At 36.8% G+C, this 72089-nt stretch overlaps 1 protein-coding gene and 1 pseudogene across 1 annotated transcript; both read left to right on the forward strand.

Moving 5' to 3' along the window:
* The first annotated feature begins 2304 nt into the window (after nt 1-2304).
* On the forward strand, nt 2305-27516 carry LOC149811921 (very-long-chain enoyl-CoA reductase pseudogene; annotated as a pseudogene).
* Nucleotides 27517-29335: 1819 nt separating this feature from the next.
* LOC149811922 (E3 ubiquitin-protein ligase SIRP1-like) lies at nt 29336-30312 on the forward strand. The gene has a single exon (XM_089993612.1). The coding sequence runs from the start codon at nt 29400-29402 to the stop codon at nt 30234-30236; it is 837 nt and encodes a 278-aa protein (XP_089849738.1). The 5' UTR covers nt 29336-29399; the 3' UTR covers nt 30237-30312.
* Nucleotides 30313-72089: the final 41777 nt, after the last annotated feature.

Consider the following 72089-nt stretch of genomic DNA (forward strand, 5'->3'; position numbering starts at 1 on the left):
CCTAACCTAACTAGGACACTAACTACCTCTAATCTAACCCCAATTTCTTCAAATGTGGCTCCACTCAGAGTGGGCCCCATTTAATTTTTCAAAAAAGATTTCAAAACTTGAGAATGGAGGATTTTTAAAAGAGGTTTAAAAGTAGAATTGAAATTAGAAGTTTTGAAACGACACAGAGTCCTGACTGGATCAGAACTCCTCCAGATATGGCGCCAACTGAGTGGGCCCCACATCAGAGTTTTGAAAAAGTTGAAATAAAGACTGAAAATAGTTTTAAAATAGAGTTAAAATCAACAGATGAAATTCAAAGGTTTTGAAAATAGAGTCATAAGCAAACTGAAACTCTAGACCAGAGCCATGAACCAACTAAAACTCTGAGATTTAGGTTTTTGAAAGCTAAACAAAGAGGTTTTTGAAGGATTTTCTCAGAATTGGTGAAAATAAGTTGGAAAATACTGTCGAGGTTAGTGTCCTAACTCAACTGAAACTCTGAAATAGAGTCCTGAATCAACTAGAACTCTACAAAATGAACTAATTTTTGAAAACAAGTAGAGAAAATAAAAATGAAAGTAAAAACAAAATTCAAAATAGAGTCCTAATTGGATTAGGACTTTGGGACAGAGTCCCGATTGGACTGAAACTCTAGATTTTTGGCCTTTTCTGAAAAACTGATGAAAGAATTTTCAAAAACCAGTGAAAATAGCAACAAGCAGTGAAATCAGAACAGAGTTCTAATCCAACTGGGACTCTGGGGACAAAGTCCTAATTTGATTAGGACTCTTAAAATTTTGGATTTTTTGAGAAAACAAAGGAAAGGATTTTGGAAAGCAAGTGAAAATAAGGTAGAAATTGAAGTCCGGTTCAGAATCCTGATCTAACTAGGACTCTGAGGAAGAGTCCTAATTCTACTAGGACTTTGAGAATTTTTGGTTTTCTAGAAAGCAAACGATGAGACTTTAAAAAGAACTTTTGAAAACAAGTGAAAATAAAGTAAGAAAATGAAATCAGAATAGAGTCCTGATTCAATTAGGACTCTAGGATAGAGTCCTAGAATTTTGAAACTCTATGATAAAAGTGTAACAATTTTGGTTTCTGAAGAGATAAATGAAGAGATTTTTAAAAGATTCTCTCAAAATTGAGGTCAGGTTCAGAGTCCTAATCCAACTAGGACTCTTTAAATAGAGTCTTGGTTCAATTAAAGCTCTGAGTTTCTGACTTCTTTCAAAAGATTTAGAAAGATTTGGTTGAAAACAAGTAAAAATGGCAACGAAAGATAGAGTCCTAATCTGACCGAAACTCTGACAAAGAGTCTTAATCCGACTGAAACTCTAAATTTTTTAGCCAAAACGAAAGAGTTTGAAAAAGTTTTCTCAAAACAGATAGAAATGGTAGTAATACGTAGAGTATTGATCCAACTGGGACTTTGAAAAAGTGTCCTAATCCAAGTGGGGCTCTAAAATTTTTGCCTTTTTTGAAAGTCAGATGAGAAGGTTTTCGAAAACAAGGGAAGAATAGGAGCAAAGGATGAAATCGGGATAGAGTCCTTGTCTGACTGGAACTTTGAAAAATAGTCCTGATCCGTCTAAAACTCTAGAATTTTGGCAAAAACAAAAGATTTTGAAAGGTTTTCTCAAAAAAACAGGTAAAAATGGTAGTAAAAGGTGGAGTTCTGATCCGACTGGGACTCTGAAAAAAAAGAGTTTTGATCCATCTAGGACTCTGAATTTTTGGCCAAAAATGACAGAAATGGACAGGAGATAAGTTCACCTTTGATTTAAAAACAAAATAGAATTTTGAAAAGGTTTAACTAGGACTCTGATTTTTTTAAGAAATTTGATAAATGAAGGAATCCAAAAGGGACACCACCTTGATGGGTCTCATCTAAGAATTGAAATCAATTAAAAATTGAGTATGAAATAAATCCATATTATTTTCTAAGGAAAATATTTTGAAATATAGGATCATGGGGTTGACAGAATGGTAAATGTTGATCTGAAACCCAAGTTTTTCGAAATTGATTTTGAAAGAAAGGTTTTAAGATCGAATCTGGATTGAAAGATTTTGAAAAACAGGAGTGCTGGATCTCGAAAATGGGATACAATGACATGCAATGCCATGAAAGATGATAACTCTGTTTATCAAGGCAAAGTTAAGAAACTGGCATATGTTTTTGTATTTTACGTTGATGGTTTCATTTTTCCAAATTAACCTCATTCTTTTTTGTTATTCATTATCCCATGGTGTGATCCTTGTCACGAAGGGAATCCCCTTGGGTCGGATGTTAGATTGATTTAAAGGTATTAAATGTTGCCTTCTGATCAATTTCTGAATGTGGTGTCTAGAAGCTGGAGAGAAATCATCATGGGAGGAGTTGATCTCTTAGAATCGGCAAAGGTTGGAGATCTTAAAGCTGCAATACATCATAAAACAAAAAAAAATACTATGCTTCCAAACAACGTCTCACACTTCTCGAGAAACCTGCCTCACAGGAGGGGCCATTTGTCCTTGATTCTAGAAAGAAGGTCCATGATTACTTTGAGAGAGATGGAGAAAATTTAACTGTGGTGTTCAAAGATTTGGGTCCACAGGTCTTATACAACACCTTGTTCTTCTGAGAGTATTTAGGCCCGTTGATCATCTACTCCATTTTCTATTTTTTCCCTGTTTATGAGTACTTCGGTTATAAGGGACCACGAGTAGTTTACCCTGTTCAGACCTATGCTATGTACTACTGGTGTTTCCATTACTTCAAGCGTATCATGGAGACATTCTTTGTTCATAGGTTCAGCCATGCAACATCACCACTCTCTAATGTGTTCAGAAACTGTGCTTATTATTGGATTTTTGGCAGTTATATAGTTTATTTAGTGAATCATCCCCTCTATACCCTTGTAAGTGACCAGCAAATGAAGATTAGCTTCATGTTTTGACTGATATGCCAGACTGCAAACTTCTACTGTCATATACTATTAAAGAATCTTAGAAGAATTGATGGTAATGAGGGCTATCAGATTCCAAGTGGATTTTTATTCAATATTGTCACTTGTGCATATTGCACTAAGTTTATAGTTTTGCACCTTATCATATCATTGGATATGATCCATTTCCTGCACACCTGCATATCACCATTCATTGCATATGATCCATTTCTTGTTAAGAAACTCTGTTTTGATGTCACATAATATGATACACTATCTGATTTGATTTCATATGATATGATAATATGTCTTCTTGAAAAATGTTATATTATGACTGGATATGTTTTGCCATATATCTAACGAGTATTTGATGCAAGGATATCTCACTCAAAAAGGATGGAGACCTCCTGTTCAAGTACAACTATGGTGCAATCATACTCCTTGAAGAAAAAGCTTGTTGAGCCATGCATTTATAAGACCATCTAAAGAGATCGGCTACCTCAAGTTGAAGATTTTTTTTCTTCTTTAGAGTCATATGTAACAGAACCTTCAGAAGCATGCATATTGCATACTCATTCATAAAAGCTATTTCATAAAAGTATACACTAGTTTCAAAAAGCTTCTTTTTTGAAAACCAATAATTGTACCTTCTTACAAACCTTTATGGAAAAGGTATTTTGACATGATATAATTCATGATTTCAAAAAGCAATAATTGTACCTTCTATTATATACAAGACAACTTGAAAAGTAATGATTTCAAAAGTAGGAAAAAGACAAAACATGAAAATCGGCTACACAAAGAAAAACAAATATAATACTTGTTGAAAAGACTCTAGTTACCTTTTTAAAGAAATGATTTCAAATGTGTAGGAAAAATACAAAACATGAAAATCGGCTACACAAAGAAAAACAAATATAATACTTGTTGAAAAGACTCTAGTTACCTTTTTAAAGAAATGATTTCAAATGTGTAGGAAAAAGACAAAACATGAAAATCGGCTACACAAAGAAAAACAAATATAATACTTGTTGAAAAGACTCTAGTTACCTTTTTAAAGAAATTATGTCAAATGTGTAGGAAAAAGACAAAACATGAAAATCGGCTACACAAAGAAAAACAAATATAATACTTGTTGAAAAGACTCTAGTTACCTTTTTACAAACTCATAGAATGTCGACTTACTTGAAGTCATCATTCTCTTTGTATAGCATTAAATACCTCCTGTAAGAAATCCTTGTTAATATCCTTCTCAAAGAATGTCGACTTGTTTAAAGTTTTCATTCTCTCTGTAGACATTGAAAAACACATCATAAAGAAAACTCTTGATATGACTATGTACAAATAAATATCTCAAAGCATTTATTGTACTAGAGCTCAGCTAGAACGGATTGCAAACATGGCATTCATTTCTCAACTTGAACCAAAGAAGATTGATGAAGCCATCATCGATGAGTTCTGGATGCTAGCCATGACTGAAGAACTGAATCAATTCCAAAGAAATGATGTTTAGGATCTTGTACCAAGTCCAAAGGATCATCAGATCATTGGGACAAGATGGATCTTCAGAAACAAGCTAGATGAAACAGGTAATGTTATAAGAAACAAAGCAAGACTAGTAGCTCAAGGATACAACCAGGAGGAAGGTATTGATTTTGATGAAACATTTGCTCCTGTTGCTAGACTTGAATCTATTAGGATGTTTTTAGCATATGCAAGCTATACGGATTTTAAACTATATCAAATGGATGTTAAAAGTGCTTTTCTAAATGGTTTTATAAATAAAGAAGTTTATGTAAAACAACCTCCAGGATTTGAAAATGAACAATATCCAGATCATGTCTTCAAATTAAAACGTTCTTTATATGGTTTAAAACAAGCACCTCGTGCTTGGTATGACAGACTTAAAACTTTTTTAGTAAAAACTGGTTTTTCTATAGGCAAAGCAGACTCTACTTTATTTGTAAAAATAGTGAATAATCATACCCTAATTGTTCAAATATATGTGGACGATATCATCTTTGGATCTACTAACAGCACTCTCTGTAAAGAATTTTCTAAGTCCATGTAGAAAGAATTTGAAATGAGTATGATGGGAGAACTCACCTACTTTCTTGGACTGCATATTATGCAAACCAAGGATGGAGTTTTCATCAATCAATCTAAATATGCTTGTGAACTTCTGAAGAGGTTCAACATGAACTCAACTGCTTCAAAAACCACTCCTATGAGCACAACCACTATTTTGGACAAAGATGAAGATGGTAAGTCTGTTGATACAAAGGTATACCGAGGTATGATAGGATTACTTCTGTATTTAACTGCTAGCCGTCCAGATATTATGTTCAGTGTTTGCTTGTGTGCTAGATTTCAGTCAAATCCAAAAGAATCACATCTTAAAGCTGTAAAAAGAATAATGAGATATTTAAAAGACACAGTTGATTTTGGATTATTCTATTCAAAATCCTCTACATTTGATCTAATCTCATACAGCGATGCTGACTTTGCTGGAAGTAAATCTGACAGAAAAAGCATAAGTGGAACATGTCATATGCTAGGGCACTCACTAGTTTCATGGTTCAGTAAGAAACAAAACTGTGTATCCTTATCAACTACTGAAGTTGAATACATTGCTGCTAGCCTAGCTTGTACACAAGTTATCTGGATGAAACAAACTTTGAAAGATTTTGGTTTAAATTTTGAAAATACAACTATTTTCTGTGATAATACTAGTGCTATAAACCTATCTAAAAATCCTATTTTACACTCACGAACTAAGCATATTCAAATAAGACATCACTTCTTAAGAGAACAAGTCTTAAACAACATAATTAAACTCGAATTCATTCCCACTAATCAACAGTTAGCAGACATCTTTACTAAACCATTAAAACATGAAGACTTTACACGAATTCGAAGAGATTTAGGAATATGCAAACTAAGTGACTTATAATTAATCTCACCTACTAAGACTAAAACATCTTATGAGTTCTATTAAAATTTTATTCAGTTTCATTCTTATCAATTTCTAATATTTATGTTTTTAAAAGGTCAAACTATGTCTCTATATTCACGTATACTCTAAATACTTATAAAAACTCATTCATCATGACACATTCTTTATGTCTTTCAACTTGTCATCTTTCAAGTACACATCTATAATGACTCTTTGTCCTATTACCTTTCACTCATATCCATAAGAACTAATTATATTAAGTAAAAGCTATCATGACATTGTTCACATCACTCATCTCATAACACCTCTTATCACTTTTTGTCTTCTAGTGAAAACCTCTCTTACGATAAGCTAGCCTATCTTCAAACATGATATTATATTCCTCACTTATTCTATTTTTCATATTCATGCAATATACTCTCTTTCATGAACTTTCCTCAAAAATTACACTTCACTAAAATCTTCATACCTTTTATATCAAATTCGAGTGATTATCCTTCCTATTTGTTTTACCACCTTTTAAGTTGTTATATTTCATGTAAATTTTTTTTACTATATCATCTATTATATCATTGCTTAAGAACAATCAACTATCGTCCTTTCACTTTTCACACCCTTTATGAAAATTTTATAAAATCTCCTTTTTTGACAACTTACACTTTTTTCCCTCTCTCTCTCTAAGTTCATACGAAGTGACTCTCCATCCGTGACCATGACCTCCTCATATATTTTATATCTCTCTCCAATCGAGATTCTTTAAAACCATGTCCTTTAGAAAAACTTCATTTCACATCTAACTCCACTTTATGTCATACATCTCATGTCTAACATAGAGTGATTATTGTCCTTTATAACTATTCACACTCCTTCCACACATACCAAAAATATAGTATTCTTAAATAAGAAATTATTGCATCTCCTCATATATTCCTGTTTGTCCTATTCCAAACTCCTTCTTCATGTATTTGGAATGCCTTCACATAAAATAAATTTTTGAAAAGTTGTTTGTTTTATTAGGCCATTATTCACTCTATAACTTTTCTTACATGATCTTCACGAAATCTTTAAAATCCTTGAAACATTCACTCTCTTGAGTTTATTAAGACACTCCATACTCAATACATGATATATCTCAAACTTCGACAAACTCTCCCATAGTAAACTTTTCTCTATATAGAAAAATTTCAAAACTATGTCCTTCTTAACATACACTATCTTCCAACAACTGATTTGATTTGTCATTCACAAGCCTCTCTATTTCCAACTCACACATTTCCTCTTTCAGCTAAAATCTAAAAATCCTTCACTTCCAATGTCATTCATTTCTTATCACCATTACTTTTCTCCTTCTATTTAATAGATTGATTCATCTCTCATTCCCCATGACTATCTCTATTCTCTTACAAACTCCTACTCCTTCCAAGCTCTTCTCTCTCTTGCTCATTTTTTTTTCTAAGCTCTTGCAATGGCTTTCTCTTGCACATCCGACTTACTCCAAGCTTCGGAGTTGAGATTTCCGGATCTCATTCACACTTATCACTCCATAAAATCTTTGACAATCCTACCAGGCAGCTTGGTTCACCTTGAAGCCTTTCCAGCGTTTGACTTACAAACTTCTCTTTCTGAACTTATTCATGTTCTAGCCTCTCCAAAACAAATGCCCATCTATCCTCAACTTATGAAAATTTTTTACACCAACCTTTCTATCGACCATGATCACTCTTCTATCACTTCCATGGTACATGAAAAAATTTTCTCCTTCGACATACCTCAGTTAGGCAACATTTTGAATATTTTTTCTTACGGTATTGAGCTTCCCAATATTGTTCCTCTCGACCACTCTGTGTTTCAGAAAACCCTCTTCTCCACTCGCTTCACTCACTTCCCATGGCATGAGAATAATCTCCAACCTCATGCTCTATTGTTGTCCAAAATTCTTTCCTCAAATCTCGTCCCCAAGTCGCCCTCTAGGGGATTTATTGCAAATGAAGTCTCCCTTCTTCTTTATGCCATCTTCTCTGCCTTTCCCATCAACTGGTCCAGTGTCATCTTCCACAATATGATCAACTTTCGTTCTTTTAAGTCTCTTCCCTTCGGATATTTCATCACACTCATTCTTGAATTCTTCCAGATTCCTCTTGCAACAGATGTCATCTACTACTCAAACAATATAATTGATGACTCCTCTCTCCATGAAGAAGAGTCCTCTCACCTAAACTCTGACGACGAAGGCCCTCAAGAAGCAGATCAAGCAGCAACTTCTGACCTTGACATCTTCTCAGCTCTTGTCAATGTCCAGAACACCCAGGATCTCATTCTGAAGAATCAAGCCTCGATGCAGCAGACCCTTCAAACTCTCCAACACGATCAAGCCGACTATACCCATCAATCCTCACCACCTTCGGACTAAACTTTATTTTTTTTGGTCTGTAATAACTCTACTTACTCTGATCCCTTCCTTTTTGTCCATGATAAAGGGGGAGAAAAACCTGTCTCCATTATTGAAGAAAAATACTCTCTTTAACATTTTTTCAATAGTTTTATGATATTATTATTTCTATGCATAATGTCTTTTTGACAGAGGGAGCATATTTTGTCATCATCAAAAAGGGGGAGAATGTTGAGAAACTCTATTTTGATGTCACATAATATGATACACTGTCTGATTTGATTTCATATGATATGATAATTTGTCTTCTTGAAAAATGTTATATTATGACTGGATATGTTTTGCCATATATCTAACGAGTATTTGATGCAAGGATATCTCACTCAAAAAGGATGGAGACCTTCTGTTCAAGTACAACTGTAGTGCAATCATACTCCTTAAAGAAAAAGCTTGTTGAGCCATGCATTTCTAAAGACCATCTAAAGAGATCGACTACCTCAAGTTGAAGATTTTTTTTCTTCTTTAGAGTCATATGTAACAGAACCTTCAGAAGCATGCATATTGCATACTCATTCATAAAAGCTATTTCATAAAAGTATACTATAGTTTCAAAAAGCTTCTTTTTTGAAAACCAATAATTGTACCTTCTTACAAACCTTTATGGAAAAGGTATTTTGACATGATATAATTCATGATTTCAAAAAGCAATAATTGTACCTTCTATTATATACAAGACAACTTGAAAAGTAATGATTTCAAAAGTAGGAAAAAGACAAAACATGAAAATCGGCTACACAAAGAAAAACAAATATAATACTTGTTGAAAAGACTCTAGTTACCTTTTTAAAGAAATGATTTCAAATGTGTAGGAAAAAGACAAAACATGAAAATCGGCTACACAAAGAAAAACAAATATAATACTTGTTGAAAAGACTCTAGTTACCTTTTTAAAGAAATTATTTCAAATGTGTAGGAAAAAGACAAAACATGAAAATCGGCTACACAAAGAAAAACAAATATAATACTTGTTGAAAAGACTCTAGTTACCTTTTTACAAACTCATAGAATGTCGACTTACTTGAAGTCATCATTCTCTTTGTATAGCATTAAATACCTCCTGTAAGAAATCCTTGTTAATATCCTTCTCAAAGAATGTCGACTTGTTTAAAGTCTTCATTCTCTCTATAGACATTGAAAAACACATCATAAAGAAAACTCTTGATATGACTATGTACAAATAAATATCTCAAAGCATTTATTGTACTTACACTCATTTAAAGTAAAGAAGTACTTATGTACCACAAATCATTAATTAGGATAAAGACAAAACTACATGACAGCCTACAATCTAACGATCAATATACTATTGTAAGAAATAGACTTTTTACATAAAATATATATTACCTAAAATATTACAACGACTATTGTACCTTATATTTTACTTTTATGGAAAGAAGACTTTCTCGAATTTCTCTAAAGATGTTTTTTGAAATGACATGACATTTCACATCTCAAAAAGGCTACGATTTCAAAAAAGTAACGACTACTTTTTAAGCTATATAAACACACTCAAATAAACTATTCAGACAAGAAATGGATTTGTGAGCTTACAACGAGAAAAAATCTTATTCAATATCTGAAAGAGAGCCTATAAAAAGAAAGAGAAAAAAAAGAGAAAAAGTCAAGAATAGCTCTTTGACAAAGAGTATCCTCTGAGTGAAAAGAACAGAACATTCTGAGAATCCTTCATTCGTGCATTCATATCATTCTGAAGGTTTTATAGAAAGTATTGCAACTTTCTGTTATTCACTGTATTCCTTCTTTGTTGAAAGAAGTAGACCTCTGAGAAAGAGGGTGTTGTCCTTCTCTGTTGAGAGAAAAAGACCTCTGTGAAAGAGGGTGTTGTCCTTCTCTGTTGAGAGAAGAAGACCTCTGAGGAAGAGGATGTTGTACTATTTATCCGATGACTCGGATGTTATAGTGGAAAGCTCAAGTGGTTTGCTTGGGGACTGGATGTAGGTCAGGGTTTTGACTGAACCAGTATAAATTCTGTGTTTATGTGTTGTGCCTTTATTGCATTATATTTTTAATTTATCGATCTATATACAATTTCACTATTCACCCCCCCTCTAGTGGAATTTCATTTCTTGCGTTAGCTGTACCTTTGCATTTGCATATTATGCACTGCAATTCATTTGTTATGTTGCATTGCATGGCATATTAGCATATGTATTCATCTCTTCCCTGCATGTTAGTAGTTTCATATGCATTCATAGCATCCCATGAGTTGTTGTAGCTTCATATGCATTCACAGCATTCCTATGATCTACTGTAGCTTCATATGCACTCACAACATTCCCATGATCTACTATAAGCTTCATTGTAGGCATCTATTTATTAGCATAAACATTGCACTTAGGAAAATGCATATGCATTTTCTCATTAGCATATGCATTGCACTTAGGCAAATGCATATGCATTTATTCGTTAGCATAAGCATTGCACTTAGGCAAATGCATATGCATTTCTTCATTTAAATAGGCATTGCACTTAGGCAAATGCATATGCATTTCTTCATTAGCGTAAACATTGCACCTAGGCAAATGCATATGCATTTATTCATTAGCATAAACATTGCACTTAGGCAAATGCATATGCATTTCTTCATTAGCATAAGCATTGCACTTAGGCAAATGCATATGCATTTCTTCATTAGCATAACCATATGTATGTTAGTTTTAACATAGCATTTTCATATTCTTTCTATATTTTGCATTTTTGTTGCCTTGTGCAATCTTGTGTTTGCAAGGAAACCTGAGAGATCCAGATTTCTTTTTCTAGATTAGGGAATTTCAATATTCAATTTCAATTTAAGATTGTAATAATTTCATATTAATGGAAATTTCTACTTTTCTGTTTAGATTAGAATATATGAGCATTTAGTTGCACTTTAAAATTCTCGTAATTACTTGTAACATTTCATTTTATTTTATTTTTCAAAAAAACACTATGGTATAACACGAATAGTACTTGTACCATTCTGATAAGAGGTAAATAACCCTAAGTAAATGATTCACATTTATGGCCATAATCAAAATACGAACAATACTTAGGATTTTCATCTTTTATGGAATAAAATTTGACCTTCACTTCAGGTCTCTTTTGAAAATCATCATATTTTTCTAAAATAAATTTCTTTTTCTTCATCTATCAGAATTTAAGATATAAATTAATTTGAGATATATTTGTGGTCATAGTCATGAATATATTGAAAATTAATTTTGTTTTAAATTCTATAAAGGCACAAAAATTTATTTTATTCTTTATTAAGAATTCAAATAAAGATTAGATTAGAATATGTTTGTGACCATAGTCATGAATGTATTAAAATTTAATCTTAATTCAATTCTATTAAAGAATGAAATTTACTTTTTAAATTCCAACTTTTAAACAAATTCTTTTATTGTATTCATCATTTAAAATAGAGTTGGATCATGATTTGCCATCTTCTTCAATTTATTTCAAGACATTTTCAAAATTCCAAGTGTTTTTCAAAATAAATTTTCAAAAACACATTTCGAAATAAATTTTCAAAAACACAGTTTTCATTTCTAAAATTCAAAATCATTTTTCAACTTCCATTTACAAATACAGATTTATCTTTCATCTTCAATTCCACTCAGTTTTTAAATCTTATCTCAAATTCCAATTTTCGATTCTTATTTCTGAACTTCACATCTTTAAATTTCACATTTTCACTTTGAATTTCATTTTCAAATCTTTACTTCTTTTTGAAATTCCAAATTTTGAAATTCTATTTTCATTTCAAGTTCAATTTTAAAGATTCTCAATTTCATTTTCTCCATTTAAATTCTAAACCAAAATTTCAAAATTCACTTTGAAATTCCAATCCAATTTCCAAGTTCAATTATGATTTAAAACATCAAATTGAATTTCAAGATCAAATTCAAAGTCTCAATTTTAAACTCTGATTCATCAAACTTCAAAGTTCCAAATTCAGTCTTTTATCTTCCAATTCCACTCTTTTATGAATCCATTTTCGGTTTAAAATGTTCATTTTTAATTCAGATTTAAAATTCCAAATTTTAAACTCTAAAATCTCATAAGTTTATTTCAACTTCTTGCAATTTCAACTTTTGATTTCAGTTTCAACTTTTTTAAATTTTCAAAATTTTAAATTTCTAAATTTCCTTTTTAATCTCAAATTCACTTCAATCCCAAGTTTTTGGATTCAAATTTCAATCTTTTCAAATTAAGTTAGATTTTTGAATCATTTCCTAAAGGATATTTTCAAACCTATTTCAAAATCACTTGAAAAATCCAAATTTCTGAAATATTTTCAAAAGCATACATCATAACACAAGCATGATTCTCTGTGCACTTAGGATTTTTAAAATAATCACTTAGATAAATTTAGGCAAGTCAAAAGGCATTGATTCGATCCTTGGTTCAATTACCTCTGGTAAAGGCGTCAGGAACAGTTGAACCTCGTACCGACGAGCGAATCCCGTCTCCCCATTTTTCTCACAAAAATTTAAAATAGAGGCGAGTAATTTTCACAATCTTTTTCAAAAGGTCAAGTGAGACCTTGCAAAAAAAAAGTTTTTCTTCTCTTTTTCCCTCAAAAAAAGGAATAAAAAGAAAGGAAATTTTTTTTGCAACCATCACATAGGCTCGAGCACGTGAATGGGTGGGCAAGACCTCGTTTGTGTGATCCAGCGGGGACCATGAGGCATGAATGCTACATCACCTCGAAAGGAGGTATATTTGTCAAACCAAGCTTAAGAAAGATAAACCGCTCGGTTACCCATTCACAAAATGGTTCACCTTGAAGAGGGTGGATGGTACAGCCTTGATTGACAGGTCATTCACGATATATTTTAAGGAGCAATGGCATCCTTTGGTCTCAAGTCACTCAGAGTTAGGGAGGTTAGGTTACCTATTAAGGTACCTCAGCTATTGCAGTAGTGTGAATTACAATCCGTTACCTATGCAAGGTTTTCTCTTGGTTGCGAGCTGCCCGCCTGAGGTTTACTCAGTCTATAGCGTCTCCGATTATCACGTTAAAAATTGAATAACATACGCCAGGTGCACGTCTCACAAAATGTGAGGTTCTTTCGCGTATCTGAAGGAGTAAGCAAGAAGAACATAATCACTAACCAATCATATGCTGACTTACCTTGATTAATTATTTGGTTATATTAGAAATGTATAATGTGTTTCCTTTCCTTTTCTTTCTTCGTTGTACGTACCGTAGTTGCTTTACCTTGGTTGTATGTTTAATATTGTCTCATCTTGTTGCATGTAGCTTTGTATTGCTATTTTTGCTAGTTCTGCACTTGTCGAATGTTGCACATATATATGTTCACACACACATTTACTTTGGTTACATATTGTTAACTGCTCTATCATGTTAGTCGTAGTCCTGCTATCTACTGTGAATTCATGTCATAACCGCTATCATATTTTTTGTTTCCCCAAAAATGGTATATCTTGATTGGATATCTCACCAACTCATAAGAGTACTGACCCTATTTTTTGGGTATACAAGTGACGACTGCTAGAGTGTATTCGCGATAGCTGCGCGACAGAGGCTTGGGACCCACACTATGGACTTACGCAGTCTTGGCAGTTGTTTTGGGAAATCCTTAATTTTGGTTTTGAGAGACCCTTTTGTAAATGAGTTGATGTATATCCTTGGTCTTATTTTATAAATTAATTATGGAATGAAGTATTTCTTTTTACTGTTCATCTTGTAACCCACCCAAATTTTCCAACTGATTTCCCTTAAGGTTTTTCCGCTTGCATAATGTTTTCAAAAAAAAAAATCCTCTAAAAATCTAAGGATTTTACAAGTTGAGATTTTGGGGAGTTACAGATCTTGGTATCAGAGCATTGTTCAAAGTGTGGTTTAAGACTCTGCGTGCATCGTCTATCGCAATGTAAGTATGATTAATTTAGTAAATTCTGTTGTTTAATGTTGATTACTACTTTATTTAGTTATGCATGCATAATTAGATGTGGTTTGTTATATGTCGTCGAGTGTGAGTCATGAAAGGATCCTTGAAGCCCTACATGACTTGGTTCGAGGCGTAGAAGCCCTGGACCAAGCTGTTTAGCAAATAGTACGAAGTGCTCAAGTGATTGCACATTCGACCCCTCCATGTGCAAGATGCAAGTTGTATCATGTGGGATAAATTTTTCCACGTGAACTGAGTGATTGCCCTTACTATGGCTTTGGAGGGCATATCAATATTGAGTACCAACATAAATTGGGCGATGAGATCGCGAAAGGTAATGCTGAAATGGTAGAAGATGTAGCGTCTGAGACTAGTCCAGTACTATTGGAGGTTGACAACCAAGAGAGAGATTTGCGCATTTCGTCAAATTCTCCCCAGTACTCGTCAGCTTCTTATTCTCATTCTATTTCCCCTAAGTACGTACCGACTTCACCTCCTTCATCCCAAGTTCTGACTTCTTCTGAGTACACTCCTGCATCTCCTCCTCATTCGAAGCGGAGATAGTGTGGAAACCATAATGATTACCAAGACAGTTACACCAGTAGGAAGTAAAGATGATTGCTTGATGTGAACGTTTTATTAGAATACTAAGTCAGTGTTCATTTTTGTTTTCGATATGGTTGGATATGTTTTTGTAACCCTCTCATAGTAAAAAAGGGTATTTTGGCTTCATATGTAATGCAATGTATGCATTTTTTGTTCTATGAATAGAAATCACGTTATGGACTTGTTCTTTCACTTATACAAGTTTTTTCTTATTCAAGACATCATGGCGAGGTCGATGTGATGACCTGATGGAGTCGCCCAACAACCTTGCAGAGGTTGTTGGCTGTCAAGCGAAAACCATGCATGCTATGGGTGATAATCTTCAGCAAGCCACCTAGGGACGTGAGACTCCTACTTCAACTCCAGCTATGACGGTACCATACAAGCAGTTCATGAGTTTGAACCCTCCGTCTTTTGATGGGAAGTCGACTCCTGAGGCTGTAGAAGATTGGGTCTGTGAGATCAAGCAAATTTTCTGTGTACTACAAGTCAGCAATGATTAGAAAGTAGATTTTGAAACTTATTGACTCTGTAAAGATGCTAAAAGGTGGTGGGCAACTACCTTAGAAGTCAAATTTGTGAATGAAGCTATCACGTGGAAGCAATTCGTGGAGGTTTTCTATGCAGTGTACTTTCTGATGCATGAGAGAAGCCGAAAGATGTGAGAGTTCCTTGACCTTCAACAAGGGAGCTCTACACTAGTAGAATATGTCACGAAGTTCAGAAGTCTAAAACGCTACTGTCCCAATGTCTACATCATCGAGAAAGACTGAGCGATAAAGTTTGCTTACAAATTGAAGCCTGCTCTTCGCACGAAGGTCTACACACGTGCCCCTATGACTCTAGATCAAGCTTTAGATATGGTCACTCTTTTTGAGCAGGATTGGTCTGAGTCACAGAAGACGCAACCATTCAGAGGGAACTAGTATTCAGGCCAAAAGAGTTGGCCTAAAAAGAGACATTTTCAGAAGAACCCTGGTGGAAAGAAATTCACTCCACCATTAAAGAGAAACCAAACTCCAGGCAACAACAATCAATATCAGAATCGCCAACACCATCACTATCAGCAATAGCAGAAGCCAGTGGCAACACTAGGTTGCCCAAAATATTCTGTTGACCATCCTAGCCGACCGTGTCCTCGCGACACTGAAGGAAGTTTGTATTGTGGCAAGATGGACCACTATATCAAGGACTGCTAGAAGAAGCGGTCAGATGATTTGAAGAGGAACACCCCAGAAGCATCACAACTGACGTATCAACGACTGCCTCAACAACAACAATCTTATCAGCTGAAATCAGACAGTCAGAGAACAGTGGCAGGACAAGCCTATGCGGCCACTATGGAGCAAGTGACCAAGGGAGAATTGGTCCAAGGTACGATACTAGTCACTAGACAAGCGACTTTTACCTTATTTGATTGTGGTGCTTCCCATTTATTTATTTTTATTAGATTTACTAGAACTTTTCCTATGACTGTTGAATCATTGAATCACCCGTTGGAGGTTCGTACTCCGACTGGTGATCAGTCCTTATGTGTTTTGTATATTCTGAGCATCGAGGTGTCAGTGGTAGAACAGAACTTGCCAGCTGACGTAATCCTGCTAGACATGACTGGGTTTGATGTCATTCTAGACATGGATTGGTTGTTTGAGTATCACGCTCAAATTCTGTGTAGAGAAGGCAAGGTGGTTTTATATCGGCCAAATCGTCCAATTTTGGAAATCAGACTCTCTCGACCTATTCGAGACAGTCATTTGATTTCATCTTTCAAGGCTCAGAAGTATTTGCGGAATGGGGGTACTGATTTCTTGGTCAGTATCACCCCAGTTGAACCAGAGATAGTCCCTATCGAGAACTTAGATGTAGTTTAGGAATTTCCTCATGTGTTTTCTGAGGAATTGTCCGGATTACCTCTGAAGCGCAAAATCGAGTTTTATATCGAGTTATTGCTTGTAATGACTCTGATTTCAAAGGCACCATACTAGATGGCCCCAGCAGAACTTAAAGAACTAAAGCGTCAGTTGGAAGAGTTTATGGAACAAGGATTTATCAGACCTAGTGCATCTCCATGGGGTGCACCTATTTTATTCATTAAGAAGAAAGACAGATATATGAGGTTGTGCATTGACTACAAGATGCTCAACCAAGCGACAATTAAGAATAAATATCTGTTACAGAGAATTGAAGATCGCTTTGACCAATTGCAGAAAGCGAAGATATTCTCGAAGATCGACCTCAGATCGGGTTTTCATCAACTCCAGATCAATGAGGAAAATGTCTCGAAGATAACATTTGGAACTAGATACGGGTTGTATGAGTTCGTAGTGATGCCATTTGGGCTCACTAATGCACTAACGGCATTCATGGATTTGATGAATCAAATCTTTCGTCCATTTGTGGACACCTTTGTGATCGTGTTCATCGATGATATCTTGATCTACTCAAAGAGTTCAGAGCAACATCAAGAGCATTTGTGTATCATCTTAGGAGTACTTCGAGAGCATAGATTGTTTGACAAGTTCTCCAAATGCAAATTTTGGCTCAGACGAGTCATGTTTTGGGTCAAATGATATCTAGTGATGGAGTGTCAGTTGACCCAACAAAAGTTGAAGCTGTATTAGATTGGAAGCAGCCTCAGACTGTTATCGATATCCAAAGTTTTCTTCGATTAGCTGAGTATTACCGCTGTTTCATTCAGGATTTCTCTAGAATTGCACTACCGTTGACAAAGCTTTTGCGTAAAGGAGTCAAGTTTGAGTGGACTGACTCATTAGAAGAGAGCTTTCAGATCCCGAATACGAAGTTGACGACCTCTCTGGTGTTAGCTTTACCTTCTGGCAGAGGTGGTTTTGTGGTGTACACAGATGCCTCAGGAACATGATTGAGATGTGTGCTAATGCAGCACAACAAAGTTCTCGTGTATGCATCAAGACAATTGAAGGTTCATGAGAGGAATTATCCAACTCATGACTTGGAGTTAGCAACAGTAGTGTTTGCCTTGAAGTCTTGGCGACATTTTTGGTATGGAAATACGTTTGAGGTCTTTTTCGACCATAATAGTCTCAAATATTTATTTTCCCAAAAGGAATTGAATATGAGACAATGCTGCTGGCTCAAGTTTATCAAAGATTACAAATTCATATTGTCTTACTACTCTAATAAGGCGAATATCGTGGCAGATGCGCTTAGTCACAAATCGAGCAATGTTCTCGCTAGTCTTGTGTGAATCCAGTAGTTGATTGAAGATTTCGTGGCTTGGAAGTCATTTTCGATTGGAGGCGGAACTATTAGATTGTTTAGTTTGACTATTTGATCAGAGTTTTTGCCTAAGATCATTGAGGCATAGAAGCAAGACGCACGTTATGAGAAGTTTGTGGATCGAGCTCATGAAGATGACTAAGTTTTTTGTGTTGATAATGATAGTAGTATTTGTATGAAGCATCGAATTTATGTGCCAGATGATCTTGAGTTGAAGAAAGAGATTTTTGATGAGGCACATCTATCAAAGTACACAGTTCATTCTGGTGGTACTAAGATGTTCAAGGATCTACAGCGAAAGTATTGGTGGAACGGTATGAAGGGAAAAATAGCAACATACGTATCGAGGTGCTTGACTTGTCAGCAAATCAAGATCGAGCACCAACATCCCAGAGGTTCCATGCAGAGGATCGAGAATCCTCAGTGGAAATGGGAAGAGGTTACTATGGATTTCGTGGTAGGTTTACCATGAACCAGACGAAAATACAATGTGATTTGGGTAATTATGGACAGACTCACCAAGTTTGCTCATTTCTTACCTATCTGGATCAGTCAATCACTTGAAAGTTTAGCCGACTTGTATATCCGAGAGATCATACGGTTACACGAAGTATCGATGTCCATTATTTTGGACTGTGATCCCAGATTCACGTCGCGACTATGGAGACAGTTACAGTCAGCTTTGGGAACAAGGTTGAAGTTTAGTACTGCCTTTCACCCTCAGACTGATGGACAGTCAGAAAGAACGATTCAAACGTTAGAAGATATGTTGCGAGCTTGTATGCTCGATTGAAAAGGTGAATGAGATACACACTTATGTTTAGTCAAGTTTGCCTACAACAACAGTTATCATACTAGTATCGGGATGGCTCCGTATGAAGCCTTGTATGGGAGACCATACCGATCATTGTCATATTGAAATGATATTAACGAATCATGGATTGTTCTTTAGCACTACACTCAACAAGTGCAAAAGATTCGAGAGCATTTGAAGGCAGCTCAAGATAGACAGAAAAGTTATGCCGATAGGAGACGACGAGAGCTTCATTTTGATGTTAGCGACATAGTTTTCGTGAAGGTATCACCGACGAAGAGCATTTTTCATTTCAGAAAGAAAGGAAAGTTGAGTCCTAGATACATTGGACCGTTCAAGATTCTTGAGAGAATTGGAGAAGCGGCTTATCAGGTTAAGCTACCGCAACAATATGCCCAGATTCATAATGTTTTTCATGTGTCGATGTTGAGGAAGTATATTCCTGATCCGTCACACATCATTCGATATGAAGATGTAGAAGTATAAGAAGATTTGATGATAGCTGAGAAGCCTATCGAGATCGTTGATCGACAAGATCAAGTTTTGCATACCAAGACCATTCTGTTGGTTAAAGTGTCTTGGCAATACTATGGCATCGTAGAATACACATGGGATCCTGAAACGAGCATGAGGGAGAAATACCCTGATCTCTTTGTTGACTGATGTTTGTTATTTCGTGGACGAAATCCTTTTTAAGGAGGGTAGGGTGTAAGACCCTTGAATTTTTTGAGAAAATTATTCAAATTATGATAGAATTTCAAAGTATATATATATATATATATATATTCATTAAAATTGAACCATCAAGATTTTTGAAAAGGGGCTTAAAACCCATTTCATTATAAAATTATACTTTGAATGTGGTTTATGAAAAGTTTTAGGTTTTTATCAAAAAAATTAGAAAGGATATTTTCAAAGATCAAAGCATGGTTTAAAAAGAGGTTTTTTGAAAAGAGTGAAAACGAAATTTAATAAAGCTAAAAAGTGGTTTTCAAAATTCTTGGAAAGGTTGGCACACAACCAACGTTTTCTTAAGGCATGGGCGCACTCTAGGGTGCAGCCCATGCCAATTTGAAAAGACTAAAAAAAAAAAGAATGAAAAGTCAAAAAGCCTTAAAAATAACCCATTTTTAAGGAGAAAAAGGGGAGAGTGGTTGGCATTTATGAGAGGGGTTTCAAAAAGGGGGTGGGGCGTGTTCAAGCTAGACCGTCCATCTCTCCTTCTTAATCTCAGCCCTTCATGTTGCTTGAAGCCTTATAAGGCCTTGGAAAGGGGAAGGAGAGAGAGAAAACTCCCCATCCGATTGGTCTCTCTCTTTCTCTCCCTCTACCAAAAATTTAGTGTGTGTGTGGTGAAGCTTTATTCCAAGCAAGAAGAAGCATATCATCTTCTTCTCCTTCCTTTATCCGATCAAGGCTTTCCTCTCTTTTCACCATTTTTAGTGGATGAGGTGTATTCGGTTCAAACATGAAGCCCAAAACTCTTTTTGCATCTGGTGTATGCAAGGGTTTTCGGTGGATTAGAGTGTGTGTGTGTGTTGCATTGGTCGTTTCCTCATAATTTTTGAACACCCACACACTTAACCGTTGGTACAAATGCATTCCCTTTCTTTTTTTTGTTCTTGCTTTTCTTATTTTCAGTTTGCTTCTTGGAAGGGGTTGCGGTTGGAGAAGCTTGCATGGCTGAACTGGGTTCTCTCGCAACCCAACCCAACCATCTTTTCCTTCCTCTTCTTTTGACTGTCACAACCTGTTAGGAAAGGGGATGGCTGCATGTGTTGTAGCAGTGACCCAGGTTAACCAAGTGATGGTCAGCCCGGGGCCACCTTCCCCTTTTTTTTTTCTCCTTGCCCATGGTTGAGCTACAACAACACCCCAGCCCGGGGCCTGCTATAGCCCCTTTGTCTTCGGCTTCTGATCTGGACGGTCTGAACCATCCTGGTTCAGACCTTGTTAGGGTCACCTTGGACCGAGCAGGGATCGGTCAGATGCTCCCTGCCTTGCAGCCCTGCAAGGGCTGGCAACCAGGTGTTGGCTACACCCGGGATGCTGGGCACCGGTTGCAGGCCTTCCAACGTAGGCCTGCACCGCCCCTTCTCCTTGTTTTTTGGTATGGCAGCCCCATACCGAGTCTGGACACCCTGGTCCAGACCATGGCTCAGGGCTCGAGCACCCTGGCATGGGTCTAAACAGGCCAGTTCAGACCCAGGCCACCTGTGTCAGCAGCAACTGAACCAAGTTTGGTTCAGTTGAAGCTACCGGGTATGGCAGAACCATACCCGGTCTAGACAACTTGTCCAGACCGTGCATATGGCTTGTGCACACCCTGCGCTGTCAGCACAGGCCTAGACCAGTTGTTTAGACCTGGGTTGTTGGCCCCGGCCGTGGCCTGTACCTGGACGGGTCATGTCAAGGCTGCCGCACGCTGGCCTCAAACCGGGCCTGCGGTGTTGGCCTTGTTGGCAGTTTTGGCATTCCTGGCTGAGGTGTTGCGACAACAGGAAGGTGGACAGCAAGTGACAACTTGTTGCCCACCTAGTTCGCATTTGTCGCAATAGTTTCTTTGGCCATTGTTGGTGTTTTCACCCCTCTCAGACTGTCGCGATCGTGCCTTGTGAGTTCACATTAGTTGTTTCGCAAGCGCGACGATGTTGCTTTGGAAGTGCTAGCATAATTCCCATATGTATGATGATGATCCACTTTGCACCCTATGATACTTATGTACGTTGTTGTCGCGGCATTGCATGCGAATGATTATGCCATGAGTTGTACTTGGCAAGTATCATTGTGTGTGGTATCTTAAATGCGAGGCTTGAAATTTGGTAGTCTTGGCTCGTGTTTGATACGTGTAAATGGCACGTGCACGGAATGTTTCGCTAAACTGCCTTTTTAACATAACTGCAAATAATGGTGAATTTACCCATTGTGATTCATGTCTCACATATGGATGTCAAATGATACACTCACTTGCACATATTCACATGTTGCAATGTGTTTGCATAGGTATGCATAATTGCCATGAATTGTGTTTCGATACATGTGTGCATTATTGAAAATATGTGTGGTATGGATTCACACATACACCTTGGCACACCATGACACATGTACGAAATATCCATTCTTACCTTGAGTGTTGTGTTAAGTATTATGCGCTATCTTATCGTAAAATGCACCGTGTCACTATACTGTTGCATGTGGCACCCTACGCACTCGATGTATCTCAACAAAGGATTGAGACTTAAACACTGTAGGGTATTAACACAAATACCTTTTGAGGTTTTGTGACTCCACTTGAGTCCTCGGGCTATGGTCCCATGTTTGTGAGTGAGCTCACGTATTATGATACCCTAGAAGATAAAATGGTGTTGTATCGCCTTCACAGATGATGCACTCTTTTTTTGTCCGTGTGAGGCTTGAGCACATGAATGGGTGGGCAAGACCTCGTTTGTGTTACCTGCGGGGACCATAAGGCATGAATGCCACATCACCTCCGAAGGAGATGTGTTTGTCAAACCAAGCTTAAGAAATATAAACTTCCCGGTTACCCATTCACAAAATGGTTCACCTTGGAGAGAGTAGATGGTACAGCCCTGAGTGACAGGTCATTCACGACACGTTTTAAGAAGCAATGGCATCCTTTGGCCTCCAGTCACTCAGAGTTAGGGAGGTCGAGATTACCTATTAAGGTACCTCAGCTACTGCAGTAGTGTGGATTGTAATCTGTTACCTATGCGAGGTTTTGTCTCGGCTGCGAGTCACTTGCATAAGGTTTACTCGGTCTATAGCGTCCCCGGTTACCATATTAGAAATTGAATAACAGAAGTCGGGTACACGTTTCATAGAATGCGAGGTTCCTTCGCATACTCGAAGGAGTAAGCAAGAAGAACATAATCACTAACCAATCACTTGCTGACTTACCTTGATTAGTTATTTGGTTATATTAGAACTGTTTAATGTGTTTTCTTTGCTTTGCTTTCTTCGTTGTACGTACCATAGTTGTTTTACCTCGGCTGCATATTTCTTATTGTCTCATCATGTTGCATATAGCTTTGTATTGTTATTTTTGTTAGTTCTGTACTTGTTGAATGTTGCACATATATATGCTCACACGCACATTTACTTTGGTTACATATTGTTAACTGCTCTATCATGTTAGTCGTAGTTCTGTTGTCTAGTTTGAATTCATGTCATAATTGCTATCATACTTTTTGTTTCCCCAAAAATAGTATATCTTGATTGGATATCTCACCAACTCGTAAGATTACTAACCTCATTTTATGGGGATACAGGTGACAACTTCTAGAGTGCGATCAGGATGGCTGCGCGGTAGAGGCTTGGGACCCACACTATGGACTTATGCGGTCTTGGCAGTTGTTTTTGGGAAATCCTCGATTTTGGTTTTGAGAGACCCTTTTGTAAATGAGTTGATGTATATCCTTGGTCTCATTTTGTAAATCAATTATGGAATGAAGTATTTCTTTTTGTTGTTCATCCTGTAACCCGCCCAAATTTTCCAACTAATTTCCCTTAAGGTTTTTCTGCTTGCGTAATGTTTTCAAAAAAAAAAATCCTCTAAAAATCTAAGGATTTTACAAGTTGGGATTTTGGGGCATTACAATGGATGAGTGCAAACTTGGGATGAGATGCAGAGGCTTATGCAAGCCAAGTTCATGCCTTCAGACCACGCAAAGGAAGACTACAGGGAGTACCTGAATCTACGTCAAGGGACCCGCATCGTGACACAGTACACTGCAGAATTCCACCGTCTATCCCTACGAGTGCAGATTATGGAGACCGCATGACAACAGGTTACCAGGTATATTTCTAGCCTTCGCCTTACTATTTTTGGCAAATTTAGTTGCATTACAGTAGGGTCAATAGATCAGGCATGCAGTTATGCCATGAATTGGAGGAAAAAATGAAAAGAAAACAAGAGTTCAAGGCCTCTAGGAATGACCAGTCTCGTCAGTCTAAGTCAAGTTTTCCAACTAGGAGAGCAAGCTCCTCAAAGAAGGAAGACTCAAAATTTTCCACCAAAGTTAGTTCCAACAAGTTTGACAAGTCAGGACCATCCTACAACACTAGGTTCAAAACTAAACCTGTTGATTCCACCATTCGTTGTTTTAGGTGCCAAGAGTTAGGACATGTGGCATCAAAGTGTCATACCATGACTAAGAAAACCCATTTAGTCGAGCCTGCAATTGAGTCTGAGTCATCTAGTGAGAGTAGGAGTGAGTCACTTGTTGAGGGAGAGGACGAAGAGGAGGTCATAGAGTTTGATGTTGACGTTGAAAACCTATTGTCCATTCGTCATGTTTTGACTATCCCTCATGAGTCAACTACATCCAAGTGGCTATAAAATAATATTTTTAGAACTAGGTTTAATTATAAGGATCATGTGTGTGATGTCATTATTGATACTCGAGCTTGCAAAAGTATGGTTTCTGAAAGTGTTGTGTCAACCCTCAATTTAAAAATGAAAAAACTTGTTCATCCCTACAAGATGGCTTGGTTTAAAAAGGGCAATGAAGTGTCCATCACCCAACGTTGTCTAGTCAAGTTTTCAATGGGGGAGCATTACCAAGATGAGGTTTGGTGTGATGTGGCTCCTATGAGTGCATGCCATATTCTTTTAGGGTGACCTTTGCAGTTCGATCGTAAAACTACGCATGATGGTTGTAAAAACATGGACTCTTTTACATTCAAGGGACATAAAATAATCCTACACCCTATAAAAGAAATAGGTTTTTCTACTGTAGATAAACCTGAGCGAGTCCCTAGACTTGCAGGCCTATCCTACAAAACCTTTTTGAATCAATGTAGGGATGAGAGTTATTGCTATGCCCTGGTAGCCAAACCTATTTTTAGTACTTTGTTGTTCATCCCTGCTGAGGTTGCCCCTCTTGTGGAAGACTTAAAAAGGATATCATGCCTGAAGACCTTCCTGATGGGTTACCTCCAATGAGGGTTATGCAACATGTAATAGATTTTATCCCTGGGTCCAGTCTGCCTAACTTGCCAGCTTATCGCATGAATTCGTCTGAGCATGCCGAATTGCAGAAACAAGTAGGGGAGTTACTGCAAAAGGGATTCATTCATGAGAGTGTTAGTCCTTGCGCAGTGCCTGCCCTACTCACTCCAAAAAAGGATGAGTCCATGCGAATGTGTGTTGATAGTAGGGCCATCAATCGCATCCCTATTAAATATCGTTTCTCTATTCTCCGGTTGGATGACATGTTTGACATGTTGGCGGGTGCCTCTGTCTTTTCAAAAATTGATTTAAAAAGTAGGTACCACCAAATTTGTATTCGAGAAGGAGATGAATGAAAAACGACATCCAAGACATGTGATGGGTTGTATGAGTGGTTAGTTATGCCTTTTGGTTTGTCTAATGCCCCTAGTACCTTTATGAACATGATGACCCAAGTGTTACGCCCTTGTTTAGGACAGTTTGTAGTTGTGTACTTTGATGATATTTTGATTTACAGTTCTTCTTTGTCTGACCATTTAGTGCATTTGCGTCGAGTTTTGGAAATTTTGAGAAGAGAAAATCTTTTTATAAATGCCAAAAAGTGTGAATTTTTTTTTTCTAGTGTGGTTTTTTTGGGCTTTATAGTATCATTTGATGGTGTTAAAGCCGATCCTGCCAAAATCCAAGCAATTGTAGAGTGGCCGACCCCACGGACTATGGGTGAGATTCCAAGTTTTCATGGGTTGGCTACCTTCTATTGTCGCTTCATTAGGAGTTTTAGCACCATTATGGCCCCCATCACAGAGTGCCTTAAGGGAGCTAAATTCCAGTGAACCTTGGCGCCTGATAAGGCTTTCATTCTCATTAAGAAAAAGATGACTAGTTTCCTTATTCTAGCACTTCTAGATTTTAACTTGGTTTTTGAAGTAGAATGTGATGCCTCTAAAGTAGGGATTAGCGCTGTCCTAAGTCAAAATCGTAAACCTTTTGCTTTTTTTAGTGAAATTTTGACTCAGGCAAAGCGATAATATTCTACTTATGATGTTGAATTTTATGCCATTGTACAAGCCCTTCGTTACTAGAGGCATTATTTTATTTATAAAGAATTTGTTTTGTACACAGATCACGAGGCACTAAAATATTGAAACAACCAAAAGAAGTTAAGTGTTAGACATGCTAAGTGGGTCAGTTTCTTGCAAGAGTACACTTTTACTCTTCGTCATCAGTTTGGTACTCTCAACAAGGTAGTTGATGCCCTTAGTCGGAAAAATAGTCTTTTGATGACTATGTCAGTGCAAGTGATTAGTTTTGAACAATGTAAAGAATTGTATCCAACTGATCCTGATTAGGCTACAGTTGATTTCAGAATTGCATGAAGGGGGATTATCTGGGCATTTTGGACATGACAAGACTTTTGCATTGTTGGATGAGCGTTATTTTTGGTCCAAAAATGCATAAGGATGTCATTAAATTTGTTCAGTGTTGTCGTGTGTGTCAAGTGTCTAAAGGTCATTGCCAGAATAGTGGTTTATACACACCGTTGCCTATTCCTGAGCATCCTTGGGAGCATGTCTCTATGGATTTCATTTTGGGTCTTCCTAAAACTGTGCACGGGTTTGACTCTATTTTAGTTGTGGTTCATCGGTTTTTCAAAATGACTATTTTTGTCCCGTGCAAGCATACCACAGATGCCTCTCTTGTAGCTTCTTACTATTTTAAGGATGTTGCATGTTTCCATGGGTTACCGCATTCTATCACGTCAGATCATGATACACATTTCTGAGTCACTTTTGAAAATTCCTATGGGCTTTATTGAAAACCAAGCATCAATTCAGTAGTGCATATCACCCACAAACGGATGGTCAAACTGAAGTCATGAATCATACTTTAGGGAATTTGCTTAGGAGTCTTGTCAGGGCAAACATCAAAACTTGGGACTTGGTATTGCCCCAAGCCAAGTTTGCAAATAATAGCTCTATTAACAGGCCGACGGACAAAACCCTTTTTCAAGTAGTGTATGGTCATTCCCCTACTCATGTGGTAGACCTAGCCCCTGTGTCAAATGTTCTTGATCCCAACCCCTGATACCATTGATGTTGTTGAATATATGTGTGATATTCACCAGTAGGTTCAAACTAAACTGACTGAAAGTTACGAAGCTTACAAGGCCTTTGCGGACCAAGGTCGTTGTGATGTCCAATTTGAAGTCAGTCAATTAGTGTGGGTTTACATTTGTCTAGAGCGTTTCCCAGTTGGAACCTATGATAAGTTGAGTCCCAAGAAGCATGGTCCTTTTAAGATCCTCCAGCGTTTGGGTACAAATGCATATTTGCTTTACTTACCGGAAGATTGGCACATCTCGCCTATCTTCAATGTGTTTGATCTATACGCCTACTGTGGTGACAATAAGTCATCAGAGCCAACTTCTTCCCAACTCGGGGAGAATGATGCAATGCAGGAGCAGGAAGCCCAAACTATACCAGACCAGGGGTCAACACTGTGGGTCCCACGCCCCTCTGGAGTACATGAGCAGATGGATGCGGTGGATGCGATGTCGAGAACGGTCCTGAGACAAGAGGAAGTGCCTTTGCGTAAGTACTCTAGGTGGGCGAAGGTTCGATAGAGGAGATTACATTCGGATTGTGGATGGCAGTGGCATAGTACTTAAGTCTAGTTGGATACTTATTCCATGTGGCTATTTGTTTTTGTTTTACGTATTATCATTTGGATCTTTTTGGATCAATTGTAATGGGTCTGGATTCGTATCCAGAAACTTATATAAATATAGTAGAATAGGGTTACGTGAGGGGGGGGGCGGGCGGGGGGGAGGCTTTCTGTTCTTTTCCCTAAGTGAGATTCTGAGTTTCATTCAGTTTTAAAGTTTTCTTTGCGCGATTGCATTTTTTTGGCTTTTTATTCTTGTTTACGCATTGGCGCTGCATCAGAGCCCATAGGCAAGGTAACTTAAAAGCTACATCTCCTTCCTGATGCGAAGATACATCCCATGTTCCACATATTGAGGCCCAAGCCTTATATAGGCTCTCCTCCATCTGAGCTAACTGACTTGCCCGATTTGGGAGAGATCGCCCATCTGGTTTCTTACAGGTTCTTGAGAAGAGAAGAAGACTCATCAAAAGACGTCTTACCATCAAGATCCTAGTTCAATGGAGTGAGTTCATACTAGATGAAGCGACTTGGGAGATTGAGGGCCAGCTCTTGAAAAGGGTTCCCGAGTTCCATCCTTAAGGATGTTGTTTTGAAGAAGGCGAGATTTGATAACATCCTGTTTTTGTCATTTTTTTTTTGAGTATTCTCTTGTATTGGTCAAGTATTTATAGTGGATCTCCTCACACGTTTGTTTTGGATCCAAAGATCCATGAAAGGTGTAAGAGTTAACTTGGGGTATTGTGAGAGGTATTTTATTACTTGTGGGTCTATGGGCTTTATATATACCCCTATGCTTGTGATTTCTCTCATTCTAACTTTCGAGAATTACTTCTTTTTGGCCTCTTTTTTTCATAAAGTGGATTTGGCTCTTGCTTTTAAGCTTAAGATTAGGCTCAGTTGAGTTCTGAGATTTTCCATTCATCTCTTCTCCAAATTCCACCACTCTCTATCTCCACCATAATCCTCCATAGCCGGCTGGCCTTCTCCAGTTCTACTCCATCATCCCACCTACTTCAAGATCGGCTACCAATACACTCGTGCACGGACACTCTGCTAGTTAACATGAAAAAAATCAACTCATGCTGTATTCACCCGATCGACCCAAATCCTAGTGGCTAAAGAAGAGTCCTCACACTCTCCTTCTTGGCGGCAAAACCGGTGTTGACTGCTGAAAGAAACCATGACTAAACTGTAACCCAAATAATATCTGAATCGTCCCTTTTATCTAGGTCGGCTGGACTGCATCTCTTGCCTCTTGATTGTTGATGGTGTCGAGCTTGCAGCTCTCTAAGCATCATTTTTTTTTTGTCGTATCACACACCAATTTAACAGGCGTGGCGTAACCCTAAGCAGCTGAGCACCACCTAGCCAGAGGCTATTTGGCTGAAGGAGAAAAGTAAACCGCATCCTAAGTATGGCCCAAACCAATTTACCCACTAAGAATTACATCCTATCCCAAGTACCCAACTCATTCTGTTCGAGATCCATACCCGCCTAAACTTGGATCCTGTGAGGACGTCCAATAGGGGAAAAGTCAACCGACTCGCACCAGGCCAGGCCCAGCGGGGCCAGAGAGAGAGTGAGGAAGAGAAACAATGGTCGTCGTTTTAGATCTTTCCAAGCCACTCCATATTCTTTCAGTGGTCGCACACCCATAGTTTTCCCAAAACTCCTCTTACCCATTCATTTTTTGTTTTTAGCTAGATAAAGATTCCAGCGCACACCCATAGTTTTTTTAGATAAATATCTAGGTCCCCAAACTTCTACCCATTCATTTTTTAACAACTAAAAAACCCCACTTAATTTTCTTCCTGTTCCCAGAATCTGCAGAGAGGATTCATGGCTTCGACCAACCCCTCACAGCCGTATTGGTGCCATACCTGTTCCAGAACGGTCAGCCCTACAAGAACCGAGGACGAGGTCGAGTGCCCACACTGCAACACAGGTTTTCTGGAGCAGATCACTCACAGATCCATCTCCCTCATATTTCCGTTGCTCTTAGGCCTCATGGGTGCTCGACCAAATAGGAATTCTTCCACGACGAGTGCAGATTCGGAGTCGAACCGAGAGCAAAACCAGGGAGGCGAGGAGGGTCGGGTGGATGAGAGGATCATCCTGATTGACCCTCTGAACCAGGCGATCATCATCCAATCGAGGAACTTCGACGGCCTGCTGGGCGATCTCATAGAGAACGAGATTCTGAGGAACGGTTGGCTTCTTGCAGGGGATGGTGGGGTTTCCTCGTCTCCTGCGTCGAAGGAAGCGGTGGAAGCCATGGCGAAGGTGGAGGTGGACGGGGAGGCGCAGTGCCCCGTGTGCTTGGAGGGGTTTGGTGTGGGTGGGGAAGCGAGGGAGATGCCCTGCAGCCATAGGTACCATGATGGGTGCATACTCAAGTGGCTGGAGAAGCACAGCACCTGCCCTGTCTGCAGGTTTCAGATGCCCATGGAGGAGCAGAAGTCGGTCGGTGGTGGTGGCAGCAGGGATCAGGAGGATGAGGGAAGAGAGGAGGGTGTGGGTGAGAGGAGGAGGAGAAGGAGAAGAATATTGTTGTCTTTGCCTTTGGTGCTCGATGGGCTGGTGTCCTTGAGTAGGAGGACAGGGCCTCGTGCTGATTCAGAGGCGGTCGATCATCAAGAGGCGAGTTCCACTCAGGCTGGCGATCAATCCGTCTAGGGCTCCAAACTTTTCAATTTGATGCTTTCCTTTTTTTTACTTTTTGCCTTTTATGCATAATTTCTTTTTTGTTTAAGACTTTTTTTTCGAAGAAAGAAAAAGCTCTCTCCCTCTCAAAGGAAGGTGGTTCTCCCAATGGAGAGGGTGGTGTATGTTCGCCCCCGATGATTCACTGAATCCCACGTCTGTGTTCGGGGCGGTCGATCATCAAGAGGCGAGTTCCACTCAGGCTGGCGATCAATCCGTCTAGGGCTCCAAACTTTTCAATTTGATGCTTTCCTTTTTTTACTTTTTGCCTTTTATGCATAATTTCTTTTTTGTTTAAGACTTTTTTTTCTGGATGAATGAAGAAAGAAAAAGCTCTCTCCCTCTCAAAGGAAGGTGGTTCTCCCAATGGAGAGGGTGGTGTATGTTCGCCCCCGATGATTCACTGAATCCCACGTCTGTGTTCGGGGCTTTGAATGAGCACCACGTATACAAGCACATGGGGCTCGTATTCCCGTGTATGTTGACATAACTTTGCATCGGACTCTGGTGTTGTTGCAAAGACTTAAGTACCCTTTCTTGCTATTTTTCTCCATAAAGTGATGGTTTGAGAAAATGACAAAAATGTCTTTCATTCAAAAAAGAAAAAACAAACAGTTTAAAAAAAGGACAAACATGTCCTTCATCCAGAAAGTCGAGGATGATGTTGACTCTTCAAAGTCTTCTTCTTTTTCTGTTCAAAAAAAGGACAAACATGTCTTCTTCTTCTTTCTTCGTAAAACACTGTAAAACCCTCTCTCTCTCTCTAGAGAAGAAATCAAGGGAAACAAATAGTTCTTCCTGGAGAAGGTCATGAACATCAACCCTCTCACTCTCTCTTCCTTCTCTTTCTACTTCTGTGCACATCCAATAGACGATCCTACATTGATCCATCGTCATTTTCTTCTTCTTCCTTCTTCGTAAAACACTGTAAAACCCTCTCTCTCTATAGAGAAGAAATCAAGGGAGATAAAGGGTTCCTCCTGGAGAAGGCCATGAACACCAACCCTCTCACTCTCTCTCCCTTCTCTCTCTACTTATGTGCCTGATTTAAAGTTTTTGCCCTTACAGGAGGGGGGTCCGGGGGTTCATCCCAGCGTGGGTAGCATCATTCAACTAAATGAGTTGTAGATCCTGATTCATAGTTTTTACCCTTATAGGAGAGCGGTCTGGGGGCTCCTCCCAACGTGAGTAGCATCATTCAACTTGAAGAGTTGTGGAGTCTGATTCAAAGTTTTTACCCTTACAGAAAAGGGGGGTCTGAGGGCTCCTCCCAGCGTGGGTAGCATCATTCAACTTGATGAGTTGTGGAGTCTGATTCAAAGTTTTTACCCATTCATATTTTAAGTTATTAGATCTCATGTTTGAACATCCATGCATGTGCAGTTTGCTTTCATCATGTTTAGTTGCTTTCTAGATTATACTTTGAATTCTGGTACATTTTAGATCTATCGATTTGTATGTAACCAGAGCTCATTTTAATCTGAATTTTTTACTGCAACTTCATGCATATGTCTTCATGCTCTCCACCAAAAATCAGATCATTCTGAGTTTGTTTGACCCACTTTAACAATCGAGATTCAAAACTTGTTATTTTGCACCGTCAGGATTTTAGCAGAATGAGGACCAACTTGCGGAAGTGATTTCTCCCTAACCAGAGATGATCTTTCCGATCCGTAAAAAGGGTTGTTTTCTAAATTGAATCTAGTTTGTTTATACTAAATTTTAGCGATTTCTATGGTGTTTTCATACCAGGTTCGGGTCAAAAACCATAACCCTGTCACCCTGTGTCATTTTAACGACTCAGGTTTTAATCCATGTTGTTTGAATTTTATTTTCCTAATGGGAGATCATTTTTCAATTCTGTAAAACGGGTTCTCTTCGTTTATGTGTCTAGTTCATCCCTGTAAATTTTCAGAATTTTTCATGGTCAATTACTATTTTATTTTGATTAAATACCAGAACCTTGTATCCAGATTTTATAAATGTTCTGATTTTGGCCCCCATATCATGACTGTTGTAGCACTTCTTCAACAAATTGTTATTTGATTGACAATATTCTTCAGCAAATTTTGTTATGATTTTTTTGAGTCTCTAATGAGTCCCTACTATGATTTGTAGTATTTGTGGGTCTCCAACGAGCCTCACAATGATTTATAGTGTTGTCCGATTTTTTAACTATGATTTATAGTGCTTTGGGGTCTCCAACGAGCCCCACAATGATTTGTAGTGTTTTTCAGTCTTTTAACTATGATTTATAGTGTTTTCGGGTCTCTAACGAGACCCACAGCGATTTATAGTGTTGCTGGATCTCGCTATAGCGATTTGTAGTGTTTCTCGCTAAACACTACAGCGATTTGTGATACAAATCGCTATCCGAATCAGGACCAACTTGTCAGGATCATATCTCCCTAACCAGAGATCAGATTTCAAATCCGTAAAAAGTAGTGTCTTCGTTATGAAGTCTAGTTTATTCCTGTAAATTTTCAGCGATTTTTATGGTCATTTGATACCCCATTTGGATCTAAAACCAGACCCCTATCAGTCTGCCTTATTTGAGTGACATAGGTTTTTTATTTCATTTTATAAGAGTCATATCTCCCCAACGGAAGATCATTTTTCAAATACGTAAAAAGAGTTTTCTTTCCTCTATGTGTCTAGTTTATATCTGGAAAGTTTTATAACTTTTTATGCTCATTTGATATTTCAAACTTGTTAAAAACCGAGACATGTTATAAAATGTTATAAAACTTAAAAATTTTGAAACTTCCTCTATGTGTCTCGATTTTTAACAAGTTTGAAATATCAAATGAGCATAAAAAGTTATAAAACTTTCCAAATATAAACTAGACATATAGAGGAAGAAAACCCTTTTTACGGATTTGGAAAATGATCTTCCGTTGGGGAGATATGACTCTTACAAAATGAAATAAAAACCTATGTCACTCAAATAAGACAGACTGATAGGGGTCTGGTTTTAGATCCAAATAGGGTATCAAATGACCATAGAAATCGCTGAAAATTTACAGGAATAAACTAGACTTCATAACAAAGACACCACTTTTTACGAATTTGAAATCCGATCTCTAGTTAGGGAGATATGGCCCTGACAAGTTGGTCCTGATTCGGATAGCGATTTGTATCACAAATCGCTGTAGTGTTTAGCGAGAAACACTACAAATCGCTATAGCGAGGTCCAGCAACACTATAAATCGCTGTGGGTCTCGTTAGAGACCCAAAAACACTATAAATCATAGTTAAAAGACCGAAAAACACTACAAATCGTTGTGGGGCTTGTTGGAGACCCCAAAGCACTATAAATCATAGTTAAAAGATCGAACAACACTATAAATCATTATGAGGCTCGTTGAAGACCCAAAAATACTACAAATCATAGTAGGGACTCATTAGAGACTCAAAAAAATCATAACAATAATTTGCTGAAGAATATTGTCAATCAAATAACGATTTGTAGTATTTTTCGGTCTTTTAACTATGATTTATAGTGTTTTCAAGTCTCTAACGAGACCCACAGCGATTTATAGTGTTGCTGGACCTCGCTATAGCGATTTGTAGTGTTTCTCGCTAAACACCACAACGATTTGTGATACAAATCGCTATCCGAATCAGGACCAACTTGTTAGGGTCATATCTCTCTAACCAGAGATCAGATTTCAAATCCGTAAAAAGTGGTATCTTTGTTATGAAGTCTAGTTTATTCCTGTAAATTTTCAGTGATTTTTATGGTCATTTGATACCCATTTGGATCTAAAACCAGACCCCTATCAGTCTGCCTTATTTGAGTGACATAGGTTTTTTATTTCATTTTATAAGAGTCATATCTCCCCAACGTAAGATCATTTTTCAAATCCGTAAAAAGGGTTTTCTTTCTCTATGTGTCTAGTTTATATCTGGAAAGTTTTATAACTTTTTATGCTCATTTGATATTTCAAACCTGTTAAGAACCGAGACATGTTATAAAATGTTATAAAACTTAAAAAGTTTGAAACTTCCTCTATGTGTCTTGATTTTTAACAGGTTTGAAATGTCAAATGAGCATAAAAAGTTATAAAACTTTCCAGATATAAACTAGACACATAGAGGAAGAAAACCCTTTTTACGGATTTGGAAAATGATCTTCCGTTGGGGAGATATGACTCTTACAAAATGAAATAAAAACCTATGTCACTCAAATAAGACAGACTGATAGGGGTCTGGTTTTAGATCTAAATGGGGTATCAAATGACCATATAAATCTCTAAAAATTTACAAGAATAAACTAGACTTCATAACAAAGACACCACTTTTTACGGATTTGAAATCCGATCTCTGGTTTGGGAGATATGGCCCTGACAAGTTGGTCCTGATTCGGATAGCGATTTGTATCATAAATCGCTGTAGTGTTTAGCGAGAAACACTACAAATCACTATAGCGAGGTCCAGCAACACTATAAATCGCTGTGGGTCTCGTTAGAGACCCAAAAACACTATAAATCATAGTTAAAAGACCGAAAAACACTACAAATCGTTGGGCTCGTTGGAGACCCCAAAGCACTATAAATCATAGTTAAAAGATCGGACAACACTATAAATCATTGTGAGGCTCGTTGGAGACCCAAAAATACTACAAATCATAGTAGGGACTCATTAGAGACTCAAAAAAATCATAACAACAATTTGCTGAAGAATATAGTCAATCAAATAACGATTTGTTGAAGAAGTGCTACAACAGTCATGATATGGGGGCCAAAATCAGAATATTTATAAAATCTGGATACAAAGTTCTGGTATTTAATCAAAATAAAATAGTAATTGACCATGAAAAATTCTGAAAATTTACAGAGATATACTAGACACATGAACGAAGAGAACCCGTTTTACAGAATTGAAAAATGATCTCTCATTAGAAAAATAAAATTCAAACAAAATGGATCAAAATCTGAGCCGTTAAAATGACACAGGGTGACAGGGTTATGGTTTTTGACCCGAAACTGGTATTTAAACACCATAGAAATCGCTGAAATTTGGTATGAACAAACTAGATTCAATTTAAAAAACAACCCTTTTTACGGATCGTAAATATCATCTCTGGTTAGGGAGAAATCACTTCCGCAAGTTTGTCCTGATTCTGCTAAAATCCTGATGGTGCAAAATAACAGGTTTTGAATATCGATTTTTAAAGTGGGTCAAACAAACTCAGAATGATCTGATTTTTGGTGGAGAGTATGAAGATATATGCATGAAGTTGCAGTAAAAAATTTAGATTAAAATGAGCTCTGGTTACATACAAATTGATAGATCTAAAATGCACAAGAATTCAAAGTATAATCTAGAAAGCAACTGAACATGATGAAAGCAAACTGCACATGCGTGGATGTTCAAAAATGAGATCTAATGCCTTAAAATATGAATGAATAAAAACTTTGAATCAGACTCCACAACTCTTCAAGTTGAATGATGCTACCCACGCTCGGAGGAGCCCCCAAACCCCCCTCCTGTAAGGGCAAAAACTCTAAATCAGGCTCCACAACTCATCAAGTTGAACGATGCTACAGTTAGTGTGCAGGTCAGTCGGTGTTTGATGGAGAAATGTTGGATCGTTTGTTGGATGTGCACAGAAGTAGAGAGAGAAGGGAGAGAGAGTGAGATGAGTTTTTACCCCTCTCTTGTAAGGGTAAAAACTCTGAATCAGGATCTACAACTCATTTAGTTGAATGATGATACCCACGCTGGGAGGAGCCCCCAAACCCTCCTCCTGTAAGGGTAAAAACTCTGAATCAGGCTTCACAAGAGTCAATGTACAGGTCAGTCGGTGCTTGATGGAGCAATGTATGATCTTCTAATGGATGTGCACAGAAGCAGAAATAGAAGGGAGAGAGAGAGTGAGAGGGTTGATGTTCAGAGCCTCCTCCAGGGGAGATTTCTTTCTTGGATAATCCTGCAGTGCAGAGACAGGGTCTTAAATAATCATCTTCGGGGCACTTAAGTCTTTACAACCACTCCTTTTCAAGTACCGTCATTTTTTTTTGCACCAATGGAGGAGAGGGTACTTAAGTCTTTGCAATCTTATCAAACTCCAACGCTAATTAATGCTGACAAACATGGGGATACGAGACGCACATGCTTACATACGTGGTGCTCTTTGGGACCCCCGATCATGAGATATAGCTAACTGCCCTGTTCGGGGGGGGGAACATATAACCTGCTTTGCTCCCAATGGGTATGAATGGGAGAGTACATTGGTTGTATCATCTCAAGTGGGAAAAATCTATTTTCCTGCTAAGACATGGTGGTATAAAGATGAATATAAAGTGTCTCCATGGTGGGTTTCTCTAGGGTATTGTGCACGGACCGGTGATTTTGAAGCTTCTGCTCTTTGTGGGGCTCAAGATTTTATTTAAGGAAAATTTTCATTTAGGGGCTAGCTTTTTATCTTTTATTTAAAAAAAATAGGAGTTATTTTTTGAAATTTCAAGCTTTTTCTGAAAACGATTAAAAAGGGATTTCTGGTCAACATCTGTCATCTTAAAAAAGGTGATTTCTTTTTGGTTTCTTGTATTGCCCTTTGAAAAATGAAAAAATACTCATTCATTATCATAAAAAATAAAAGACAAACAGTTTGAACCAGTGTTGTGAAAGGCTTACGCCTCAGTACCTGAAGCGTACGCCTCAAAGGCGAAGCGCAAGCTCAAGGTACTAAGGCGTTTGCAAACTTGAAGCGCACACTTCACATGGGTGAAGTGCACGCTTCACATGGGTGAAGCGCACACCTTGCATCGAGGCGAGCTTCGCTTCTAAGGCATGCACTTTAAGGTCGGACCACCGTTGCGAGGTCATCCAGTTGGCGAAGACGTTGATGAGGTTGGCGAGGTTGAGCGTCTGCGAGAATGCCTAGATCTGCCACGACAACGTCTGGTTGATGAGTCCGAACCAACGATTGGGACAGGAGGGTGTCCGGGTGGGGGTTGCACCAGTTCTCCTGGTACAGAGGGCTGCCTATTGATGGGTTTGGTGGGAAAGGCATTGTTGTCGGTGGTGGTTCTTGGAGTTGCGGCTCTTGAAGGAAGAATGGGTTGGTGGTGATCCTTCTGCAGGTGGTGGTGATGGGGCCGAGGGTCTTGAGGATGAGGTGGGTTTTTGTAACCATTTGTTTTATGGTTTTGGTTGGTGGTGGTGTGAGGGGTTTTGGTTTAGGGTGAGTTGCATAATTGGGCAAATGGGGTGGGGTTGTTTGGATGGTGGGGATTAGGGTTTTGAGGTTTGCTTGGGGTATGGGTGGAAGGCGCTTTGGGGGGCTTTTGGTATTTGGGGTCTTGACTATTTAAGTGGCAGTTGGGGACTTGGGGGAGTATCAAGTTTGCGAATCAGGTAGTGAACTCTAGACATATTGAGGGAACTCAGAGTTGGCTCAGTTGCCAAAGAAATTGCATTGTTTCAAGACTTTAAGCAATAGGATTTGAACTTGTTGGGATATAAAATATATTTAAGATACAATCTTTATTATTCAAGTAGCATGTAAGAGCCGAATTGAGTTCAACACCTATTGTTCGTGCTTGGCTCACCAAACCCATTTTAATAGTTCAAACGAACTCTTTAAGAACTGAACATAAACCCAACCACTGGCCACTAGATGTGTTAATGGAATTAGCTTTTTTCAACTTTCATTTGGTGGCACTTGATCTTTACCACGAATTGTTGGATAAATGAGTATACGTGTGTGTGCATGTTGGAATTACACAACATTCCATTAGGTTTTGATCTCTCAACATATTAACACATGGTGACATGAACTAACAACTCCTACCATACAAGTGGAGCCCTCGTTGTATTCAATATGATTTCGTGATTGTAGATATAACTTGTTTTATCTTGCACTAAGAGTCTAACTTAATTGTGGTTTACATGTGCATGCATATAAGAAAATGAATAATACAAGTTAATTATAGGAAAGTAGTATTTATTTTATATTGTCATTTATTAGTAATTTTTATTATTTTATTAATATTATATATTTTATTATTTTGATCATGAAGCTTACACTTCAACGCCTCGCTTCATAACAGGCTCAACGCCTCGCTTCGCCTCATCGCATTTAACAACCTTGGTTTGAACTCTTATCGACTAAGATTACTATTGTAATTCCACCTATGATTTAATGAGCAATAATAATAAATGTAGGTCCAAACAAGTTTTAAAGAAAAAATGATCCATATAAAAAATTTAGAAATGTTAAGCTTAGTTTGAAAATAGGACAAAAGGTTGGCTCTAAAGAAATTTGCCTTTTTCATTTTTCGAGTGTACGACCAAAATCATGTTAAAGGGTTAGTATGGAAAAGATACCTATTGAGGTACTTAATAGGCGATGCAATTGTATATATACGAGGGAACATTTTCCAGTTCGTTACTAAGTTTGGTGCTGACTGTCGAGGGTGAGTGGTTCTTGGCAGGGCTGAGAAATTGATGAAAATTAAGTGAATTGGTCTTTGTTGCACCCCCTTAGATTTTTAGATGTGGATGATTCATAATTTGAACCTGGGTTGGCAGCAGACAAATATTGCAGTTGAGCGCGGGTTGCAATGATGAAGAAGTGGTTTAAGCTTTCTTGTAGTCTTCAAATTTATGGTCTATTCCTGACATGTCTGAGGTTTTGAACCCTGATTGACACAGTGATGAAGTGGTCTAAGGTCTTCTGGTTACAAAAGAAGTGGTTTAAGGTTTCTTGTGGTTATGGGTTAGGAGATATAGGGACAAATTGGGTCAATCGGTTTGGGTTTGATAAGTAGTTTGAGTAAGAATTTTGGTTCAGATATAAAAGTAGCTTCAGTTCAGATGTTCCATCCGAAGAGCGATTATGAGAGGTTGGTCGATTTTGCTTCTACATTGCTTGAAGTCATTGTTGCTTTTCTTTGTGCAACTTATCATCTTATAAGCCTTCTATAAACTCTTCACTACTGCAGCTAGGACCTCGATATGCACGTCTTTTTGTAGCCTACAAACATAAGACCCGAGCAAGGTCTCCTTGTTAACAAAGGGCAAAAACATGCATAGGTTCTCCTTGGTATTCTTCTAAGTTGCCCAAACCTCTCCATAATCTGATCTACAAATTCAGCTCATGAAAGCTTTTCATGTACGATATTAAGCTTCATACCAACAAAGGGCATCACCCTCTAGACAGGAAACTGCTTCGACAATGCGCGTCTTGGGGGCACGTTGTGACATGTTAAGAAGTACTTCAGTTTAAAAATTCACTCACACATGTTATCACCAGCAAAAGAAGTGACTTCAAATCGAAGTTTCTTACCCATTCATCACGTGAAGTCATACGGTGGCTCTCCAAGAATGGATTCGTTTGGGATCGCATTTAGCCATCGTTGAAGCTGAAACCTCAGTCGACACCATTCCTTAGCGTGTGGAGAGCATCCATTCGATATGCTAGGACAACTATATTCCTCTCAATGTTCTCCAAGTGGTTGGTTTGGTTGACACTCTCTTGTATTTGCCAAAATAACTCAGCTTGAGTTTGCTCGGCTATCATCCGAGCATGCTCTGCATGTTTGTAGATCTCTTCACTTTTGTTGACATACAAGGGTACCTCCACTTGAGCAACTTTGCTCTAATACCAATTTGTTACGCCTCTCAAATTTTTTGATGTGAGTGGTTCAAAAGTTGGACCGGTAGGGAGCCTTGGGGTAGCAACAGAGGGATATTGCAGTTGAAGCCCGACGGAAGCGAGCGGATCGTACATGTGGGTCTTGGCCCTTGGGTATGTGGTTGATGTGTCTAGAGTTCTGAACCCTGATTAACACGGTGATGAAGTTATCTAAGGTTTCTCGTGGTTACGTGTTAAGAGATATAGGGACATACTAGGTCAATTGGCTAGCCAGTTAGGTGTCCTTTGGCTCCGATTAGGGGTGGGTAACGAGTCGGGCGGCCCAATGAGCCAAGCATACCCGACCCACCATGGGCCGGGTTTCAGCCAATGTTTTAGGCTTGGTCACATTAGATATCGGGCCGAAACCTAACCCGTTATATAAATGGGCAGGGGCTGAGCCAGTCCGCGGGCTATCGAGCCGGCCTGATGGGTTTGAATTATTTATTAATTTTTTAATAACATAAAAATTTTAAAAATTAGTTATTGTATAGTAACTTAGTAACTATTATTATATACCTAATTAGTTACATTAATCATATAAAAACTAGAAAGATAATTAATTGGGTGCATGAGAAGTTGAGAATTTGTTAATTATAACTATTTATAAATAGATTTGGGTCAAGTTGGGTCGGACCTAGCTCGCTTCACATTGTCCCATTGGGCCAATGGGCTGCTCTTCAAACTTGAGTCTGTTAAGAATCGAGCCAAAACTTGACCCATTAGTAAACAGGTCGGGCTATCTTCGTGTTGGACCACACTTAAAGCTCAGCAGGCCGAGCTCTAAATGGGCTCAGGCTGGCCCAACGCCTACCCTTGGGCCCGATAAACAATTTAGGTATGAATTTCAGTCCAAATCTAAAAGAACTTGGTTGAGAGATTCTTAGGTTACTTAGGGACATGTCTTAGGATCCAATATATGTGCAGAAGGTCAAGCTAGGTCATTGAAAAGGATGGTGAAGGCGAACGGGTTATACTACGTGTCTACCTGAATCAGCAAGGTGAAGTTTTGGTTTTTGAGGTTTTGAAAGTATGTAGGGACTCGGCTAAGGATGGGGTTAGGGCTTAGAGAGTATTATAAGGCCAGTAAAAGGTAGGAAAAGTACCTCACATATTCTGGATTGCGGATACATGATTCATAGTATATAAGTTTTGACTGGATCGCCAAAAGAGCTAAACTGCACATTACAAGGTAGAAAGATATTGGGCTCTTAGAGAGAGATGGACAACCAACTTAAGAAGGCTATGCACATGGATTAGAGAGAGAGAAAGACATCAGGGAAAAGGGATGCTTAGGAGAGAGAGAAGGGGCCGGCTAGAAAGAGAACCAAGAATTAATAAATCTTATTCATAATCAAAATGGGGTTCTCTAAACCTCTTATTTATAGTAGATTGCCTGGAGTCCAATCCTAATCTTACCATGATTTCACAATCCATATGAGAAACCTACTGTGAAAGAAAATTGGACTAGAGAGAGACTTTTAGAGTCATTTCAATGTCATGACTCCACACAAGAATAAAAGTCCTAATTAATTAAAGTGAGAAAACCTTTTAACACTCTACAATCTAACCTTGTTGGAAGATCCAAAAATCCTCTGGAGAGGAGGCGGGGCACTATGGACTTCTTAATTAATGCCCCTTACTGACTCACCATGGCTTTGCTTGGGACACATGTCAAGCTCATGTTCGTCTTTCAATGAACATGTGTCCATTGACTTTTTCACCTTTGAAGACGATACCTTAGATGCCACAACATCCTCTTGGGCCCCACTTTAACCCGTGAGGCCCTCTTTTCCAGTGGCATCTCATCTTGATCGTGAAGCACAGATCCTGGGGCGTTTCTTGGAACTAGGCATGCTATAGTTTTGATTGGGCTTTGCACAAACTAGTCTAATGTCGTCTTTGACAAACCATGACTGTGACTGAAAAACATACTAATTGTACTGAACAGATGACTCAAAATAATGTATTTTTTGTCTGATTTATATGTGGAGTAAATATTTGGTATTAGTAAATGTAAAAACCTGTTGAACTGAAAATCATAGGCTGGTAAATGAACTGAGCAATTCATGATTTAAGCTTGGTTGGGCATATCACAAACTCTTTCTTGATCAGTTTGTATGATTTGTGAGCTGAGACACGAGTTTAGTTCAGCATGGTTCGAGTGAGCTTGTGTGTGTGTGTGTGTGTGTGTGTGTGTGTGTGTGTGTGTATATATATATATATATATATATATATATATATATATATATATATATATATATATATATATGTCAGCTCATGTCATTCGGGCAAGAGCCAAGCTCTAGGCTCAACTAAACATGAGTATGAGCTGAGTCACGAGCTCAACTCACTAGTGAATGAACCGAGCCCAAAGATGCCCTGTTCAATTTGTTGGAATTGTTTACCAGCCCTAGATGCAAGTTGTATCAACTTAATCTAACCACATAAATATGCTCAGTGTGGCTGTATGCAAAGGTTTTGGACTTTGGATTGTGATTTTCGATTATAAGAACACAATTTTCAAGTTATGAAGTTTTGACACATTTTGGGACACTTTTTGAATGCTTACATGTCTGTGATTCAAAATTACTTACAAACCATTTAGACCAAATCTAAAAGGTCTGATTTATAAAAAATCAAAAATATGAAAGACAAAGTGATTTCTATTCGATATATAGATCCATAACTTCATTAATACCAAATATTTAGCTTATTTCTCAACTGAAAATTATGTCACAACACTATGACAACATGATACGGGCATTGACACGTAAAAGTATTATTTTAATATTTCTATTTTTTTATAATAATTTATTAAAAATGTATTCTTATATATATTTTGTAATATCAAAAAAGTTTTTTATTGATTAAAAATAAGAGAGGTGATTGAATTCTCATCTTCGTTGTCTTCAGCTAGTGCGATTTGAGAGAGAACATCAGGTATGACATTGATATCTCTTCGTTTCAAACCCAAGTAGCCTTCACCATTTTCTCTCTATAATACTCAATGGTGACAACTATCTTCTTTGGGAATCTCAGCTCATTTCCATTCTTATTACTAATGATTTTAATGAGCTATGTTGATGAGAGAGTTTGTTCGGCCTAAGTTTAAAGATGATTCGGGCATTTTAAATCCCAAGTATGTTGAATGACTAAAACATGATCAACTACTTCTAAGCTGGTTACTTTCTTCCATATTAGATATCATCCACAGCCAGGTCATAGGAACGTTGATGTCTTCTTTTAAATCGTTGTAATTTTGAAAAGATTTTTATATGTAAAACATATGAAAACCAAACATCAAATCACTAGTGGATGAGACCGGGTCGAACTCAGGGAACAGGAATATTTCGTATTCAAACACACAAATCTAAACTAATCTTTATTGCCGAATTATTCAAATGTAAAATGTTCAAGAAAGGTAAAACCAACTAAGTATTACAACAAATGAATACCCTTCGCAGAGGGCGTAAAGTGCAATATTTACAAACCCAAAATCAAATTCCTAATTCTAAACTGAAAAGTAAAAATCTTCTATCTTCGTACTTCGTGTCATGTAATCACTTCCGTTCCACTTCTGTGCTATCCTGCATAAATCAAATGAACACGAGCAGTACCAGATATAGAAATAAAAACAATATTAAACTAGCTAAATGCTAAGAACACTGAATTATAGCATTAAAAGAAACTAATGACCATTAAAACTATATTAAACTAATGTTAATTAACTAAGTAATTCTAACACTAAGAGTATATAAAAGACAACTAAGAAATTTTCACAAAACTGAATTTACTGAACTAAAATTGAAAACATGAATCGGAAATGGAAGAAACCAAAACTCAGAATCAAAACAAGTAACTACAGAATAAAAAAAATTAGCAAAAAAATGTAGACAAGAAATTATCTAAACATGAAAAGGAATGATCAAAAGCAAACACAAAATAATGAAACAGGAAAATAATAAGAAAAACAACTGGAAATTAATTGAAATTGATTAAAAGCAACTGAAACATGAAATAAAGCAAAAACACAGGAAATGAATTTGTAAGAAAAACAGGAAAATTAAATTGAAAAACAGGAATTAAATGCTAAAAGCTGGAAAGTTAAAATGAACAAACAGGAATTCATGATTAAGAAAAATAGGAATTAACTGAACGAGGAAAAACAAAAAAATCAGAAAATGAAATTCAGAAAGTTAAACAACAGAAACTCAGAATGTAAAAAGAACAAGAAAATGAATATGAAAACTAAGCTATATGAATGTATTAAAAACAGGAATTGAATTTTGTTAAAAAAACAGCAAATGAAAAACATGAAATGAATGTTAAAAATAGGAAAATTACGATCAACAAACAATTAAAAGAAATGAACAGGAAAATAGAAATTAATACGGCAATATGAAAGAAGAAAAACAGGAATTGCAACTAGCAAGGAATACAACATCAAATAGTAAATTGTGATACTATGGAACAGAACATTACTGAATGTAAACAACGAAATTGAAACAGTGTGCATACAAAACAAAAACACATGAAATGGAATTATAAAAAAAATTAAAATCAAACAAACAGAAATTTAATCTTTAACGAATGAAAAGCATTAAAGCTGGAAATGAATACTACAGAAAACAAAACAGAAACGAAATCAACACAGGAAATCTCTGCAATTTAAGAATGAAAATAGGATTACATTAAACAGAAAAAAAAAACAGGAAACCGAAATGAAAGAAAACAAGAAAAACAAAATGTTAAACAGAAAATATGAATGCAAGTATAGTAAACAGAAATACTAATGAATGAACCGATTAAACAACTAATGAATTGACTAATCAAACAACTAATGAACAAATTACTATGAAAAAAAAATTCATATACAGAAATGATCGAGAGTTTTTTTTTCTTTCGTTTTCTCTTTTTTTTTTTCAGTTTTTTTTTTCCTTTACAGAATTAGCAACCACAAGAGGAAGAAGCTGAAGAAAAAGAAGAAGAAGAAGAAGAAGAATTGGTAGAGGAAGAAGATCTGAATTACTTACCGTGAAATGGAAGAAATCGGGGAAGAGGTTGGCGGCCTCCACCGTGCGCCATTCACCGGACTGAAGCTCCACCACCACCACCGGCTGAGGAAGATGAGAAAAATAGAGAGAAGGGGAAGAAAGAGGTAAGAAAGGGGCCGGTGTTGGTGGAGGAAGGTGAGAAAAGAGGGAAAGAGAGGGAAAGAGGGGAAAGAGGGAAGAAGTTTCAGGCGTACAGGGGAGACACTGAATTTTTTTTCATCGTGGGTTTTAAAAACCCCAAACCGGCTGGAACCGGTTTGAAACAGAATTTTTTCAGTTAAAAAAATTGCAAACCGGTTCAAGCCGGTTTTGTTATTATTATTTTTTTCAGTTTTTTTTTTTAAATTCAAAAACCGTATAAACCGGTTTATGGTTTATTAGAAAAAATTTCAAAAAGTTACAAACAATTTTTTTTTATAAAGAAACTCAAAAACTATTCTAACTATTTATATTTAATTTTCCTTTCTTTTCTAAAAAAACAAACATTTAAAATGATTTTATTAACAATATAAAACTATTTTATCTATATTTTTTTTATTTTTTATTTTTATTATTAATGAGAACTAAAACTAACTACTATGACTATAACAAAAACTAAAATATGCATAAAAATATAAAATAAAACTATTTTTTATGCATTTTCTATTTTTAAATCATTTTAGCACATTTACTCGAAAACTAACATAAAATTGGGTTTTTGAAACATTTTTTTCATAAAATCATGCATATTTTAATGTTAATTAACCCTGAAATATATGCATGATCAAATACCCCCATGCTTATGCTTTGCTAGTCCTCGAGCAAACTAGAAAAATGCATGAAATGAAAACTATCACCTAACTCACTTTCGTAGGAATCACGGTTGCATTTAGGTCATGCAACAAGCCCTTTCAACCCCTGGGTTACCCCAGTGGACGAGTAAGGTCTCGTGAGGGTTTGCAGTGATGCTACCCACAAACATCTCTGTCATGTATGCATAATATTACACATCCTCATAAGTAGTAGGTAATTAAAGACTTTATTTTCACAAATATTTTCTGTTATTTCAAAATCACAATATAATTAGATTCTTTTATATACCACCACAGAAAAAGAATTTCTTTCACTTTTCTAAATATCATAATTATTTATGTTTTATTCTTAGAAAATCCAATAAAACATATTTTTATTTACTTATACTAACTCATATGTTTTCTACACAGGTTTTCTCAATCACACTTCTAAGCACTGAACTTTTCTTTCTTTTTCAGCTCTTTTCTCGATTTTTTTCATTTTTTCACACTTTTTCTTTTTGCGTATTCATTCTACTCTTATAGCTTGCGTGTGGTCTGCTTTTATGCCTTGTGCATTGTCAATATCTTCTATACTTTTTCAATGCATACCAAAAGATATTAACTAAGACATAAAAGTGACTTCCTTCATTCACCCTTATAACGTGAGAGTCAAACATTTCAACTTGTATCTGTTCTCAGCTACTTAGGATCACAAAGTTTTCCACTCTCCTTTTCGAAATGGAATTAAAAGTTTCAACTTACATCTAAGTTCCATCTACTAAGGATTGTGGAATTATCCAAACAACCTAACGCATGCTTCTTTTTTTACTTTTTGAGCTCATTTTTACGCTTTTGTTCATTTGCTTAGTTTTTCAAAAATAGAACTGTGCATATTCATATTTATGATTCAAAATAAATTCTAACATGTATCTATCATCATTTCTTTGAAATCCGCATAAACAACCATAATTTTTAGATCTATGTCAAAAAAAAAAATTCGTGGGGCTTAAAACTCTTCTAAAAACATCAGATTTGAAATAACATTCATATAAGTTCAAACTCTTTCTTTAAAAACCTACTTTTCATGAGAGATGTGTAAACATGTGCAAGAACGTAAACAGAAATATCAAGGTGTGAAACTACACCCTCCCCCATGCTTGAATGACACTGTCCCAGTGGCACTCCGCCATGCTTATATGAAACTACGTGAATGCACATGAGAAGAAATAAATGAGAGAAAAGAGTAGAATGACCTGACATGAATTAAAAAAACTGTACGTTCTATGAATGTAATGAATGCAATGTATACAGGACAAAACATGAAACTCATAGAAAAAGATAGAAAACGAAAAATAAAACCAAATAAAATCTACAAATCCTAACAACAAATGTAATACTGTATAGAATATGGGTTGCCTCCCATAAAGCGCTAAGTTTCACGTCCCCAGCCAGACGGATCCCTGGAAAAACCTTCATCGTCCATGAGATCAATGGACATGAAGTATCGCTCAATGAGGCTCTATAAAGAAAAGAGTGTCATCTGTGACACTACGCACTGTGTTTCCATCCCGTCTACCTCTAATTGTAGGATCATAACTCTCTCGACGTGAAGAACAAAGATTAGTCTCATCTGAGAGACTGGTCAAGAAATGAGAGTCTAAGACCGACCGACTATCAATGAATGCAACTTCAGACAAGTGGTGAATATGATCATGCTTGACTTGGTCAAGCACCTTCTGCATCTGCACCTCTTGCTTACTAAAAACAATCGGTGATCCTAAAGGCTGAGAGAAGGGGGCTTTATGAATATGTGATGATAATGCATGCTGTGTGCCTGGCCCCTTCTGTTGAGGTATAATGGAAATCGACTCGTCAGTAGAAATGATATGGGGCTCATGAGTCGATTCCTGAATAAAATGATACGCCTTCCCGCTATGAAGGGATGTAAAAGATTTGACTTGCTCATGATGTGAAGCAGTGGGTTGCAAGTCAAATGACATGGAATCCTCTCCCTTGGATGTGACAACAGACTGACTATGAAGGTTCTCCTGACTTTGTCTACTCAATGTCTGAGCTAACTGTCCCATTTGAGTCTCTAGCTTGGCTATTGACTACGTATGAGAGCAAAGAGTGGCCTTGATATCAGAAAAGGCTTCTAACATCTTCTCCTGAAATGATAAACTTGGAATGGGCTCCTGAAGAGAAGGTAGACTAGACTGGGGATGAACCTGTGGAAAAATGGGATGCGAGTAACCTTGTGAAGGGTTACTGGGTCTATACTGTGTCTGGGAGGGCTGATGGGATAGGAGAATGGACTGGTTTTGCCAACCTGGGTTATATGAGGATGTAAATGAATCAGGCATGGGTCTAGCGAAACCTTGGGCAGCATTCACCTGCTCCTGAACAAATTCAGGATATAATGGCGCTGCCGGACAATCTGCAACATAGTGTGCAGGGCTAACACATAGCTTGCACACTCTTTCTACTGGATTTCTCGAGGAATTGGCTAGGAATTGATCTAACTTCCTAGTCAACTGGTCAACCTTGGTACGCAAGTCTAACTCGGACCCAACTTCGAAAATCCCAATTTTCCTAGGACCACTAGATAGAGATGTAGTCCTATCGAGCCGTGAAGACAAGGTATGATGCATCGTGTTTTCACTCAAGGTCTCGAATAGAGACCACACCTCATCCTCACTCTTGAGCATAAAAGTGCCCCCACAAGACGAATCAACCATTTGACGATGCTTCTCAATAAGCCCGTCATAAAAATACTGCACCAACTGCCAACGAGGCACCTGGTGATGGGGACACTTGCGGAGAAGATCTTTCAATCTCTCTCAAGACTCGTGAAACTGTTCTCCCTCAATTTAAGAAAAACTGGTTCGTCTTACCAATTGGGAAATATTTTTTTAAAAATTCTCTTTGCATTCCTTCCCAAGTAGTAATATGAACCGTCTCAAGAGATTTTAGCCAGTGCTTGGCTTTATCTTTGAGAGAGAACGGAAACAAAGTCAACCACATAGCATCATCTCCAAAGTTATTGATTCGCACAGTCGAGCAAATCTCAAGGAATTCGTCGAGATGACGATATGGGTCCTCATTGCTAGGGCCATAAAATGAAGGTAGCATTTGAATCACACTGGCCTTAATCTCAAAGTGGCTCGCTCCTACATCAGGTCTCGTGATGAAGGAAGCGGGAGTATACGTATTTGGCATGAAGTACTCCCTCAAAGGACGGATCAATTGATGATCGTCAGCCATTGCGTACACCTTAGAGTAGACCGGTGTAGCACACATCCTAACTTTGGGTTTTCTACCTAATTAACGCACTAAGCGGCCAAACCACGCAAACCACAAAGCGAGTAAACTAAAAACAACAAAAACTAAACAAACACCACGCAGTTACACATAACAGAGATTATGCAAAGAAATATGAAATCTATGTGTACGGTACCAATCGTACACAGTCACCTCTAAGGGGGTCCTAGTAGGTGGGCTATGCAGAAAAGTAAGCTCGTCTCTAAGATATGCACATACGTGGTTCTAAACCTAAATGCAAACAAACACTAGGCAATAAAGCGAATACTAATATTACGCCGTTCCCTGGCAACGGCGCCAAAAATTTGATGCTTCTTTTAAATCGTTGTAATTTTGAAAAGATTTTTATATGTAAAACATGTCAAAACCAGACATCAAATAATAAAAACCGGTTCTCACTAGTGGATGAGATCGGGTCGAACTCAGGGAACGAGAATATTTCGTATTCAAACACACAAATCTAAACTAATCTTTATTGCCGAATTATTCAAATATAAAATGTTCAAGAAAGGTAAAAATAACTAACTATTACAACAAATGAATACCCTTCGCAGAGGGCGTAAAGTGCAATATTTACAAACCCAAAATCAAATTCCTAATTCTAAACTGAAAAGTAAAAATCTTCTATCTTCGTACTTCGTGTCATGTAATCACTTCCGCTCCACTTCTGTGCTATCCTGCACAAATCAAATGAACACGAGCAGTACCAGATATAGAAATAAAAACAATATTAAACTAGCTAAATGCTAAGAACACTGAATTATAGCATTAAAAGAAACTAATGACCATTAAAACTATATTAAACTAATGTTAATTAACTAAGTAATTCTAACACTAAGAGTATATAAAAGACAACTAAGAAATTTTCACAAAACTGAATTTACTGAACTAAAACTGAAAACATGAATCGGAAATGGAAGAAACCAAAATTCAGAATCAAAACAAGTAACTACAGAATAAAAAAAATTAGCAAAAAAATGTAGACAAGAAATTATCTAAACATGAAAAGGAATGATCAAAAGCAAACACAAAAAAGTGAAACAGGAAAATAATAAGAAAAACAACTGGAAATTAATTGAAATTGATTAAAAGCAACTGAAACATGAAATAAAGCAAAAACACAGGAAATAAATTTGTAAGAAAAACGGAAAATTAAATTGAAAAACAGGAATTAAATGCTAAAAGCTGGAAAGTTAAAATGAGCAAACAGGAATTCATGATTAAGAAAAACAGGAATTAACTGAAGGAGGAAAAACAAAAAAATCAGAAAATGAAATTCAGAAAGTTACACAACAGAAACTCAGAATGTAAAAAGAACAAGAAAATGAATATGAAAACTAAGCTATATGAATGTATTAAAAACAGGAAATGAAAAACATGAAATGAATGTTAAAAACAGGAAAATTACAATCAACAAACAATTAAAAGAAATGAACAGGAAAATAGAAATTAATACAACAATATGAAAGAAGAAAAACAAGAATTGCAAACAGCAAGGAATACAACATCAAATAGTAAATTGTGATACTATGGAACAGAACATTACTGAATGTAAACAACGAAATTGAAACAGTGTGCATACAAAACAAAAACACATGAAATGGAATTATAAAAAAAATTAAAATCAAACAAACAGAAACTTAATCTTTAACGAATGAAAAGCATTAAAGCTGGAAATGAATACTACAGAAAACAAAACAGAAACGAAATCAACACAAGAAAACTCTGCAATTTAAGAATGAAAACATGATTACATTAAACAGAAAAAAAAACAGGAAACCGAAATGAAAGAAAACAAGAAAAACAAAATGTTAAACAGAAAATATGAATGCAAGTATAGTAAACAGAAATACTAATGAATGAACCGATTAAACAACTAATGAATTGACTAATCAAACAACTAATGAACAAATTACTATGAAAAAAAAATTCAGATACAGAAATGATCGAGAGTTTTTTTTTCTTTCGTTTTCTCTTTTTTTTTTCAGTTTTTTTTTTTTTTTTTCCCTTTACAGAATTAGCAACCACAAGAGGAAGAAGCTGAAGAAAAAGAAGAAGAAGAAGAAGATCTGAATTACTTACCGTGAAATGGAAGAAATCGGGGAAGAGGTTGGCGGCCTCCACCGTGCGCTATTCACCGGACTGAAGCTCCACCACCACCACCGGCTGAGGAAGATGAGAAAAATAGGGAAAAGGGGAAGAAAGAGGTAAGAAAGGGGCCGGTGTTGGTGGAGGAAGGTGAGAAAAGAGGGAAAGAGAGGGAAAGAGGGGAAAGAGGGAAGAAGTTTCAGGCGTATAGGGGAGACACTGAATTTTTTTTCATCGTGGGTTTTAAAAACCCCAAACCGGCTGGAATCAGTTTGAAACAGAATTTTTTCAGTTAAAAAAATTGCAAACCGGTTCAAGCCGGTTTTGTTATTATTATTTTTTTCAGTTTTTTTTTTAAATTCAAAAACCGTATAAACCGGTTTATGGTTTATTAAAAAAAATTTCAAAAAGTTACAAACAAAATTTTTTTTATAAAGAAACTCAAAAACTATTCTAACTATTTATATTTACTTTTTTTTTCTTTTCTAAAAAACAAACATTTAAAATGATTTTATTAACAATATAAAACTATTTTCTCTATATTTTTTATTTATTTTTAATGAGAACTAAAACTAACTACTATGACTATAACAAAAACTAAAATATGCACAAAAATGTAAAATAAAACTATTTTTCATGTATTTTCTATTTTTAAATCATTTTAGCACATTTACTCGAAAACTAACATAAAATTGGGTTTTTGAAACATTTTTTTCATAAAATCATGCATATTTTAAAATTAATTAACCCTGAAATATATGCATGATCAAACGTCATCCTCCTTTGTTGTCTGAACTACACTTAAACAGTCGTATGCAGCGCATTCAAGATCCTGAATAATGCAATTAAATTTGCAGCTTCAAGATCTGAGAAAGGGATCAAATTCTAAAGATGATTTTTTCCAAAGAGCTAAAGCATTAGCTCATCAACTTGCTATATAGTCAGGAAGCCCATTCGTGAAGAAGATCTAGTCATGCAAAGTGTCAAGGGTCTTCCATCAGATTATATTGCTTTCAAGACATTTATTGAGATTCAACGAACTCCAATTATATTGATACTTCACTTCACTCGCCAATCAACAATCAACGAACTTCATACTGAAGAAACGAAACTACAAAGTGGAGGAATTAGGCAAGTTGAATGCCCACTTGGTGAGTGAAGTTCATTATAACATTAAAAGATTTTATGAGAACTCCCAACCCGGGGCCATGGTTCAAAACAAGCTTCAAAGAAAAGAATCACTGTTTTGCTGTTGGGGTTTTAAAGTGACTGGCATTCAATGAAGGGTTTCCCACAACTATCACTGAAGTCGTTGCGACACAAATGGGAATGCATGATACTAAATAAACGGGAGGGCTATATCTGAACTATCAACATCTTTGTACAAGTCCACAATCACTACACGAGATGAACCTGGGTTTGATGAATCGAAGTTGACCTTTGGTGTAATAGGACTCCCTGTTACTGCACACAATGGTATACTGAGGTGCTCCTTGTCGGTTGTTGAAATAATGTGACAGGAAAACTTTCTGGTCTAATGGAGCTTCCATATCGGTCTAGAAATCGGACTCAAGGTAGAGGTCGATCAAATAATAGAAATAATCAAGAGAGGTCAGAAAAGGTATTCTGTCAGATTTATGAAAAGCTTGGACAAATAGCAAAGTCATGGTATCAATATACAAATCTTTTACAAGGCAAGAATGCATCACCTCAAGTGTTTCATGCTAGCTTGTATGGATAAAAAATATGTTTAGTGATGATAATTGATATTAAGATTCTGGAGAAACACATCACATGACGAATGATATCAACAATTTGTCCTTCCACTAAGAATATCATGGACCAGATGTGAAAATAGGGGACAAATCATGTTTGAGTATTCAAAACATTAGCTCTTCTCATTTTTAAAATAGATTCCTACTTAAATATATTTTGCATGTGCCTATGATTATTAGAAACTTATTATCGAATCAAAATTTTCTTACCGACAATGATGTGGTCTTTGATTTTCATCTTCATGATTGTTATGTGAAGGATTGTGGTACAAGAAAGATGTTTTTCACAATAAGTGAGAAAGACCTGTACAAATTGAAGATCACACTATCGAATAAGCTTGTGCAGGTTGGAGAGTGAAGATCAATGAAGAAGTGTCACTAATAGTTGGGCTATTCTACCTTAAAAATAGTTCAAACTTGTTGATAAGAGATTTTACCAACAAGGATTTGAAAATATTTTTAGAAAATGGCTTTATAACTCGCCTCTATTTAAAAGGTGATAGGATCTGCCCGCTCAGTATGAGATTGAGTATTTCATTTCCAAACTGAAAGGGATGATCCAATCAAGGTTGAGATTTTCACATGGAAAAATCCTTTCTCGAGTTTTCTTGAATGGTGAAAGGTGCACTTCAGAGGTAAGCTTGGATGGTAGACGCACTCAAGTGAAATCCAATCAAAGAAAGTGTGTTCTCAATTAAAACATGTTTAAGCAACTAAATTTTCCAAAAAAATTAAAGAAAATGAGCAAAGAAAGTACAAGAGAGGGACCCGAGTTTCTTGGAAACCCTAGCCCCTTCCTCACGATGATCAGACATGTTGGTGGCATTTTGAACTTGTTGATGTTGGTAGCCTAGTAGAAAAAAGGGATTTCTCACGTACGAGTAAGGTTCTTGGAATGAAAAATCCAAGAAAGATATGTTTTTAGGAAAAGAAACTCAAGAAAACCAAAATCTTGAAAAAAAGAACCTAAGAAATGAAGGAAAGTATGTAGGAAATTGTAGAGTGATTTGAAGTTACCTCAAGACCCCTCTCTGGATGACAAAGGTTGAGAAAGTTGGGTGGCACTTCGAGGAGAGAAAAAAATAAGAGAGAGAGACAATTGGGAACATAGGGAATTTTCTTCACCCAAAATATCAAAGCCCACTATTTTCTGACTTGATGTAATGTAGCCATCAGTGAGATTGTTGCATCATTACATATTATAATTAATGTTTAAAAATATCATATTTTTAGGTTAAAATTTTAGGGCATTACAAATTTAGTATTAGAGCCTAGGTTTTAAAACACTTGGTTCTCTTGGTTCATGACTCATTCAGCAATCCGGCATCATAATAAAAATAGGTTCCAATATAATTATTTGATTTTTATATTATAATGTGTTTGATTGTTTGTGATATTATTGCTTGATTATATATATTTGAACACATAGAAATAAAATTTTAAGTACCACACGATAGACTTGACCCAAGGGTTTAAATTGTAATGGGTTGTTTTGGGTTGATTTGCAGATGACAGAACATCAACCACAAGGTTGAACCTCATAGGGAGATTACCTCTTGAGAGCCCTCAATACCCTTACCCAAACATGGTAGAACCTCACCAACAATAGAGGCAATGGAAATGAGAATTACTGTAACGTCCCTAAATAATCTTACATTTTTAAAACTTTCCCAAACCCAAAATTTTGAGAAAAATTTTAAATTTTTTATTCGTTACAAAGTTTCATATGATTTTCGAGAGTAATGTGTCAATGAGTTCATCTTTGACCACATTCCAACCGTTCTAAATACTGGATGACCCACCTAAGCGCGAGCGTATATTAGCCTCCCAGTATCAGATCCAATACGGAATCATTCACAAACACAACTCGGTTGAGGTTATTACTTTAAGGATCCTCACATGTAGAAAAATATGAAAGATTGAATTTATTTAAGGTTTAAGACAACTGAGGAGTTACATTAAGATTTAAAATTTTAAAGTCAAATGTGCAACCATTGTATAAATAGAAAGATAGAATTCATAAGTATTCTCATTCCAAAATATTACAAGTGTTCAACTTAAAGATCTAGAAATAACAAAATTAAATCGTTATAAATTTATGACCATCAAAACTATCTAGATCCTCTAGAGATCGTAGTAGGCAAGAGTGAAGCCTTCAGCCGCACAACAACCCGCACTTCATCTTAGTCTTCTAGGAGGTTATCTGTAATGTTGTAGGGCATCAGCTGAAAGTGTTGTAGGATCGATGCAACGAGCACTAGAGGGGGGGGGGGGGGTGAATAGTGCTTTTAATCTTCATCTTTGAAATTTGAATACTGCAAAGTAATCACACACAAAGAACACAAGAATTTTATACTGGTTCGGTCTTCCAGACCTACATCCAGTCCCCAAGCAAAACCCGCTTGAGATTTTTACTATCACACTTGTGTCATCACAAGATCAAATAGACCAAAAACGGTCCTACTTTCAGCAACAACTCTGCTGAAAGCAAACTTCTCCTTTAAACCAAGGAGATTGTTCTTTTACAGAAAAATTGAAATAACCAACTTACAATCAACCTATGAGCCTTTATTATGAATGCAAATAGAGTGAAATAAGCTTCTAAGGTTGCTGAAGTACTCAACTCACGATTTCACTAACTCACAAAAAGAATTGGAGTGAAAACCTAGAGTGAAAATACTCAATGAGTGAGAAAATGAATACTTGAATGAATAGAAGTGAAAAAAAATGATGTTTTTCTTGATGATTTTGAGTGTAGATCTCATTCTTATTTATAGCTAAAGAATTCAAGACGTTGGTGGTACGAAGGGGTGTCAAACAAAGGTTTTTGAACAGTAAAAAATGTTAAAAAAAAAAAAGAACGCAACTTCTGAAAGTTTCAGAAAATGGCTATATCAGTCGACTGGAATAGTTATTAGTCGACTGAACTCAAATATTAGCAGACTGACTGTTACCATCAATCGACTACTGTATCTAGCCGTTTAGTTTTGAATTGTGAATTTTGAAACTTAGTCGACTAAAGAAAAGTTAGTCGACTGATGAAAATCATCAGTAGACTGAAAAAAACTTTTAGTTGACTCCTGCTAAACTTTTTCAGTAATCGAACATTCTGTCTGGTCGACTAAGAAAACCTTTAGTCGACACCTGCTAAACTTTCCATAAAATGAACTCTTGGATCAGTCGACTAAGAGTAGATTAGTTGACTGATCAGAAAATAAACATTTGGTTTTGAAAAACAGGCGTTAGAAAATTGGTCTACTCATGAAACTTATTGGTTGACTCATTATAAACACCCCAAATTTTCCTCATCCATTCTTAAACACACCCCTCGTGCAGTGCCAACCCTGGTAGGTCAGTGTAGGAGTCCAACCTCGAGTATGTTTCAGAAAACAACCATTTTACCCACTTTTATTAAGAAAATTACCATTTTACCCCTAGGTCATCCCAAACCTCAGTCATTCAGAGTCAACCAAGCTCGTTGGTCAGTTCAAAATAGTAAGAATATTAGTCATTTCTAGCTCACCTGAGCTTGTGATGAACAAACCATTTTCATTTCTAACCATTCTTTCCAAAATGGGATCATTTCTTCAGAAATGAGCTCATGTCTCACCTAAATCCAATCCAATTGTCTCTGAGTCAGTCATTCTCAGTCAATCCTATTCCCCAGAGTCTAGCTTGAGCTCACCAGGAGTTCAAGTGTTCCAATTTCAGTTTAAAACCATTTTCAAGTGTCCAGGAGCACATTTTCGCCCATTTCAGCTCTTTCAGCTGAAATTGAGCTGAGTCAAGCTAGTTGAGCTAGTGTTCGAGCTTTTATTTTAGTTCATTTTAGTATTACTGACCTTTGTTTTAGCTCAAACCCTGCTCAGATTCGTAATTCACTTCACTCCAATGACCATTCTGTACCATTTCTCTAAAAATGACAGTTTTTCTTGAAAATTTAGTCAGAGAGGTCAGTAGAGTCAGTGTCTTGTCAGTCCAATTGAGTTCTGAAACCCTAGAACCCAGCTCAATCTAGTTCATTTCAGTTCAATCCAGCTCAAACCCCAATTTTCAGTGTTACTCTGGCCTGATAGAGCCCGAAGACCATTTCTTGAACTATTTTGCAAATTTTATCAATTTTAACACTTTTTGAACTGGTACAAGTGTCAATCAAAGTCCAATGTCCAAAATTCTTCATTCAGGGTCTGCATTTCGCATAGCATTTCATGTCATTTCATGTCATTTCTCATCATTTCATAACATTTCATCACATTCCATTTCATTTTCAAGATCCAAAACTCCAGTTTTATAAATTCCAATCCAGATTGAGTTTCAAAAGTCAATTTCAAACCCTGGGTTTCCAAAATTGACATTTTTACCCCTAGGATTCTAAATTTGAAAATATTGTCTCGAGAAAAATAATCCAGATTTCTTTCAAACTCAAATTTTCAAATTCTACACTGGATTTGCTTTGCAATAGGGTATTGAACTTCAAATTCCGAGCTCATTTCAAAAACTGCCAAAATTAGCTCATTTCATCCAAAATTTTTCTAAAATGACCATTCTACCCCTATTGGTTAGGTTTTTGTGAATGATATTTTTAAAATATATTTTTAATAAAAATAATTGGAAAATCGTCAACCAAAAGTAATAAAACCGACTTTCCACAGAAGTGGCAAGTACGGGTCGAATCCACAAGGAACGAGAAATATTCAAATTAATTCTAAAAATTTCAATTTAATACACAATTCTGAATCTACATCAACATTTACAATTCTAATGAAACTACAAAGTAAAAACTACAATTAACTAGAAAAGCAAATTTAATTCTTCTTCTGCTCGCCAAGGGTAATTTTGTCCTTTCACCCAAATGTCACTTTTTCATCCTGAACAAGATTAACCTTGTAATCTTTAGTAGCTTTTCAACCTAAAACAAAGAAAATAAGAAGTTAGTACACAAGGATAGTAAATAAATCTAAGAATTAAAATAAACCTAATTCTACAAGAATTAAATAACTTAAATTCTAATTACAACTAAACATCACATAAAATATCAAAATAATTCTAATAACTAAATTAAGCTAGGTTTGACTACGTTAATTGACACAGATACACTTAGCTAAAATGCAGAAAAACACTGAAAACTCACGAATTTTAATAAAAACAATGAAATGACTATTTTACCCCTAACTAGTGCAAAAGTGAATTCTGATAGCTTTTCACAAATAGAGTGTTTGAAGAAGAAAACGAAGTCCAAACTTCCCGAATTTTCTTCTGTTCTGTTTTTGACAGATCTAAGAATCTGACAGTTTTTACGGATTTGAAAAGTTCTTTGTGAAACTTCAGATATAAGCGTTTCAAATTCGAGAAATGTTTGAAAATCGCATGACCCGAAACTAAAAAACCCGAAAAAGCTATTTTTGGAAAATGCTTAAAAATCAGACCAAATCAACTCGAAATGAGCTGAATTTTGGACTGCAGACAGTAAACACTTTGATGAAGAGAATAGAGCAAAAATTTTGAGAAAAATTTAAAAATTTGCACATAAAATGACAAGTGCAAGACAGGGAAAAAATCGGTTTCTTGAATCAGTGCACTATTCACTTGGGGAAATTCACTTTTGACACTATGACTATAAATGAGATGCAACAACAATCCTAACACTACTAAATGACAGTCAATATGCAGAGACTAACTATAATTAAAAGAAATGCATGAATATAAAAATGAAACACAAGAAGTAACGATAATTCCAATCTAAATAACACGTCAATTGTAGATTAACCTAACTAAAGATGTAATGCTAATTAAAATATCTAGAGAATTAACATTAAATCAATCTAACACACTAATCTAAACTAAATGCTAGACTAAAAACACACACTTTCACATTCAAACATAAATGAACAGTATAATCACAAAGAACATAAATTCAAATGAACTAATTTAACTTAACTAAAACAAATACTATCTAGAGTTAACTAATAACTAGGGTTAATTAGGTGAGCTGGGTTGGAATAGGTTTTGACTTTGACTAGGCTCACGGCTCACCTTAATGGGCCCACTAGGTTAACTAGGTTAGACACTTAACTAAATTAGTAACCTAATAATTCAAATCTAATTAAGTAAAACCAAAAATGACAAAATAAATTAAATGAATCTGTCTACCCTACACGCCTAAATGAAATGCATTAAATCCTAATTAGAACCTACCTAACTAATGACTTAATTACTAACCTAAGGTTAATTCAAAATTAACTAAAATAATTAAGAGCAAAGCTAATCTAGGTTACTATGGAAAGTTAGACAAGGGTGAATAAATGCTAAAAACGAGTTTGGAAAACTTGAGTTATCAAAAACCGTCCATCCCAAAGGACATTATTGCCTTATAAATCAAATTGGGAAGTAGAGAAGATGAAAACCGTCCAGCATAAAGACTCCACACGGTTTTAACCATGCATTAAAAGCAATAAACAGTTTTTGAAAATCTTTCCTAAAGCTTTGTACACGTTTTTAGAAAGAGATTAGAAACTTAAATTTAGTTTCCAAATGTGTAAAGGAGAGAAAGACTCCTCTCTTGGATGGCTAAAAAATTCAAAACAGTCTTTAATTGCCTCTCACGAATTTGGAAAAACCCAAATTTGCCAAAAATCGTTTTCCACACCTCAATTACACAATTGACCCTTATCTAAAATGCAACCTTATCTAATTAATGAAATTACACTATTACTAATCTAATGAAACTAATATCTAAATAATGCAATGCAAGGTTAGAATGGGAATGGGACACACGATTTTTAAAAAAGAGTTAATATAGACAACACACCAAATTAAAAAACTACCTAAACAAGACCCCTAGACGTTTTTGGACATAACACACCACAAATAAATCTAGACTCTATAATGAACCTACCTAATTCAAATTAAACTTACCAAACACCCTAACCTTCAGCTGGACCTCTAATGGCAGACGTCCAGCTTGGGGAATAAAGCCATTCTAAAACCAACAAAAATTGAATTTATCTAGAACTATGAAAAACGATATTGAAAAATTTCTTTTCTTTTTCTTTTGAACAAATTTTAAACACAATACACACCCAATTTCGACTTAATTATCAACTAACCCTGATTAATCTAGGACACAACTGACTGAACTTGTAACAAAGATTAAACTAAAATAAATTCTAATAAAAATCGATTGAATCAACAAAGACACGCACCTATTGATTTATTCGACTTAACAACTCTAATCAACATCTAGCAACCCAACATAAAATCAAACTCAGCTAGACTCTAGATTGATGGAAATAATTCATAATTAACACACAATGCTGCCAAAACAACTAGAAAACAGAAAATGGAAAACACACCCCAATCGGCTAGAATGGATCTAGCCGAATTTGGGTTTTTGGATAAAACAAATTTGTAAACAAGACCCAACGACACACCCAGAGCCAAACTAAACTTTTAAACTCTGTTTACTGCTAAAATATTACAGAAGACAAAAAATTATGAACTGATAAGATCGGCTAGAATAGTTCTAGCCGATTTTCACGTTTTGACTAAAATGAGTTTCAAAACAAGACCTAACGACCCCTATGACTCGATTCAACTTTCACACACAAAAAGACTTAAAACGCGACAGTGGTTCGCTATCAAATAACTAGAAAAACAGAAAATGGGCTGAAGGTATAAGAAAGGACTTTGGGTAGACTTGAATCTATCTAAAAGAACATAGAAAGAGAAAGACCAACCTCAAGGGCGATCCGACGACTGTGGGGGTGGAAAGAGAGAAATCAACCATTGGAAACATGCCTCATCATATTTTTTGATGCTGGAATATCACAACGAAGCTCTCCTTTGCAGTTGCACCACGTTTGAAGTCCACCGAGGATGGAGAAGGAACCAATTCTCGATCGGGTGGCGTAGAATATCAGATGGAGGTACGGCCAAGCGTTCTTGTTGGAGTAGACGACACTCCACGCAGGAAAAAGTGTCTTCAACCTCTGCTACACCTACAAAACACAACAAACATGATCAAATACCAACAAGGAGGAAAATAAATGAAAAGATATGGAAAAAGGAAGAAATGCTTGAATCTCAAGCAAACCCAAGTCTTTAATGGAGGTGGCATGGAATGAGTGGAGAAGAAGGTGGCTGGAGCAAGACTCTGCTGAAGGGGCATGAATTCCAAGGGAAAAATGTCTAGGGTTTGCTGAAATTTTGATTTTATAGTTTTGGCACTTTTCAGAAAAAGGTTAATAAAAAACTTTATTGCTCTGCGCCCCTTTTTGAGAGAGTTTTCTGAAAACCTTTTCTAAATGGGTATGGGAGCACATGTGGGGTGGATTTAAACGTTTTAAACACTGATCCATGACCCACAAAGGTCTCTTTGGGTCGGATATGGGTCTGATCCACCTCAAAATCCATGCCTGAACACTAAAATAGCCATAACTCTCTCAATTTAACTCCGATTTTTTTGAAATTCAAACCATGACCCCTTTATGTCAAAATACATCTAATCATGGGTTTAAAACCTTAAAATCACCACAAAATGCATGAATAAATAACTAACATGATGTGCATTTCATGCATCATCAAATACCCCCATGCTTGAATGTTTGTTTGTCCCTTAACAAACAACTAACTATGTTATGCAAATGAAAAATGAATATGCTCTAAACAATAAAAATCCTAACTCACTTTTGTAGGAATCACGGTTGCATTTAGCTCATGCAACAAGCCCTTTAAACCCCTGAGTTACCCCAGTGGACGAGTAAGGTCTCGTGAGGGTTTGCAGAGATGCTACCCACAAACATCAATGACATTCAGAAACGATTTTTCAAAAATATTAGGCAATTAAGAAATCAGTTTGAGCAAATATTTCATGTAATAAACACTCTCAAAACAAATTTACAATTTTTATGCCACCACAGTAAAAATCTTTTTCCTTCACTTTTCTAAAACTGTAATTATCTATGATTTTTCTTAGAAAGTCAAGTATTATCATGTTATCACTCATTTATCCTCACTGGTATATTTTCTGCACAGTATTTCACACTTATTCTTAAGCAATGAAATTTTTCTCTCATTAAGCTTCTTCTTTTTCTTTTGATTTTCAATTTTTCACCATTTTTCTCTCTTGAGCATTCTTCTCACTTGAGCACTATTTCAAATATCCAGTTTCGTAACCCGTGTAGCGAGCTTTGGGTCAGTGACACCCAAGCCATATGACCTTAGGGCACCAGATACAGAGTATCCCTCAGACTTAATTGCTCGAGTCACTAGACCTTCTATTTGAATGAGTTACGTATAGTCTTCTTCTCATCATGTGCAATGTCTCTATCTCTTAGGCTTTCTATGCAGTTCATGTAACAAGCTTTTGAATCGGTGGCTCCCAAACCAGATGGCTTTAGGGCACCAGGTGTAAAACACCCTTCAGACTCTACTTACTCGAACCACAAAGGCCACAGATATCGACTAGACAAGAAGATGATATCCTTCGTTATCCTTTTCGTCAAGAGACTCAAACACTTCAACTTGTGTTTGAGTTCCACTACTAGGAATCGCGAATACATCAACAACTAAACGTAGTTCTTCTCTTTTAAGCTCATTTTTTCAAAACATCTTTCCATTGCTTGATTTTCCACAAAACATATTGTGCATACTTATACTGAAGTGATTTAAAACTTTCTAACATTCAAATACTATCTTTTCTTTGAATTTTCTCATAAATAACTACTCTATTTGGATCAGATCAGAAAAAAAAATTTACATGGGGCTTAAAAACTTCTAAATTGTCAGATTATGCTAAAAACAATTATATATGCTACAAAAATTTTCTCAATGACCTAATTTTTATGAGTTCTTAGCTACCATGCATAAAAAAAAAAAAATTAGTGTGCATCTAAACCACCACCCCATGCTTAAATGACACTGTCCCTAGTGGCATACAAAATATGTAACATGCAATGCAAATGCACACTAAAGAACAATAAAATAAATACGAGAGAAAGGATAGATACAACCTGATATGTGTCGGTCTTCTGAAGTTGATTGACTTGACTTTGCATCACTCTATGACAATAGTTTTCTGCTCATCTAGTCAATGGTCTGCTCTAAAAGCTTTGCCCTGCACCTGGTAACTAGTCATCACACATTGAATATTAGGTCAAACCTGCATGAATCAAAACAAATGTCAGTTCATATGAAATAAAATACTGAACAAAAGAGAATGTTGAACTGAAAAACAAAACTACTCTACTATGTACGTATGATACACTCCTTTGCTCAAATCCTTATGCCTTCGTGAGATCCCAGATCTCACACTCACCAACCTGTAAGGCATCTGAAATGTAGGGCTTCAGTCTTTGCCCATTCACCTTGAATGTTCCTTGGGTCTGTGGATCAAATAATGTCACTGCCCCGTGTGAAAATACTTCTTTCACAATGTAAGGTCGATCCCATCTTGACATTAGCTTGCCTGGGAATAGATGCAAGCGAGAATTGAATAACCAAACTCTCTGCTCCGGCTCAAACACTTTTCTGACAATGTGCTTATCATGAAATGCTTTAGTGCGAGCTTTATATAACTTGGCATTCTCATATGTATCGTTCCTGAGTTCTTCTAACTCGGTGAGCTATAATGATCTTTCTTTGCCAGCCTGGGTGAGGTCAAAATTAAATTTTTTGATAGCCCAATATGCTCTGTGCTCCAGCTCGACAGGAAGGTGGCATGCTTTCTCGAAAATAAGGCGATACGGGGACATGTCAATGGGAGTCTTAAATGCAGTCCTATATGCCCAAAGTGCATCATCTAAGCGCTGGGACCAATCCTTGCGGTCCGGATGAACTATCTTTTCTAGAATTTGCTTTATTTCCGTATTCGAAACCTCGACCTGTCCACTGGTCTGCGGATGATAAGGAATGGTGAATCTATGATTGACAGAATATCTTCTTAGAAGAAAAGCTATCTGTATATTCCTGAAATGCTTGCCACCATCACTTATCATCGCACGTAGCACACCAAAATGACTGAAAATATTGTGCTTAATGAACTTAAGCACCACTCGATGATCATTGGTCTTGGTTGACACAACCTCGACCCATTTGGACACATAATCAACCGCCACTAAAATATACAAATTTTCGAATGATGGCAAAAATGAGCCCATAAAATCTATGCCCCAAACATCAAAAATCTCGACGATCAAAATCGGGAGCAAGGGAATCATGTCCCTCTTGGACATGTTCCCAGTCTGCTGACATCGAATACATTTCCTACAGAACTCTTGTGCATCCCTGTGGAGTGTGGGCCAAAAAATCCAAACTGCAAAACCTTTGCAGCTGTCTTCCTACTGCTAAAATGCCCTCCACAGGCTAAAGAATGACAAAAACTGAGGATTGATTCATACTCCTCCTCTGGGGCGCATCTTCTGATGATCTGGTCTGCACAGTATTTAAACAACTCTGGTTCATCCCAATAATAATGCCTCACCTGAGATAAGAATCGCTCTTGCTCATTCTTCTTCCAATGCTCAGGGATCTGCCTCGAAACTAGATAGTTCACAATATCCGCAAACCAGGGTAATTGTGATGTTCTGACTGTCATGATCTGCTCATCGGGGAAAGAATCACTGATCGGGCTCTGATCCTACGTGGTCTCCACGATCAGTCTAGATAAATGGTCTGCTACTACATTCTCGCTTCCCTTCTTATCTCGAATCTCAAGATCAAACTCCTGTATTAACAGAACCTATCAGATGAGTCTCAGTTTGGTGTCTTTTTTGCTCAGAAGGTACTTCAATACAGCATGATCAGAATAGACAACCACCTTCGAACCGAGAAGATAGGACCTAAACTTATTCAATGTGAATACGACTGCAAGTAGTTCCTTCTCCGTCGTGGTATAATTCATTTGAGCATCGGACAGAGTTCTACTTGCGTAGTATATCACATTGGGCTTCTTTTCAATCATTTATCCTAAAATGACCCCCATAGCATAGTCAGAAGCATCACACATAATTTCAAACGGAAGCGTCCAATTTGAAGGTCTCAAAATGGGCACAGTAGTCAAGGCCTCTTTGAGTATATCAAAAGCCTTCATGCAATCCTCACCAAAATCAAAGGGCTGATCTTTCTCCAATAATGAACAAAGCGGTCGAGAGATTTTACTGAAATCCTTGATGAACCGCCTATAAAATCCGGCATGCCCTAAAAATGACCTAATCTGCCTCATAGTGGTGGGTGGAGTCAATCGAGAAATGGATTCCACCTTCGCTCTATCAACCTCAATCTCTCTCTTGGACACAATGTGTCCCAACACAATCCCCTCCTGGACCATAAAATGGCTCTTTTCCCAACTCAAGACCAGGTTTGTCTCCGTACACCTACTCAGTACTCGAGTAAGTTTATGAAGGCAATCTTCAAATGAAGAGCCATACACAGAAAAATCGTCCATAAAAACTTTCATGACATCATCCACCATGTCAGAGAAGATAGCTAACATGCACCTTTGAAAAGTAGGCGGGGCATTGCAGAGCCCGAACGACATACGTCTAAATGCAAAGGTGCCATAAGGACAGGTAAATGTAGTCTTCTTCTGGTCGTTAGGATGGACAACTACTTGATTATATCTTGAATATCCATCTAAGAAACAATAGTAGCTCTGCCCTACGAGTCTCTCCAAAATATGATCAATGAATGGCAACGGGAAATGATCCTTCCGTGTTGCCACATTCAGTTTCCTATAATCAATGCAAACTCGCCACCCTGTGGTGGTCCTCATCGGAATGCTTTCCCCTTCTCATTCTCCACAACAGTGAGTCCTCATTTCTTCGGTACCACCTGAATCGAACTGACCCACTAGCTATCAGAAATAGGGTATATGATTCTGGCATCCAACCACTTGACTACCTCATTCTTCACCACTTCTTTCATGTTGGGATTTAATCTTCTCTGCATGTCTCGCACTAGCTTGACTTCTTCATCACAATGAATCCGATGCATGTAGAATGAAGGATCAATCCCTTTCAAATTAGCCACTCCCCAGCCAATCGCTACCTTGTGTTCTCGTAAAATATCAAGTAATTTTTGCTTCTGCTCCTCAGTGAGCAGTGATGAGATAATCACAGGCAGAGTCTCACCCACTCTAAGATATGCATACTTGAGTGAATTCAGCAAGGGTTTCAGCTCAAGTTTCAGAGGAGACTCTATCGATGATTTGGCAGGGGTCTCCGCAAGTGGTGGAAGAGGCTCAATGCTAACTCTCCAAGGAGGTAATTCTGACGACACTCTAGACACATCTACACTAACTCTATAACTATCCTTTCTTGTATGATACAAATCTAAGGAATCCTCTATCATGTACAATTCTGGTTGTTCTTTCACTAAATCGTGTGTGATATCAACCTGAAAGCACTCCATATCTCCTGCTAGACCCATCGCGGCATTGAAAATGTTCAACTTGACTTTTATATTGCCGAATGACAAATCCATCACTCCGGTTCTATAATTGATACATGCATTGGCAGTAGCCAAGAATGGTCTGCCCAAAATGATCGGAGTCTGGTGCTTGCTATCCACTCCTTCCATATCAAGGATGATGAAATCGACTGGAAAATAGAAATCATCCACTTTAACTAGCACGTCTTCCAAGACACCTTGTTGTACCTTGACAGGATGATCTGCCAGCTGCAGTGTAATCGGGGTCGATCTCATTTCTCCTAGCCCAAACGAATCATAGAAATATCTGGGCAAAATGTTCACGCTTGCTCCAAGATCGAGTAAAGCGCGTTCTATTCGAATGTTCCCTATGGTACAAGCAATGATAGGGGCTCCAGGGTCCTTGAGCTTTGGTGGTGTCTCATGCTGAATCACTGAACTCACCTGCTCAGTCAGATGGACCTTGGTAGGAACTTTTACTCTAACTTTCCTCTTCTGGGTACATAGTTCCTTCATAAATTTGGCATATGCCGGCACCTGCTGAATGTCATCGAGCAAAGGCAGATTCTAATGCTTGAATATCTCAAGCATGTCCTGGATCTTCGTGCCTTGCTTTCCTTTAAATTTGAGAGATTCTAATGCTTTTGGATATGGTGGTTTGGGGATATACATCGGGGGTTCCTCCTCTTTGTGAGAAGGCTCACTTCTATCCTACTTATGAATTGGGGTGGGGGATGATGATGATTGAGCCACAAAAGATGGTACACTCGAATCTGGCTCATCAATCTTCTCTTTACTCTCTCTCTTCTCGATGTGATACTCACATCCACTCCTCAGGGCCATAACAAATTTGGCTTGTTGCTATGACTCAGTACTGTACAGGCCTCCATTCAACTGATCCTTGCCCTTCGGGTTCATGACTGCCTGACTTGGCAAACTACCCTCAAGTCTCCTACTGATAGCCTCTGCTAACTGTCCCATCTACGACTCTAACTTCGCAATGGACTACATATGAGAGCTCAAAATCTGGATACACTTCTCGAAAGCATTCTGATTAGAGGTTTTCACCTCTTGGAACACTTAGAGAAGTCTCTCCTCGAAAGATGTCTGTGGGGCAGACTCTTGTAAGATTGGAGCAGAAAATGAAGAAGTGTTGTGAGGATAGCTCGGCCTCTAAAATGTCTGAGTGAATGCTGGCGGCCGAGCAGGCTGAGAAGATGTAGGAAACTGGGTGGAAGGCTGTGGATTCTTTCATGAAAAATTGGGATGGTTACGCCAACCCAGATTATATGTAGGTGAAAATGGATTGTTCTGGGGTATGGCGTAACCCTGAGCAGCCTGAACTTGTTATTGCACAAATTCAGGGTACTGAGCTGCCAAAGGGCACTCAGTGATCGCATGTGCCGGACTGGCACAAAGAGTACACACCTGCTGACTAGTAGACGGTCCCGCGAGAAGTTGGTCCAACTTCTAAGCAATCATATCCACCTTGCACTGTAATGCAGTAGATGAACCAATCTCGAGGACACCACTCTTCTTTTGAAAATTATGTGTGGTTCTATCTGAATGAGAACTAGAAGCATGATAGAGAGAATTCTCTGCTAATGTATCAAACAGTCTCCATGCTTCATCTTCGCTCTTCAACATAAAGGTCTCTTCACAAGAAGAATCAATCATCTGACGATTCCTGTCAAATAATCCATCATAAAAGCTCTGCACCAGCTGCCATCTCGACACCTGATGATGGGGACACTTCCTAAGGAGATCCTTCATTCTCTCTCAGGTCTCATGAAATTGCTCACCATCCAGCTCTGAAAAGCTAGTGATGACTCGCCTATACTGGTTCGTCCTACCAATGGGAAAGTACTTTCTCAGGAACTCCTGTTATAACTGATCCCAAGACCCTATTTTTACTGAATCTAAGGACTTTAGCCAATACTTGGCATTGTCCTTCAATGAAAATGGGAACATGGTCAATCTCAATGCATCATCATCGAAATTTTGTATCTTCACTATAGAACAGATTTTGAGGAATTCATCTAAATGCCTATAGGGATCCTTGTAACTAAGGCCATAGAAAGATGGGAGCATCTGAATAATGTTGGCTTTAATCTCATAATGAGGCTCTTCTACATCGGGTCTCCGGATGCAGGATGTCTGAACATAGTTTGTGGGAGTAAAGTACTCCCTCAAAGCACGTGGAGGAACTGGAGCTGGAGCTGGAGGATCCATATCGCCCACTGTTGTCGAACTTCGAGGAGAATGTAAAATTCTCTTTGGGTTGTCAACAAATGGATGTAATGGGGTACCCAAAGCTCTTCGCCCCTGCATACACTGGTACTAAGACCAGATGTAGGCAACTGATCTAAATCTAAATCTAAACTAAGTTAACTACTGAAATTCAAATAACACAAGCAAAAACTAACTAAGAATATTAAACTATTATGTCAGAACTCACTAACTAACTAAATGAAATATCCAAGCAAAACTAATCTAAATTACTGAAATAAAAGAATACAGGAAATCACAAACTATGTTCTTTAAAACCCACCTGTCTAATCGCTCCTTGCAGAATATATTTTTCAGTGAATCCTAGAAAAACAGTACGTGAATCCTATATGTACTAACTATGTTAAACCTATATTTACTTACTAAACCTACAAACTAGAAAAATAAGAACAACTAATTAACTAACACAGATTAATAAACAGAAATCTAAGAAATAATAGAATATATTCGTCGTTCCCCGGCAACGGCGCCAAAATTTGGTTGGGTTTTTGTGAATGATATTTTTAAAAGATATTTTCAATAAAAACAATTGGAAAATCGTCAACCAAAAGTAATAAAACCGACTTTCCACAGAAGTGGCAAGTACGGGTCGAATCCACAGGGAATAGGAAATATGCAAATTAATTCTAAAAATTTCAATTTAATACACAATTCTGAATCTAAGTCAACAATTACAATTCTAATGAAACTACAAAGTAAAAACTATAATTAACTAGAAAAGCAAATTTAATTATTCTTCTGCTCGCCAAGGGCAATTTTGTCCTTTCACCCAAATGTCACTTTTTCATGCTGGACAAGATTAACCTTGTAATCTTTAGTAGCTTTTCAACCTAAAACAAAGAAAATAAGAAGTTAGTACACAAGGACAGTAAATAAATCTAAGAATTAAAATAAACCTAATTCTACAAGAATTAAATAACTTAAATTCTAATTACAACTAAAAATCACATAAAATATCAAAATAATTCTAATAAATAAATTAATCTAGGTTTGACTACGTTAATTGACACATATGCACTAGCTAAAATGCAGAAAAACACTGAAAACTCACGAATTTTAATAAAAGCAATGAAATGACTATTTTACCCCTAACTAGTGCAAAAGTGAATTCTGACAGCTTTTCGTAAACAGAGTGTTTGAAGGGGCAAACAAATTTTAAATTTCCCAAATTTTCTTTTGTTCTGTTTCTGACAGATTAAAAAATCTAACAGTTTTTACGGATTTGAAAAACTCTTTCTGAAACTCCAGATATAAGCGTTTCAAATTCGAGAAATTTTTGAAAATTGCAGGACCCGAAACTGAAAAACCCGAAAAAATTGTTTTTGGAAAATGCTTAAAAATCAGACCAAATCAACTTGAAATGAGCTGAATTTTGGAATGAAGACAATAAACACTTTGATGAAGAGAATAGAGCAAAGATTTTTAGAAAACTCTAAAAATTTGCACATAAAATGACGGGTGCAAGACAGGGCAAAAATCGGTTTCTTGAATCAGTGCACTATTCACTTGGGGAAATTCACTTTTGACACTATGACTGTAAATGAGATGCAACAACAGTCCTAACACTACTAAATGACAGTCAATATGCAGAGACTAACTACAATTAAAAGAAATGCACGAATATAAAAATGAAACACAAGAAGTAACGATAATTCCAATCTAAATAACACGCCAATTGTAGATTAACCTAACTAAAGATGTAATGCTAATTAAAATATCTAGAGAATTAAAATTAAATCAATCTAACAAACTAATCTAAACTAAATGCTAGACTAAAAACATGCACTTTCACATTCAAACATAAATGAACAGTATAATCACAAAGAACATAAATTCAAATGAACTAATTTAACTTAACTAAAACAAATACTATCTAGAGTTAACTAATAACTAGGGTTAACTAGGGAACTAGGGTTAATTAGGTGAGCTGGGTTGGAATAGGTTTTGACTTTGACTAGGCTCACGGCTCACCTTAATGGGCCCACTAGGTTAACTAGGTTAGACACTTAACTAAATTAGTAACCTAATAATTCAAATCTAATTAAGTAAAACAAAAAATGACAAAATAAATTAAATGAATCTGTCTACCCTATACGCCTAAATGAAATGCATTAAATCCTAATTAGGACCTACCTAACTAATGACTTAATTACTAACCTAAGGTTAATTCAAAATTAACTAAAATAATTAAGACCAAAGCTAATCTAGGTTACTATGGAAAGTTAGACAAGGGTGAATAAATGCTAAAAACGAGTTTGGAAAACTTGAGTTATCAAAAGCCGTCCAGCCCAAAGGATATTATTGCCTTATAAATCAAATTGGAAAGTAGAGAAGATGAAAACCGTCCAACATAAAGACTCCACTTGGTTTTAACCATGCATTAAAAGCAATAAACAGTTTTTGAAAATCTTTCCTAAAGCTTTGTACACGTTTTTAGAAAGAGATTAGAAACTTAAATTTAGTTTCCAAACGTGTAAAGGAGAGAAAGCCTCCTCTCTTGGGTGGCTAAAGAATTAAAAACAGTCTTTAACTGCCTCTCACGAATTTGGAAAAATCCAAATTTGCCAAAAATCATTTTCCACACCTCAATTACACAATTGACCCTTATCTAAAATGCAACCTTATCTAATTAATGAAATTACACTATTACTAATCAAATGAAACTAATATCTAAATAATGCAATGCAAGGTTAGAATGGGAATAGGACACACGATTTTTAAAAAGGAGTTAATATAGACAACACACCAAATTCAAAAACTACCTAAACAAGACCCCTAGACGTTTTTGGACATACCACACCACAAATGAATCTAGACTCTAGAATGAACCTACCTAATTCAAATTAAACTTACCAAACACCCTAACCTTCAGCTGGACCTCTAAAGGCAGACGTCCAGCTTGGGGAATAAAGCCATTCTAAAACCAACAAAAATCGAATTTATCTAGAACTATGAAAAACGATATTGAATTTTTTCTTTTCTTTTTCTTTTGAACAAATTTTAAACACAATACACACCCAATTTTGACTTAATTATCAACTAACCCTGATTAATCTAGGACACAGCTGACTGAACTTGTAACAAAGATTAAACTAAAATAAATTCTAAAAAAAACGATAGAATCAACAAAGACACACACCTATTGATTTATTCAACTTAACGACTCTAATCAACATCTAGCAACCCAACATAAAATCAAACTCAGCTAGACTCTAGATTGCTGGAAATAATTCATAATTAACACACAATGCTGCCAAAACAACTAGAAAACAGAAAATGGAAAACACACCCCGGCTAGAATGGATCTAGCCGAATTTGGGTTTTTGGATAAAACAAATTTGTAAACAAGACCCAACGACACACCCAGGGCCAAACTAAACTTTTAAACTCTGTTTACTGCTAAAATATTACAGAAGACAAAAAATTATGAACTGATAAGATCGGCTAGAATA

Source organism: Nuphar pumila, chromosome 17, assembly GCF_984573655.1.
Source record: "Nuphar pumila chromosome 17, dmNupPumi1.hap1.1, whole genome shotgun sequence".
In the NCBI taxonomy this organism is placed as follows: Eukaryota; Viridiplantae; Streptophyta; class Magnoliopsida; order Nymphaeales; family Nymphaeaceae; genus Nuphar; species Nuphar pumila.

What these genes read in the sequence shown, in the direction of transcription:
- LOC149811922 (XM_089993612.1), top strand. Translation starts at nt 29,400, where the DNA reads ATGGCTTCGACCAACCCCTCACAGCCGTATTGGTGCCATACCTGTTCC.